The sequence below is a fragment of the Monomorium pharaonis genome, chromosome 10, assembly GCF_013373865.1.
Source record: "Monomorium pharaonis isolate MP-MQ-018 chromosome 10, ASM1337386v2, whole genome shotgun sequence".
Classification (NCBI taxonomy): domain Eukaryota; kingdom Metazoa; phylum Arthropoda; class Insecta; order Hymenoptera; family Formicidae; genus Monomorium; species Monomorium pharaonis.
Window position 1 is genome coordinate 673,125 of NC_050476.1, and position 60,948 is coordinate 734,072.

General features: G+C 36.2%; 1 protein-coding gene across 1 annotated transcript; it reads right to left on the reverse strand.

The window, feature by feature from the left end:
- Positions 1-17,605: 17,605 nt before the first annotated feature.
- On the reverse strand, positions 17,606-42,734 carry LOC105831221. The gene is made up of 6 exons (XM_028193868.2): positions 38,890-42,734; positions 29,867-30,043; positions 22,586-22,726; positions 20,397-20,792; positions 19,421-19,605; positions 17,606-19,243 (listed from the first exon to the last, which is right to left on the reverse strand). Exons 1-6 carry the CDS (start codon positions 39,356-39,358, stop codon positions 18,665-18,667), a joined length of 1,947 nt encoding a protein of 648 aa, XP_028049669.1. The 5' UTR covers positions 39,359-42,734; the 3' UTR covers positions 17,606-18,664.
- Positions 42,735-60,948: the final 18,214 nt, after the last annotated feature.

A 60,948-nucleotide genomic window follows, 5' to 3' on the forward strand; every position in this document is an offset into this window, starting at 1 on the left:
TAAAAATCATGAAGCAGGATCGTGGCAAATAACTCGCGCAGCGGGAGATCACTTCGAGCGCGGGCCAAAGGAGCGAACAATACCTTCAGCTCTCATCTCCCTTAGCTCGGGTTCCAACGTTCTCTTTTCTTCGAGGTCCACTTCGCTCTCCTTGTCTGACTTTCTCCGGTGTTCGTTCTTGATTCAAGTTAGACGCTACGAGAAATGACCAGGAGCAGTTATCCATATTGAAGCAAAAGGAAAGGTACGAGTCAACAAGTCTCATATGAGAATGTACTCCATGCACACCGAAGCGACGTGTATTTTGCTTCCCGTATATATAAATCGATCTCTCTATATTCTCGTCTTCCCCTCCTCTTTGCCCGTTCATCGTCACTTCTCATTTTCTTCAGTTCGAGTCCTCATGTTAAAAGGGTGGAATTTAATCAATTATTAGCTCATGAAGAATATAAAATTAAATTTAAAAAGAAAAATAGGAATGCACATAAAAGAGTGATATTGCTTTAAAATCGATCGATATTCCTTATATTAGAGAAACAAAAACAAGTTGGTTTGAGTGTTTATAATGTTGTTATAACAAAAATTATAACAAGAAATGTTCCTTGTTATATGAATTGCTCGATGCAGGCTAAGGTACAGAAATCTCAATTTATTATAATTTTACGATTAAACAAATGTGGAATGCTTCGAAAATCACCGCATTAATTCGAACATTTGTTGCTTTCAAGATATCTCGCGCGAAGAACTCAATTATCGGAAATATTCGCGGGAATCGATGATAACAGGGTTGTTACATCCTTACCTTACTCATAGCTTTTATTTTTAACTCACGCGAAGAAACGAATGCCATGATACGCGTATTTTATTACACCGTACTCGACGTTGCATTAATATTTGATTTTCATTCGTGTTTTATTCCGTCAGTTGAAACTCACTTGAAGCCTTGGCGAACGATCTTACGAACAAATTGGCCGGGATAATATTACAACGGCCTTGTACTCATTTAAAGCCTGTTTTCAGTTGACAACCCGCCGATTTTCATCCGGCGTTATTGACAGTTTCGTACCTGCAATGAGTCTTCGACTCACTCGTTCGCGATAATTATGCTTCTTCATCGGTAATCTTCAGATACCGTCGTACCGAGAGTGTGGAGCTTCACCGAAAAAAAGTGCGCCTCTCTTGATCGACTGTTCTTTCTTTTTTCTTTTTTTTTTTTACTTACGAAAAACATTGAAATGTTGTGATTGGTGATTACAGTATTATATTCATCTTGAGCAAGAATTAGCGAGATAAGGATTCAATTAGGTATAACGTTTCGCGAGACTGATACTAATACTCGGTGCTACAATTCATGCCGTTTTAACGAGGCTCGTACTTTTCAGCGGCTCGAGTTGCGTCTTCTTATTTCTATATAGTTACTACTGCTGTATCGCCGCGATAATGGCCCGACTGATAATAGGTGTCCTTCATTCAAGAGTAAACCGCCGACGTAAAATCATATCGCTGCGTCTCACACAATATCGCGGGTTGCGTTTGCGCGTCTCTCTCTGGATAATTTCTTCCTCCATTCCAAATTATCGTGTCGATGCTCCCGAGAACCATCGCGCCGTCACGCAACGGCATGTAAATACGCTCATACCCGATCGGGGGCAGGAGGGAGGGGAGAAGCAGAGCGCGAGAGGAGGAGGAGGGTTTAGTACAAAAGCTGCCAGCGCCCTGGAGAACAAACGAAGCTGGCGAATAAATTGGTCGAGGCGTCCGGGCTGACCGGTAGCACCCGACAGCTTCTCACTTTGGGGCTCGTCCATTTTCGACGGTCTGACGAGCCGAAGCGAAAGCCTGTCGGCCATTAATAATTGTTCATAATAATGGGGCGGTAGGGAAGGGGTTACACCACCGCGACGCGCGGGAAGGGAGGGAAGGTGGATAGAAAAAACGACCACGAGACAGGTAACGAGCCTGACCGATTCACGTTGCGTTGTTGTTGCTGCTGCTGCTGCTGCTGTTGCTGCCGTTGCTCTGTTAGGAGGCGAGAGCGGGAGGTGGTGGTAGCGGTGTCGATCTTACGCAGAGGCCACCCCCGCTGCGTTCCTAATAAACCCACTTGCTAGCGGGATAATGGCTCCACAGTGACTCTACACTTCTGACGAGGGAGAGAGATGAGGCGAGTGACAGAAGGGGTGGGAGAGAAGGAGAGAGAGAGAGAGAGAGAGAGAAAGAGAACGGGTGGCAGCGAAATGGAGAACACCTTCGACATCGAGACGTTGGCTACCATATCGAGCGGCAAAAAGGAAAGACTTGACGGCGAGCCGAGCATTAGCAATCGGCTCGGAGTATGGCTTTGTAGCGATTGCTTCTTCCGAGAAGCGTTGCTGCGAGACGGATCGCTTGCTTACGAGGCGTTATACTTCTCGACGCGTCCGTTTTATTCCGCGAGGGGGAAGCGGGCCTCAGCGGCGCGGAATGGGATGTTAAATGTCACGTCAGTCTACTTACGTTTAAATCGCTGCAACGTAACGCTGGTCGTACCCCTGTAGCTACTGCTTTTCAGTTGCAACTCACATCCTTATACACAAGTATATTTCTTGAAATGATCTTATTTCTGTACTAAATAACACTTTAACTGTGGTGAATACATATGTGACGATTTGTTGGGGAGTCGTACTATTATTTGATGTATGAATTACTCGTTTAGATTACGTTCCGTCATTTTATTACTAATTTGCTTTTACAGTAACAAACGAAAATGTAAATTACTCATTACCAGCAATAACCAATATCAGTGATCATAGAGTTACATCTCCTACGAAGAATTGTTAGATTTTATTCGGATGACTCAGCGTCCTTATAAATCGACTCATACGTAACTCTCGCTCCTTAATAGCCAATTATTTTGTGCCCTCATATAATTAGGTCTTTTTCCGATCCTTGACTCTCAAAAGCTTTAATCTTCTTCCTATCTCAGGTGATCCCTCGCGCCTCCACAGTCCGCCTTGTAGCAATCTCAAATCGTTTAAATGTATGCGCGCGTGATAGCAACCTTTAAATGTAATCTCTGAAATCAGATTTCCAATTAAGCCATGAAGATGCCGATATACGTTATTTTAAGTCGCTTGAGTCACATTTTAATATGTATATACATTTCTACTTATTTATTTATTTACTTTTTAATAATTTAATTATTTGTTATTTTTATTCTAAAAATATTATTGGTAATAATATCAATAAGATATAATTTCATACAATTGAAATATTATTCAAGTTTTATAATATTTTTAACCTTTAATTAGTCGCGTGAGAAAACTCACATCGATCGTAAACGCTAGTTACCCCAAAATGGAATGATAAAAATAAATAAATATAATGAAAAATATTTCTTTACTTAACTTTAACATTTTTTATTAATATTTCTCTCTTATCTATTTACAATAAATAATCATACAATAATCTTTCAACGTAATTAAATTTGGACATATCAAGTTTTTGTATTTTATTTTTATTTTAGTTTTTTCAGTTGTGTGTTGTGTGTGCGCGCGCGCGCGCGCGCGTGTGTGTGTGTGTGATTTAGTATTTACGTAAAATATAGTTATGCAAATTAGAAAAATAAAATATTTTATTAATTAAACTTGTATCTTTAAAAGTGTTACTTTTTCAAGATTAAATATCAGTAATACTTGACTAATTAGACTGATTTCAGATTTATTTTTGAGAAGTTAATCTTTATTTAATATAATGCATACACACATACTTTGAAATATATTTTTCTGCATTTAGCATTCAGTTTTTTTGGGACATACTGCTTAAGTTGAATTGTTATACGATTATTGCATATATTTTACATAAATATTATTTTAATTTATATTATTAAAAAATTGTTATTGTTATTTAGTGTTATTCAAGTTTTGCATAAGCACAATTAAAAAAACGATGTTTTTAATATAAATTTTAATTATATTATGTATTTTATCTTTTTTTATGGAATTTTTTTAAATAACTGATATACTAGATCTTTGAAGAAACTTGGAAATTCGAGTCACAAGCATGATTACAGTGGTAATCCATGATGGCAATCAGTCAGTTTACACGACATATGTGATAGATCGGATGATCGTCGTGTGTTCCCTCGTATGAGGGATCGTTCCGATTTGCATCCCTCGTGCGAGGAATAATGCATAAGGCCAACATTTGAATCTGTTCGAGCCGAAGTGACGATATCATCGCATTCTGATCGATTCATTACATTTCCGGGTAATTAGAAATTATTAAAAAATCAACATTTTATTTTTAAAATTGTTTTATTTTTTTGTCATTACACAGTAGTATTTGTATAAAAATTAACAATTTTATTATTTTAAATAATAATCAATTTGTAGTTAATAATTATTTTGTTAATATCATCTGATTGTTATATAATGCAAAATTTATGCGCATAAGAAATGTTTAAAAATACTTTCATTTCGTACAAAAATTACTTAAAGCTTTAAAATTAATAATAGATAACAGATTTATGTAAGTAGAGTTACAGGCTTGAACATAAATTATATGTAATAATATTGATAATATTGATGGCACATAGTTTATTATCGCTTGTAACTTATGTATATTATTATTTGAACATCCTGAATATCTTATTAGAATTTTCTTTAGTTGATATTCAGAGTACGTTAAAATATTGCACGGTGGTTAGATTAAGAGACACTACGTATAATGACGCAGGCACGAAAAATCGTTTTGTCGTGATGCAAACAAACGATCCATGTGATCGGAGAGAAGCTATCCGTTTTCTCGGAACACGCGAGCAGTTCCCATTTCGAAAACGTGAAGCATAGTAGGAGCAGGCGTAGATCTCGAGGTTGCATTTACGTTTGAATACTTGTAGGGGGTAATTTGATGCGACGGGGATCGAGTGATCTTGGACGGACGATAGTAGTGCGATTTGTCAATCGGCCGGCGGATAAAAGGGTCTTCTCCCTCTTTCTCTCGCACCCTTTCTTCTGTTCGACACGAATCCTTCCAAGCTGACGATGGTATCATTAGGTAGTCATTAGGTAACTGAACGCTCTATCGGATTGAAAACTTATTGAGAAAATTTATAGACAGAAGCTTTTCGTTCTCGAGACTTCTAATGTCGTTTTTTACTTAGGCGGTTATATATACAAAGAAATAAACGATTCTATGCAGCTGTAACTAACAGCCAAAGGCAGCAGCCAAACAACGAGCGGTAAGGGCCGAACGTCATATAGACGTTTACAGTGGGCACCATCCAATCAAACGTTAAAAATTCCCTGGTTATGAGATTTTTAACGAACTTTGAAAAATTTGCATACGGATTAGTCATTATAATATCATAATCGATTATTTGCGACAAGACTTGTAATTTACCAATTGTTATAAATTTTTTAAACTAATTTTTATCGTTTTCCGCGCCTCACGCCTAAACGCAAAGTACGATTTCTTCCAAATTTGGCTGGAAATATCTTGTCGTAACGTACAATCAACTGATCGATCATTCGCGGGAGGACGTGCATTTTCCTAATTGTTATAAATATTTTTTAAATTAATATTTATCGTTTTCTACGCCTCACGCCTAAACGCAAAATACGCTTTCCACCAAATATAAATTTTTTTGAATACACAATTTTTTAAATTTTATTAAACCGTATTGGTTAACGGAAGGAATATTTGTCATTTGATAAATAAAATATTATGTAGGACATTAATTTTTTTATAAATAAAGATTTTTGGAATATCAATTTAAACATATATATTTAATTTTATAATTTTGTATGCCGATATATATTATTTGCAGCTTATTCTAAAGTTTTTTTTGTAAAATTTAGCTTATTTTAGATTTTTACAGCATTTGCAGTTTAGAATTTATAGTTGGAGTTGGTGTGAATTTCAACTACTCCGAGAGCTAGTTCACTTATTAATGGCTATAGTCACTGATAGAGAAGGTAGTAGGGATTGACTTGCGAGTCAGAATTGGCAACTTTATCACAAACCAATTTTGTCTTTTTTCCTCCCCTTTGAATACTATTACTACTATTTATAATTACCGGGTGCATTGAATGTTCTTCAGTAGTTTTAAATAGAAGTGTTATGGATATAACATGAATTTAAATTATAATTGAAATAATTCATTAAATAATTATTAAATTGAAAATTCAATAATTTTAGTAAAATAATAGAATTATTTATTACAACAAAATTATACTTTGGTAAAGTATGAACAATAACAAAATAAAAATAAAATAAAGTTTAATATTTTTCACTGAAATAATAGAACAATGTTTAAGTAAAAAAAATTTAATTATTTTGAATATATACTTATTATCTACACTTACTTAATACATACTTGATAAGAATGTACATTTATTTAAAAGTCAACAATGTTTTAATTTAAACATCAGTTTTTGATTGCACTATTCTAATGCATAAACTTTTTTAGATTATTTCTTTAAGAAAATTTGTTAAAATCAAAGGAACGTTTCTCTTTGGCTGCTTTTATGTTTTCTTTCGAAAAACTCGAGAATTTCTCTCTACGGCAACGTTTTACCGTGCTCGAGAAGTTTATATTCCTCCGTTACCCATTTATTTGTTGCTCATCAACGCGCTTCTGAATTATTTCCCTGATAAAGCGATAATTCGTAAGCTGATCTAGGCGCGATAACCACTACATCAGGGACTATGAAAATCAAGAGGTGAGGAAAGACTAGATTATCTTTGCCTCGGCGACGGATTTAATTGATTACAAATTGGTGGGTCCGCGGTTGCATATTCGCACCCGTCTTTCGTTCTCCCCCTCCGAGAATTTCAGGACCTTCCGTTATCTCATCTCCCATGCGCACCGCGTCGCCTTGTTTTTCTGCAGATAAATTAAATCGTCCTTTTTACTTTGGATCTCGGTACATTTTAACCGTTCCCCCGTTCGTGCCGCTTCTCACTCGCTTTTTTCCTCCGTCCCGGCTACTTCATTCGCGCCGCGATACCACACGGCATCTTATACGTGTAAGCCGCGCGTATCCTCTCTCTCGTTTTCTCTCCTTCTCTGATCGCTGCCGAACAAATTCCGTGCAATCAATTCTCAGCGCGCTTATCATTCCCAATTTGATATTTTATCGCCGGCGAGGCCGAGTGCAGCAGCACGCAGTCGAAGTCATCCGGTTCTTCGGTCGCATTCCAGCGAATCGAGCACCAATTCATACGCGCTACGTGATAACGCAATTCAAGCGTATCCGATGATAACGCAATCATTTGTATGCCGAGCGCCGCGCCGGTGCACGATGATAATCGGTTCTACCTCGCGACGACGAGAATGAAGAAGGGAAAGGACTGCTTCTCTTTTCCTTGCGGATTCCTCGGGCGGGCATCTAATTGATCACAAATACAAAAGAGAGTAGCGAAGCCACTGGAGGCGCCGAAGTCTCTCGGTTGCTTCGTATAAACATGCTAATGTTCCCGATAATAAGCTGGTGGCTCGGTAGTCGCTTTACGCGCGTTCCTAGGCGTCTTCGTCACACGTGAACGCGATCGCACTATTCCCTAAGTGAGAGAGGACGTGGCGAGATATCGAGTAGCAAAGAGAACGAAGGGAAAGAAAGCGTGCGAGACACGCGGGAATAGGGTGAGATGACGAAATAATGGAAGAGGCACCGAGAACGTATCGGGATACAGCGGAGAGGGATAAGGAGCAGAAAAATCGACCCAAACGCGGTGAGTGAGCAAGAGAACCGGAGAAGTGCAGGATGGGCATTGAAAGACAACGCGAGAGTAGGTGACGAGAAAGAAAGAGAGAGAAGGAGAAAGGAACGACGAAGGGGGAATTCCATCCGACCGCGAGACCGCGTGCTTTATATACCGATGTATTGGGAGACGTCGAGTCGATAGTGGTGGTGGTGGTGGTGGTGGTGGTGGTGGTGGTGGTGGTGGTGGTGGAGGCCGATGAACGAGGTGAGCAAGAAGAGTGGAGGGCAGGGTTAGTAGCTCTTGTAACGCTATCTACCCTGTCGCTGTACATCACGTCGACACCATCCTAGTCCGCTCATTTCAGATCGCTGGAGTAGTAGGAGTCGGCTTCTGCGCCATTACTTCGGTCGCCGGACCTACGAGTACACGGCACGGACGCACGCACGCACGCACGCACGCACGCACGCACGCACGCACGCACGCACGCACGCATTCACGCATGCACGCGTGTCGTATGTACATGCGGATTCCGCACGGGTAAGGCGAGACGATGGACGAATAAAGGGCGCGAGGAGAGCATGCGTTATATCCTGAGAGCGCGCTCCTTCGAAGATGCGATACCGATTGTGCGAAATAGAACACGCGCGGTTGCGCTCGCGGGTAATATCGGGCGCGAAATTTATGCAGCGGGACGATAACGAAAAGCTCGCGACGTTTCCGAAGCTGCCAGTTGAAATCTCCGAGATTAGTCTGCTGCGATCGAGGTGTGAAGTTCGAATGGCCCGAATAAAATCGGCACTTTCGACTTTGCGAGATTTCGAAATATGAGGATTTTTACGAGTGCTAAATAAGAGAGTGGTCAAGCATATTCGCAAATATTTTCATCGTGTGATGCACCGTGACAGTATCCCCTCGCTGTGCTTATTCGCTTCTACAGCTCTGGGAAATATCGATAGGGAGATATCTACTGTGTGATATGGTACATTATGATAATAGGGATTTTAAGAGGTACATTCTCATTGAACGTATAAAATTAGCATTGAAACAGAGTATCTCTACTGGCAGAAATTTTCATCTTTCTTCAAATTATTGAAGACAGTTGTTGATTTCCATTTCGAAGATACTTTGCAAATTCTCGGCGAATTGATTTAAATGGACGCCATTTTACAAGCACGTTCGTTGCAGAAGATCGCCGGCAGTAATTTAGATACGTGAATTGAAGTGGCCCCGGCGCAATGCACCTGCCGTTAGCGCGAATATTTGTGCAGAAATTTATCTCATAGAAAATGATTCTCGATTTCAGAATGTAACGAGCAATCGCATGTTCGATTTGATGATTATTTCAGTCGCTTTTCCATTAAGAAGTTCAATAATAATTAATGCGGAATAAATTGCGGAAGTAAAATTATACCTGCATACTGCATTTCTACGTAAAGATTATGTACTATAACATTAATATATCAATTTAAAGAAAAAATTGGCTACACATGCACAAAAAGAAACCAATCATGATTGAATTAACATGAGATTCCTTACTGCCGTTACATTACAATTATTTGAAAAGAGAAAAGTTTTTATCACGCAATTGTTTCTATTATTTTTTTATAATTATTAATCACAGAAGTCATATTCTATGATTAATCTTTTAAGTGAATTATGTTAGTAAGTGTATATTCTTTAGAGGTATATTAATTTTATGAAAAGAAATAGAGGAAAGAAGGCGGTTATGTATTATATAAGGCGGTATTAGATGTGGGATTACGGAATTCGCGATATCTCGTATACTTTGTGTTGAGTCTAAGAATAACTGTTTGAATTATTTTTTTACATACACAGAAAAAAAGAATGTTCTTGTTTTGACAATATCTCCAGTTTTAAAACGGAAATCTTAAAATGAAATTATATCGCGTTAAATCAAAAAGATTTACTTGAATGAAGATTTATTTCAAAATTTTATATAGTCTAACTAAGAAAATAATATTCTTGTTATTTAAAAATAATTTTCTTAAATGGAAAAGAAAAAATATTGAATAGAAAATACTACATGTTTAAATTGGAGATTATAATGTTCTTAGAATAAAGTTATTAAAACAATTATATTATATTTTTAAAATAATACTTATAGTATTGAAATAAGACTATAATATATTGAAATTCAAGATTTTCAAATTCTTCTAAGAAGATTATATATTGTTGCTTATATATGAAACAAGGATCGCGTTAATTTGAATATATAAGTTTCAATTTGAGAGTAATTTTTTTTGTGTATTGTTTAAACGTTATAACATGGCCATTGGTCATTAATGTTTGTTTTGTTTTCATAAAGCTGCATTTCAGTATTACAAGTAGCCAAAAGTTTTACAGGTGTCTATTCTTTATCTTATTTTGAGAAATATGTCGAGTATTAATTTTTTAACTATAATGCAATTTGAACAACTTGAATATGGCTTTTCATAAACTTTTGGGAAAGTTACAAGAACCCTAAGATTTTTATTATATTTTTGATTCTTTAGTGTGATATGTATAAGGTATTGATATTGATATGTAAAAACCGCTAAAGAATATTAATTTTTTATTTATTAGGAATAAAAATGATTTCGAGAATATCTATTGGTAATGTTCCATATTCTTCAGGTTCAATAACCGCAATTTTCCCTCTTTTCAGTAAATTGTTAATTATGTTCGTTATGTATATCCAAAGAACTTCTGCTTATAACATGATTGGTAGAACTTTATGGATAACAAACTTGTATGAACAAAAACTATGTTACACATATATTTACTGAGTTATTTAAATAAAATAAAATAGTAGTTTATATCCTCCTTTTCTTCTCTACAATATTACATTTTAAAAACTAATTTACCAAATTATAAGATTGCGGATTATATGACTGTCTCTCCAATAAATCTGAAATCTTCAGATACTCAAAGCTTACTTATAACTTGTATTTTACAGTAATTAATAGTACAAAGATTTAGAAATCTCTCTTTCTCTCTCTCTCTCTCTCTCTCTCTCTCTCTTTCTCTCTCCCTTCCTCAACATATATAAATATATAAAATTTATCTATAATATCACGGCATTGTTTAACTTTTATTAGGTTAATTAAAAGTTTGAAATAAAGCAAGTTAAAAAAAAGACTTTCGGCTCCTGCCAGAAGCTAGTCTAGTAAAAAAATATTTAAAAAGGTAAAATAACAAAAAATATATATATAATTACACCTGTACAAATATTATACAAAATAAAATTATGAGATTAAAGTTAAAGATAAAATAATTATGAAAAAAAAAATTTTAATAGCAAGAATTCTGATTTATTTTAAACGGACATATTAATTAAATCTATTATATTTTAATTAATAAAATTAGGTTTTTGTAGTGTAGTCAGAATCAGATTGCATATAATCAAATGGATTAACTAGATGGTGAATAATCAAAATTATCTGGTTATTTTAATGAAAATTATTGTTCGTATTTTATCAAACTGTCAGATTGTGTTATATCTATATTCAAGTAAATCAACGAATTTTTTTTCAGCGTATATATGCTAATGTTGGCTATATACGTGAACCTACGCAAAACTTTGCAACTGATAGAAAAAGTTCTACATTATGTTTTCACGGAAGGAATCTTAACCTCGACTATACGCTTATGATATTTAATAGAATCTTATACATAATACACGGTGTATATATTTATAACTTGCCGTGCACTCGCATGTTAATTTTTCTTATCTCGCGGAGTTATCATATAAGGTGTATAGCAGCGAGAAGGAAAGGCGTCATCCGACCGTGAATTCCTCTCGGCCGAATTCTTATGCTCACAGCTCGTTGAATCGTGATGCACGCGACCACGATCGCCCAATCACTCGCTCTATTTCCCTCTCTTTCGTACCAAAAACCTCCGGGAGTCGTTTTCGCTTTTCGGGCGATGTGTTGTGCCGCGCCGCCGCGCTGTGCTATGCCGATCCCGACACCGCGCCGCATGGGTTAACTCGGCGGAGCGTGAAACGTGCGAGAACGTCTGTTTCTGGTGGGATATCTCCCGACCATTTCCATTTAATTGATCGTCTTGAAACGTTAGCACGTATATGTGCTCCGTGGATCGAAGGCGATACCAGGACGGCGATTTCAATGGGCACTGGACGAGCCAATTAGCTCCGTCCCAATGCTCAGGTACCCTCTTCCCCCCTGGTTCTGTTCCCAACACGCCATAGCTTTATTCCTTTTCTCCGCTTCTCTCTACTTTTCTCTCTCTCCCTTTCTGTTTTTCTTGTTTTACCCTTCCTTTTACACATCTTTCTGTTAATCTTTCTTCCTGGGTCTCCTCTCCTCCCACATCTTCTTTCTGGTTCGCTTTCTCTCTCTTCATCGTTTCGCTAAGTCTTCGAGCTCATCTTTCTCTTTTTCTTTTCCTTACTCTTTCTTTCTGTTTCTGCTCCCAAGTCAAACTCCCGGTCTATATGCGACCTGGAAAGCTTCCGGACTGAAGCGGGACATTATGGGGCCCCTCTCTCTCTCGCCCTCGGACACGGGAACACAGAAAACCGGGGTCCTATCTTATCCGCGAAGAAGTTTATAGCCCGGTCGACTCTAATTGGGCGAGAAATCATCGGGCACTCCTTTTCTCCGTCCGCACGCTCAAAAAGACTCTCACTAATTCACGATTTCTCGCGTATTATTGCCGGATCGCGCCACATCGTCCCCCTTTTTTCCTCCCTTTTCGTCTCTCTGTCAAAACTTTTTTCTTTTTTTTCCCTCTCGATCCTTCCGTAACGAGCAAGCATCATTTCTGAGAGGCTTCGACACTTTCGATAAATTGACACTTAAATTAAGTTGTATATTTGAATGTTTTTATGTAGTGTCGTCGCATTTATATTTTGCGTAGAGATATTGTGAAGATTAAAAAAAGAAGCAGATTTTTGTGGATGAACGACTATTGAGCACGCAATTGACTGCGATGATTACATACAACCCCTAGTAGCACAATACATTGGTTAATATTGGTTAAACATTGGTTAAACATTATATTGACAGGCCAACGTTTTCCCAATATTCGTCTTTAATTTTGGTTCCAAATTAGGATGTAATTAATATCCAATATAAAAGATTGATTGGTTCAACGTTCAGCGTCTACTTTACAATATTGGCTTAATATTGGAGACATTGCATTTACAATACTTCCCATATTGCGCCAATGTTTTGTGCTACTATTTATTTATTGTGCGGTATTTATCTAATTATTTCTACACTATTAAAAGAAATTTTCAGGGCTTGCAATTAAAATGATAGTTTTGCTTATTAGTAAAGTTTCTTATTCCATAATCGCACCGCTTTGAAATAAAAATCCGCGTGTTGGATTACTCTCTTACCCTTTTGAAGGAATTCATATCTCGAATAAAATTTTAAGATAGTTATTAACACGTATACGTAAACTTTTCGCTTAACATGCTCGTTGTCAACGAACGATTCTGTCAATTAAGAGGAGACGTTGGCCGTTTATTTATTCGTTGTCGTATGAAAACGTTCGAATATTTTCTCACGGATCAGCGCGACGGAAGTAGCTTAACGCAATTTACAGATGAAAATTACGAGTGACGAGGCACGTCTGTGTGTAATCCCTTCGTTCTAATTCTCGTTAGCGTCCGAAAATATCTCGGCTTAAAACACAGACGGGTTTGCACGCGGTTTACGCCTGGCTCGCGATTTGGAGCGAGCGCGCGATTCAGCCAGCGCGAAAGGTGCGCTATCCCAGTAGGCTATATCTCATTGAGCAAAGGAGGAGGTGACTTTAACGTCGACTGCCCCTTCCGCGAGCAATCTCGCGGCTCGCCGAGAGACGGGGGCCGACGTGCCCGCCGAGAGAGTAAGATCGTTAATCTTGCCGCGCGCCGATCGGGCGCAGATAGTAATTGTTACGTTCTGCTTTCCTGTGGCCGATCGTTCGACCGTATCCGACCATGAAGTCTCCTTCGACACCCGAGGGAGAAGACTCTCGACACGTCCCTCTCTCGTGCGTGTACGTCTTCGCGTTCTATTTCCCACCTCTTTCCCTCCGCGTACGTACACACACTCGTCTCTCTCTCTCTCTCTCTCTCTCTCTCTTTCTCTCTTTTGGGAGTCGCCGACCGATCTTCACCCACGGCGGCATTTACGCCTTCGGCGAGTCTATTGCCACTACAATGCGCCGCCGATATCCACTCTTCTTCCGCCGACTCTGTTGGATCTCTTTGGCGTATTGCGTACAGTGACGGCAGGTGAATGGAATTGCGCGTGCGGAAGTTGAATCGGCTGAAGCTGAAAACGCTACGATTCAGATGAAGGCTAAAGTTACGACGATCAATGCACCCTGCTATTTTTGATCGCATTTCATTGATAATTGAATGGTAAAATAATGGTGATTAGGATTTCTCCGTTTTCATAGTTATTATTGTTATAATAGTTAGTAATAATAACATAATATATATATTTATAGTTCTTTTATCTAACCAATTGTGAAAAAATTTTACTATAGGTAAACTAATCTTAGTACGTGGTTAAAATAACTATAAAGATATAAATGTCACCAAAAATGACTATAAAATATAGTCAAATTAGGGGAATAGCAATTATTTTTTTTTAAGTTTAATTTTAATTGCACAAGTTAACTAATAAATTTTAATTAAATTAACTTTAATGAATACATAAATACTTGAACTGAAAGAATTTAATTAAGCTGAAAAATTTAGTCAAATAAAAAATTTAGTTTAAGTAATTTATTTAATATTTAATGATAACTAATATAATTTACATGATTAAACTATAAATAAATAATTGATACCGAAATGACTACGAATTATGGTTAAACTATGGTAATTGCAATCATTTTTCTCCCTCAGTGTAGAGAATTTAAACAGCAAGAGAAGATTAACAAGTAAATTGATAAGCAAATGCTGTTGTTCAAAGTCGGCAGTTCAGAAAATCACGACGGTCCTTTCTCTTTCAATAAAGAAACACGATCGCTATCTTATACTCAGATTTTGATCTCGTTATTGGACATCCTCCATCTGTTTCTTTGTCCACTTTCGGACAGCTCGAATTACGATGTGGACGCGCGTGATGGTGGCTCCCGCAAGCTCCATATACCACTTGCAAGCCTGACTTTGTGACTCCTAGCGGGATCCCCGAGTCTCGCATCATTTTGTTCGTGCCGACGAAGACTATCGAAGTCGTTTCATTCACGCGCTGGTAGAATTTCGCGGAATTCTTAGGATTCTCAGTCTCGGGACCCGGGGATGTCCTACCAAAAGGAGATGTGCGCGTGAAAAGGCACGTCGATTCGTCGTGTTAACGCCATTAACGAATCCGCTCGTATTACATGTCCGGTGCGACGTCTCTCGCCTCTTTCCTCACCCTCTCTCCAGCCCTCCCCGTGTCACTGAGAAAGGATCCTGCGTTTTCTCGTCCTGCCGGGCGCGTATCCTTTCCCTCGTGAAGCCGAGCGTGGCCATAAATTGGCCGCTAGCGCTGACCGTTGACGCGGGCCACGATACCCGAAATGTCGCGCGGATCCAATGTTTTCGTGTGCTCTCAACAGCAACAAGCGATTCCACCCGTGCCTGTGAAGAGGAGAGTGTCGCCCCAGCAGCGGCGAAACCAGTTTTTCGCGCGCGGATTCCTTATTTGCGAGCCCGACGAAACCGTAGATTCGAGTTAATCGTCGATGAGCCTCTTCTCTCGTTCACGCGCTTTTTTCTCCCCCTGTCCTCGCCTCCGTGGATACGCGCGGTCCCCGACACTGGGATCTCTCGGAGGCTCCGTGTCGGAGCACGTATTCTGTTGTCGGGGGAATGGATTTGTCCCGTTGCAGTGATCGCGCCGTCAGGTGGAACTGACGCTCGTGAAATTTAACACCTAATATAAACTTTTGTTTGCTGAGCCTGAAAATTGAAATTTTTACCGCTCCCCGTGAGCAATTGTTTCTGTCGTTAATTTTAATCGGTTTCAACAAATATGCAAAAATTAAATGAACTTTTACATACGGGATATTAGAAAATGTCGTGGTCAAACTTGCACAATGTATTATGAGGTCGAGCAAGTAAAAAAATGTCACATAAACTTATGTCCAAAAATACTTTATTGAAGTTGTAAACGTTATTATAATAAATGTTTGAAAATATTTCCTTTTGCAAAAAAGCGAACTAATGACTTCAAACATTTTCCAATATTTCATAAATATTTATTATAAATATAACAATTGATAAAAATCTTTGAACATTTACAATCATACATTTTGGGACACAAGTTTATATGATTATTTTCGATCTGCCGAAATTTATAATAAACACGTTGTATAAGTTTGACTTTTTCGGACATTTTGTATAATTTTATATGTTTAGAAAGTATGTAGAATTGTGAATTAATAAAAACTCTATATAAATGTTACAATTAATTATAGTCGACAAAATATTTCGAAGAAAAGAAATGCACAGGATACAAATGTTTCAAGATGTGTATTTTAAGTGTTAACTTCGAGGAATTTTGAAAATGATGTATTTCTGATTTCAAACTTTGTTGGAAGCCTTACTTTGAACTAAAATAAAAGCTTTTAAATTGATTGTTTTAACAACTTTTATATGAAAAAGCCATTTTATAAGATAAAAAAATATTTTTTACTTCTTACTAGAAGCAAAGTTTATTTTATATTTTCCTTGCAAAACGAAACAAGATCTGTAACTGTTCTACATGAGTTTTTGATTTTACGCGAACAAATATTCACCCTCTTCTCTTATACTTATAAGGCGAAACGAGGTTTACAATTGCATTAGAATAAAGTCATTTTTCTTTGATTTAGCTTAAGTTATACTTTTTGTTTTGTAAAAATTACATTGTATTTATGGAAATTGTTTTGTTAATAATTTTTTAATGAACAATAAAAGGAGGGAAAGATTAATGAATTCGATATTTCTGAAGATTAAGATCAACATCAAGATTAGTAAGAAGTTATTTAGAATTAGCTCTATATAATGGAAAATATTTTCATCCATATTTTTGTCATTTCATTTAAAAAATGGCTTTTTTATATAAATTACCAAAATTTCCTTTAAAAATGTTTATTTTAACTCGAATATGGTTTTGACAAAAAATTATAGAAATTGAAGATCCATGTTTTGGAACTTAATTTTTGTTGAGTATCAGTTTCGAAAACAAAAAAGCACATATAAATATATTGCGGCAGATAACTTAAGCATTCGCGGAGCGTAAGAAGGGATTAGATTATCTTTTTCAATTTTTGCACAGGAAATCGAACGTTATGCCGCAAATTTGTATTGTATTTTATAAAACATTAAGTAAGAGATAAGTATCGGCAACTTTACTTTTTTTGTACGGCTTGTTTCTTTTTTTCCCACTATTGACAAAACGGCAATTTAAGTAGATATACGTCGCACGATCGCGGAGAATATCCACGACTTCGGTATTCGCGAGCGGTTCAATAAGAGATATACATGACAAGGGTATTAGACTTTAAGTGCGCGATCCGTAGCGGAATATCTTGCATCGCGTTAAGAGATATGCGGAAATATATTCCACTAAGGATAATTGCCGTGGAACATGAATCAAGGAGCACCTACCCGAGTAGCTTGCGATATCGATTGCTTTATGTATTAATGTTCATAGTAATTCCAACATAAATCGATAACGGTATGTATAGTTCTTGTAGGGCAAACAGTTGTTAACTTTAGATTATTACATGAAAAACATCTCGCACTTATTCCACGTGTCTTTGACGCTTTGGTTTTGCACGATTAAAGTTTTCTAAAAAATTTCTAAAGTTTTTCTATAAAAAAAGGGAAATAATAAGCAGTTATATGAAATTACATTTTATTCTTCTTGTTCGTCACTTTTAGGATTTGGGGGGAATTAATTTGATAAACGGAGCGTAGGATATTTATGTAAATTTATTTCAATATAACATATTTCATTGTGCGGATATTTGATGGCTCGCCAAAAACCATTTTGTCTGTTGGACGATAGTTAGAAAGAAAATTTTGGAAGAGTTTGCAAGAAAAAAATGAATTGTGACGCCGTGTGTGGATATTTACAAACGGTCTCATTTAAATAAACATTATATTTTAACACAGTTCGTATAGGAATATTTGTGTTTTCGCTTACTTCTATTTCAAATATTGTAGTTAACACATATCCCTAATTCGTAAAGATTCGCTAGGACTAGTTCCGAATGAGCTCGAACAATCTCTCATTCCTTCTTCGCGGTATGTGTTTTTTTTATATTTTCTACTTGCACGAGCGACTCCCCAGATAGATTCGAATGATCTAACAGCGTTTACTTCTGCCACGCATCGATCACTTATCTAATCAACAATAATAATTACAATGATATTGATAACGTTGCGTGTTAATATTATACAGCTCGCAACACTTATTCGCATTCGCGATCATAAGAAATCGACCATGTTCGTAATAACAAGCACGCACATATAGCTCTCCATATATATTAGAAACCAATAGAGAAGAGCCAAGCCCGATAATAATGAGAAAAGAAAAAAATATGAGAAAATACAACACATACGGTGCCGCATCTGATGCCACGCCGATTAATCGTCGACTCGAATTCGCTGCTGATGCAGCACGTTACCGATTTATCACTCGATCACGCGCGTGTCAATTGAACAATAATTCTGGATCGACATTTTACGACATTTTTAAATAGTATCTTTCCTGGCTTTATTACTGTACTTCGTGCACCGTACAGCCAAAAAAATATCTTTTTCGTCACTTTTGCACTTATTGATCAACCAATCGTTCACCAACGAATAAAAGGTAATGAACTGACGCACTTGAATACTGGTAGTCACTGATCCACGCGATTTGTCCAGTCCAATACTTTAAATAAACACGCAGCTACTCGATTTCTTCCCGAAAATCATCACTCTAAATTGAACAACCGCTTGAAATAAAACGGTGATATCACGTTCCGTTCAGCGATCGTGCTTCGTCAGTTCTAACGGCTGTTGGTCAGTCCAGTGATCTCTCCAAGCGACCGGAGGCGAGGACGGTATGTCCTGATCGGAATCTTGAACGTCGATCTCCTCGTCTTCATCCTCGTTCTGATCGTAACGTATCCTGTGCGTTGAATCCGGACGTGGACCAAGACCTTGCCGCTGATCGTAGACGGGACTGGTCGGTCTCGAGAGCCCGGACGAGTCGTCACCCACCAATTGGCTGATCATCCGGAAAGCGCTGGGCTTCCTTTCCGGCTGCTTCAGCTGCACCGATTCGTGCCTGTCGAGCCTATCGTCCCTGGCGGTGGAATTGGCGACAACCGCGCGAAACGCGCTACTTTCGCCGCCCATGCCGGTGATGGAGCAGCTGGACGTACGCTGGCCGATTTCCATAGCGGACGTAGCGGAGTGCGGTTGCTGCGGCTGCGGCGGCGGCTGCGGCTGCGGCTGCGGCGGTGGTGGTGGTGGTGGTGGTGGTGGTGGCGGCGGCGAGCGCTTTAAGAGGTTCATGCGCTGGTGACGACGCCACTTTGCCCGTCTGTTGGAAAACCAAACCTAAGAGTCACGAGTTAGGTCGTTAGAACGCTCTCGTAATCAAGTCGGACAGACGTCGGGCAGACGCGACCGTTAACCGCAGGGGCCATTCTCCAATTTATTAAACATCGAATTAGGCGCCCCGCGTCGCGTCATCGCGTCGACCCTTTATCTTTATGCACTAGTGGAGATCCTCACCTGTACGCGAGCCTCCGACAGTGACGTTTTCGAAGCGAGACGTTCGCGCGTGGACACACACGGGTAATGCGACCGCTCGAATTCCTTCTCGAGTTCCTCGAGCTGCTCTGGGCTGAAAGTCGTGCGGTTGCGCCGGAACTTGGGCTGTTCCGAGCCGTCTAAGCTTCCGTCATCTCCGTCGCCATCTGCACATTAACGTAAATACGTTTTCTACGGGCTGTGCAGTGGCTGAGTACAACCCAAAACATCTCTTTATTTTGACAAAACCTAATGCGCTCTATAACTTTAAAGTAAATACCAGATTGAGAAAATCAATAATTATACTATTTTTATATAATATACTCTTTAAATTGCAATCAGTATATTATCATTGATTTGTAGTGGTAGACTTATAATTGTGATAATTAATGAGTATTCACTATCTTTTAGTGATTTTTACTTCAGAATTAGTGTGTATTCACTGAATGATAAGTGTATTTCACAAATTGGTAAGTTATAAGTTATTACTGAAAATCAGTGTATTTTCACTGATTTCACTGATTTTTCACTGATTGTAATTTAGAAAGTATGATTGAATACATACACGACAATACTCTTGATTTCTCTATAAAATTTTACATGATATTTTAATTGAATGATTCAGATGCAAATTGTATATTTAACAAGAAACTATATAAATATTATATTTTAAATGTTCCAAATAAAAATTTATAACATTAAATCGTCGATCAAATTAACATAAAAGGTTTAAATTCGCTTTTTCTCTTTCATTCTTGGTTCTTTATTTTTATTAAAAGGATTATATGTAAATCTAGGAATCTCTCTCTAAATTTCAGGATTTAACTTATTTGAACGAATTTAATTTGGAAGAAAACGAATAAAAAATTTCGAAGAATAATATAACGTATATCCAAAAGAGATGTAGGAATAAGAATAAATTTTGTAATCGAAGAACGATGCATGTCTCTTTCGTCACCTTGCAAATATCCACGAGCGATCGCGTCGGCGGCATGAAGCGCATGCTCGGAGGTGCCCGTAGCGGACGCGGACGCGGCCGCGGCCGCGGCAGCGGCCGCACCGGGACTCAGGGATGGTGGCAAAAGCAAAGCCGACGCGGCGCCGGATATACCAGTAGCAAGTGGCGGCAGCATCCACGGGTGTCCAGCCGCGCCCGGCGCCGGCCAGCCCGCCGGCAGATGATGGCTCGTCGTTGGATGCTGGTGCGAATTGAAGTACGGATGCGGCCCGGCGGCCGCGTAAAGGCCGTAGCCGGCGGCGCGCGCGAATTCCGCGGCCGCGCGTTCCGCCGCGCGGTTTCGCAATATCCGATTAATGCTGCTGACCGACGGCGCTGTCGCGTTACTGCAAACTCCTGGAACAGGCGAAACGCCGAAATGCGTTGCGGTCAACGCCACTAGTGAAAACACCATAGAATTGAAACCCGATCTGCATTAGGGTGAAAGGCGTAGTAAGTCTTTTATGTTTTAACGTTTTTTTTTTTTGTACAGTAAAAAACCATTTCAGGCGCTGCTTTTAGAGTGCTATTTGTGTGTTTCTGTTATTAATATTTTGAGTGAAAATTCACTCATATAGTTAAGAATCTTTTAAGATTTTTTCTACCTTTGTAGATTGCAAGGTATTATAGATTAACTGAACTATTTTAGACTGTAAAGAGAATCTTATTAAACGTTACTTTAAACTATCAACATTTTTATAACAAAAACTGTGCTAAACTTGAATTAAGGGAATGCTGGACGGCCAAACATGATCGAGGTCGATAACGTAGATTGTAAAATCATTAGTGCACATCATTAATAAGATTTTGTATGTATTTCTTATAGATTTGAAAATCTTTTTATAAAATTCAAGTAATAATATCTGTTAATTAGTCTTTAATATCGAGAACAAAAAGAATTATTTTCACATTCTACTTATCTACTTTTCACGCGTATGCACGCTTAAATTTTTGTAAAATTTTGTACAATTTCGTCTCAATTAGGCATCAAAGTCTAACTTCAACATTGTTTATTTCTATCATTTATGTGTCTGCAATGTCAAATTTCGTGATCTTTTATATCAAGCAAATATTATTACGAGGTAACAGCTTCACACGCCATATTTGAATAAGAAATGATTAAAGTATCGACAATTATAAATTTTTTTCCGTAAAGCAACTGTCTCCAGCATCCCTCAAGCAAAAAGACGCTTTTGATATTTAGTGTAAAAAAGGAAAGACTCGTGCAAACTCGTTTTTGTTTCTATACTGCGTTTTTAATCTTTATTACTGTCCACACTTCATATATAACGAATTGACATTCTGAATATTTGAATTGGATATTCTTTTCTCGCTTCAAATAATTTGAACAGATCAAACATACAATATGTACTTTTCTGAGCTTTAATTTTAATTATAAAATTTAGAGTTTAAAGTAAATTAACGTCATAGCTTAAAGCTTAGAGAAAAAGATCAATGGTTTATTATAGATCGCTAACACATAGCCCGAAGATCTCGTTACAAACATGCAGAATTCTTCACAATTCCGCTAATGCCGTAGGCGTGACGCAACCTTTGATACTACACGTTGAATTTTTTGAGTGACAATGTTGCGTCGCAACAAAAGGCATATCGAAGTTTACTGACGATTATAATGATATTCGTGTTGGCATGAATGTCTCGAGTGCGGTATGTGTGTCAAGAAGTAAGGTCGCAGAAACGCGTTTCTTAATTCTTTCGTTTAAATTATATGTTATCCATACGTGCGTCCGTAATCATATGAGCGGTTTGCATTCGCATGGCTCACAGAGGACGAGCATAATTAGGTAAGAAACACGCTAATTTATGCATTGCGCTGACGAAGACTCGGCATTATGACTAAGCGCGCGCACTAAGAAACATACCACGAAATAATCTTAATCAATGTCAATGTTAGCTGTGTTGATCGATCTCGTGAATCTGCTTACGCTTAGCATTCATTATCATAATTTCGCTCTTTCCGATCCAAAAGAAAATAATTGCCTTGCAACAATTCCCTGCCGTCTTCCTTTTCGCAAGTAATATTTAAAGTGCGACGCGTCTCATAAGTTCATTTCAATTTAATCTGAACGCTTATATGTTCGGACACACGTCCTCCGATAAGTGTCGATCCGGGCGTTATATTATCTTACCTTCGGAGATTAGTCTCTCCCGAATTTCCCAGGCGAAGATAGTCGGGTTCTCCCTTTTATATTGCTCGATCTTAGCGACGACAGCCGGTGTCGCTACTTTCGGCTTACTGCCACCGATCAGACCCGGCGGGCGCAACGTACCTGAAACACGATAAAATGGGCTTCAAGGACGCGGTGCATTGGCAAAACCTTCTGGGGGCCGTCCCCCTGATAAAATCGCTCGTAAATGGCGCCGCGGCATGGCACATTTATATTTTGCGCTCTTATTCGACAGCTCGGTCACGCCAAAACTCGCGAAATTTGCCGTAATTCCTGAAAATCACGCGATGCACGTGCCTATGGAATCCGAATGTATATCTTTCACAGGCGTGATTGATGCGAAACGAGTGATAATTGTAATATTGTAATTGAATGATAAATTAAACGTAATTTGTTCCACGTGCACGCCTTGGATATTGTCCGGTGCAAAGATGTATTAGGATCTTCGCGGTCTTTCAAGTCGGTCGTGAAAACATAACGCGTACGGCAAGCATAAGGAGGCAGAAGGAAAAAAATACAAATGACAACATGTAACATTACAAAAGTCACGGCAATACGCACGCGGTTCGCGACGCTTAACATCGCGTGCCACCGACAAACGGATATCAATCCTATCTTCGTATCTGGGCGGATTCATGATGCAGCAATTAGGACAGCGCGAGGATGTTTTACGTAATATACGTTGTAGTGTAAGAAAATTATCTGCGTACGCCTAACCACCGTGCGCGTCGGCTTGTGATAATTTTTAGTGTCATTATCGCCATAGATGTTTGCTTAAGAATTGAATTGCAGGCTTGGGTCAATGAGACTTGATGCCGTTTATAAAAATTATTGGGGTTTATTGTAATCTTACCTCTTTTTTCCTCTTTTTCGAAATGGTGACATTTATTTGTAAATGAGACATAAAAATATCGATCATAAATAAAAATAGATATATCTTAAATTTACTGCTGTCACATATTCCGTAGAAACCGAACTAATAATTTACTCGTGGGAAAGACAATGAGTGACGCAGCAGTCAATTAGTCATGAATTAATTAGCACCTACAAGTGAATGCTAAGACGCGCACAACTCCGTAAGCATATTATAAGTATGAAAAGGCACAGTGCACATATGATCGATTGCATGTGTTGCGATCGTAAAAGACGCAAATAAAATACCTTCTAACCAACTAAATTTTAATAAATTAAGTTAAATTATTATAAAACGTTTTATATAAAAAATATGTAAACAGTTTTAGAAGTAAATTGTGTATAACTAAAATTTACAATGTGAAAAAATTATACTAATAGAAAGAAATTTTCCTTAATTTTAGTAAGCATGTGTTACATACAATTGTGAACACATTTTCTTAAAATAAAGGATTATATTTATTTATTTGAAGAACATAAGTAATTTGAATAATTCGTTCACTAGTTATAAAAACTATTTTATGCAATACAATCAGTATTTATTGAAACAAATTGTATTTTTTACATAAATTGCTTTTTTAATAATACCAATTTAATTGTAAAAAATAATTCTTTTATTATGTAAATCATTCATAATTTGTAATAAGATATGTTTTAATATAATTAGCAAGTGTTTATTTAAAGTTTTAAAAATATTATTTATTAAAAATTACAGAAAAATGGTATCATACATGTAAGTTAATGTATGGTGATTTGACGTAAAATAAAAATTTAAATTAATTTAATGTTTATTTAATGCATTTATCGTTTTGGAAAAAGACGCTTACTCTAAATTTCGAAGGGTCATGAGTCTCTTGCAAATGTATTAAGTTATTTTTTCCTATGAAAGATGTATTGCACATTATCTACTTATATTATAAGTTTAACAGATACACGTGATAAAGGATAATTTAAAAAATTATTACTTTTTTATACATTTATTAAATACGCACGCATGTTTATGGAATTTAAAATGTGATAGGTTGCGGACATGTCCACAATTTAATACGTGTTTTTACACCATATACTACATATGGTTCTATGAATTTTTATATGTTTACATCAATCAATATCTATTAAGCTGACAAAAGACACCATCTAATTTATATTTACATTTTTAAAGTTTTTATTTTTGACTTTAAAAAAATAATATTATCCAAAAACAAATTAGTATGCCAGAATTAGTTAGAATAGACTTTCCTCTAATATCAGTTAATTATATGGTAACTTTATTAAATTTATTTGTATATAATAACAACTAATACAAATCCGATAGGTTGCAACCGCAATCGTGCATTTGTATGAAAAAATTCTTTTTTTGCCAACGTTATGTCGTTACTAATGATATGTATTCAAAGCTATACGTCGCGCTCAAGATACACCACGTATCCGTCGTTTTTGCCCCGTTTCTCGCGAGCGACACGACAGAAGCGAAGAAACGAAAGTCACGCTCGCGTGCTAATATCAACGTCAACCATCGGGCGTAAAGGGTTCGCCTTCCGACCCCAATTACGCGCGGATTCATCGTGGAAGGACGTTGGACGTCGTCCGTACATGCATGCATCATCCGTCATTCGCGCTCTGTCGCGGTCTTCCCGAAGAAGAAGAAGACTGGGAAACGCGACGGTTGAGAGAGGGAGGGAGAGGGAGAGGGAGAGAAAAAGAAAGAGGTATCCGTCAATCCGATGGACGCGCGATGCCAGGGAGACCGTGGGGTAATGGAAACCAGAGGCGCAGGCAGACTTGAGCAATTATCGGTCGTTACGTACTATTATTAATAACAATAATGACGACTAAACCCGGCAGAGGGTATCGCGTGCGCTCCCACGGATAAAGTGCGTGCCGGGTACATAAACGATGTATCCACCTAATAGGTATCCATGCCGCGAGCAAATTCCTTGCCTCGACCTGCTATCCCCCGGATTCTCTCTCTCTCTCTCTCTCTCTCTCTCTCTCTCTCTCTCTCTCTCTCTCTCTCTCTCTCTCTCGACATCCCGTTTGCTCTCTTCATCTTTTATCGAACCTCCCTCTCTTTCTGTTCCTGTATCTATCTTTCCCTACCTCACATCGCCGATCTCTTCTCACCCTTTCCCTGCCACCCTTCTTCTGGCCACCGTTTTTCATTGTTGCCCGCTCGGCTTGCTCCTGCGCATGTGTGTGCGCGTCTATGTGCGTGCGTACATAAGATTTTTTGAGCGTTGATTTTAATAAAAGAAACCGCACGAAACCAATTTTGTTAGCCGGTTAGGGTTGCTTGCGAGCACAGTGGTGGACGTCAGTCCGTCCGCCAGCGTGTTTACGGGGTGTCCGTCGTTACGGGGCGTCGTCCCATGCGTGTGCGCGTTCTCGCGGGCCGAGGCCTGATCTCTTTTATGCATTGATAATGAGAAATTAGCGTAATTGTACGGGACGGGTGTGTGCATGAAGAGCGTCGCGATAGAAACTACGAGCAAACAACCGGAACGCCTTCGGCATTGTCCATTCGATTGCCGTCCAGTTATCCTAACGACACCGCAATAGTGACGTGTTAAGCTTATGCGGCACGCTCGAAATTTCGGCCATTTATCCCGTATAGTCTCTCAATCCAGCCTTTGAAACCGATCCCTCTGTAATCGGTGTAATAAGGCGAGGCCGCAACGTTTGACGACACGAAAATCGATATAATGGAATCGTACTTTCGATTTATGAATATGAATAACCGGAGATACAGGCGTCCTTCTACCCTTTCTTACGACTACCTCGACTTACGACTTTTCAGAATTGCGACCGGCATGTGCGATCGCGGTAGTTTTGTTTTTTAATCGCTTTTAATACTAAATATTATATTATATTCTTGAGAAAAAAGAATTTTATATAATAATAAGTATATATAATTTTATATAATAATAATAAATAATTATTTTCCACGAATCATGTTTCACTTACGTACTCTCTCAATTGCAATCAGTGTATTTTTACTGATTTCGTTGATTTTTTACTGATTGTAATTTAGAGAGTAAAATATCAATTTAAACCATATGTATACACATAACAGTTTAGCGCACTCAATACTATTATATATTGTTATTCGACTTAGGTCCTTGTACCACGTAACCTAATCTTCTATAATATTTTTAAGGATTAGAAAAAGATAAAAAGAAAGTTAAAATGAGATTTAGTTGCATCGTGTAGCTTACAAAGCCTTACAGTTAATTCGACGAAAGTCGTAACCAGAGGGATACCTGTATCATGATATAATACGTTCTCCGCGACAAAGTGACCAGATATCGTCATTTGTTTCCTTTTCGACCTGCATATCAACGCTGCACTACCTCGCTCGCGCCGAGGGGATTAATTGTTCGCCGTCGTTAAGTAATTGGTCGGCCGATTATAGTACATTATATTCACCTCGGGATGCCTAAGGAGTCCGTATCCGTAGCGAGATGAAGACATTACCGGCCGCGCCGCGCGAGAGAGCAGGCCACGAACGGTATTTTTACGAGCGGCTCGTAAAGTTAACGAGGACCGCGAGATAGGTAGGCTGGTCTCTACGAGAAAGAGAGAAACTCCGGCGTTCCACGGCAAACAGCAATGCTCGGTGGCTCGCTTCTATTTTTTATTGTTCGCCTCTCTCGGCGCGCGGATCCTTCCTTCTCCTCCTCCTCCTCCTCCTCCTCCTTCTTGTTTCTTCTTCTTCAACTTGGCTTCCTCGTGTTTCTGGCCTTTCCTCGAACGAGATCCGAGCTTCCGACAATTCCCGATCGCGTTCAGGGTCTAATTTTCCGCGCGTTTCACCGCGCTCTCGCGTGCAAGATCGCACTCGCGTGCCCATCTTAGCGAAAGCTTCATGATCTGCATTAACTCGCGGAATATGGCGGTCGCGAAGATATGAAGAGCGGAGCGAGTAGTTGCGAAGAGCGTAAGTGCTAGGAGCTCGAAGTGTAATTTCTCGAGCAATTAGTTCCAATCTACAATAAGTGTAATCAATTTTTAGCCTTTGGTATAAGTTGTAAACTGTGACTTTTTTCAGAAATATAGCGTTTCCGACATTGCTTTAAACTGTAATCTTTAAGCTGGCCAAATCTCAACTGTAAAGCCTAGAACTTAGAGCAAATTAACATCACAGCTCAGAACTTAGAGAGCAAAAGGCTAAGGCTGGATCTACAATAGGTATAGTAAGTCTTAAGCCGTAAGAAGTTGACTAATCACAATTATTTGTTTGAATTTATTTCTTGCTACTTAAAGCTTACTACACCTATTGTAGACCCGACCCAAATATTTATTAACATTTATTGTAAATCTGTACTTAGCCTTTTTGAAATATAGATAATACTAGTTTTGCTAATGTTTGTAAGGAAAATATTTTTTAATTTTTCACACACACACACACACACACACACAGAGTTCTCGTCGCTTTTGCAATGATTTCTTCGACGCTCGCGAATCGTTTAGGTATGCTACTAAACCCTCATTTTCTTTCACATTACATGAATGCTTGAAGAATGGTAATAAAGAAACCATTGTTTTACAAGTATAAACAATTCGCGCTAAGAGTCATTACGAAAGCACGGGGAACACTAAAAGATGTATTGAAAAATAATTTCCAGGAATGTACTTCCAAAAGCTTTATAAACGTTAGCACTGTTGAATGTTAAAGAATCACATGTACAATTCTTTAAATTTAATAACATTTTTTTATATTTAATTGCCATATGTGTCAAAATTTATTATTTTTACACAAACATGTAGTTAAAAGAACACTTAATCAGTCCATCTATAATTAAATTGCTTATTTTCAAAGTAAGCGGGGTATTAATGTAATCTAACATTTAATGTAAACTAAGTAGCTAATTAATGTAAAATAATTAATGTAAACTAAGTAACAAATTAAATTTGAATCAAATTTAACATTTTTTAATTAAATTGTTTACTTAACTTTATTGTGGTTTTAGTTAAATAGAACATATTAAGTAGGAGAAATGGTGATTATAGAAATGATTAAAAATAACTGAAATTGGGTAAAATTTGTTACAAATTTAACAATGTATTATAAGGAAATTATTTTGAAGAAAATAGATGTAACGTTATTTATTTCTTTATGATAAATTTGCAAGAATTTTTTTAAACGAGTAGTATTAATGATTCATCAAATATTTATTGAATTATAAAGAAAATGGCATGTGGAAATAACTTTCATTAAAGCTAATGTAATTTGATAACTAGAAAGAGAATATAATACAAGTTCATAAAATTTCAAATTCAACATTTTACTCAATTAAAAAGAGAAGCGAAAGTCAAAACTTTGCTTGAGCCCGCAAAAATGTAGAAAGGCTAATAATTGGCTAATAATTGGCGCAATTACTGACGAATTATTTAGGTTTGTTGCCGAAGTGCTGAAATTTAATGCGCCAAAGAAGCGGTTATTACGTGTTAATTCTCGCGAGCTAACGAGCTTCGAGTGGCCGATATGTTCTTCATGACGCTCGTTATGTCTGGCCCCGAGTTTGGTGCTATTGCCTGTTCTTTACCTTCCTTGAAATCGCCGAGATATTAACGCGGCATCGTTTGAAGCTGCCGTAATTGCCGCATAAAGCGAAAAATACAATAAAAAATTATGTAAATTTGAAGAGAGACAGACAGAGAGAGAGAGAGAGAGAGAGAGAGAGAGAGAGAGAGAGAGAGAGAGAGAGAGAGAGAGAGAGAGAGAGAGAAACGCCCAAGAAGAAATAAAATGAAGTTTAAATAGAATTATAAATTTGCTTTTGTTTTAAAAAAATATAGATCCATTGAAGTAAGTTTCCGCTTAGGTAGATAGGGAAAAGCTCCTTGTCAGTATTATTTTTTTCTCATGCATAGAAATTGACTCTGAAACTTATATTTGACAAATACGACAAAAACCTTTTATATCAATTCATCTAATAGTTCTTGACTTTGGAAAATTTTCCCTCGTACATATCCAATATCTATTTTTCTCTCATTTTCGAAGGATCGATAGTATTCTCGGAACGTGGAATATAAATGGATGATTTCTGCCCTGACTTCGTATTGAACTTACGTGCGTACGTAATGCGTGCGTGGTGCTCGATACCTGCGATAGATATAGTGGTTGACGAATGTAATAGCGATATGTCAACGGAGCAGTTTCCCTACGTAGGTTCTCGTGTTCGGAATGTCACCCAATAATTTGCATATTCTTATCGTCAATGATAAGAAACAACACGGGGTGTAATATCGAGCGTACAAATATCGCGAATGCGATTCTTCTCTTTCGTGCGTGGCAGTTTCGTGATACAAATATAATACTTTACAAACCTAAAAGTTTCGTAACGACTGCGCCCTGTTGGTTTAATGATAACACGTGGTTAGCGAGATCGTTGTAATGCCTCAGCGCTCCTAATCCATGTGACAACTCGATCAGACGTTGCCGCGATGCGTTACTGTTATTGCCGCTGGCAAATGGACCGGCTGTGCAATTTTGTAAACTCACACCTGCAATAAAAAAAAAAAACATTTTGTTGTACTATTTATAATCATGAAATTATCATATCGAATAACTAATTATGTTGTTAGAGCGAAATCTCGGTTTATCTTTGATCGTCATTAACTCTATCGCATTTTCGCGTTCTCGACTCCAGATTATTTTCGTGAACTGGTTAATGAGATTCGAGAGATGACTTTACGGGTCTGACATAATCGGAAATCTATTTTTCTCACAAAGATCCTTTTTTAGGATCCCCGAAGTCCGTTGAATGCTTCGTTAAATTAACAATCGCCTGCGTAATCGCTGTGACGAAAGTGGTCACGGTCAAATAACTTCACATTCAGGCGCATTAATTTAAGTTGCCGAACGTGATCTCGCGATCCCGTTATTGATACGGTCTTCCAAAATGTTGAAAGCGCAGTCCTGTCAAAAAGATTCCCGTCATTCAAATTATGGCTAGGAATAATTAATTCATACTTATATATCGATATGACCTCGAATAGCATTTATATTTTTTATAGCAATAGTGTATCATAAAGTACCTGAGTTGTATACAATCTATTTAAAATTCTATTAAATAGAATCTTAGAGTCTATTATTTTAAATAGAGTATTAATGTTCTGTTTTTATTAAAAAGCTCTGCTAAATATAATTTTTTAAAACTCTGTACAATAAGAATGGATTTGCTAAAGATAAATCTTTTCTTTTAGTCAACTAAATTGGCAAATTTATTATTAATTTAAATAAATACAACGTTTCTCAATTTAAAATCCTTTTTAAGTAACAATAAATTAAAAGAACAAAATTAAAATTGTCATTGTTGAAAAAATATTATAAGTCTATGATATTTTGTACCAAATTCATAGTTTGAAATACGTCTCTTATGTTAAAAACATTTTAATACTCGTTTTGGTAATCAACTTGATAAAAATAATATTAGAAGTTAAAAAGAATTATTAGAATAATTAAACACTTTAACACTAATGAGAAGTGAATAACACTAAGATTTTGGAAAAATTTAACTGAATACAAAATTTAAAAATAATATTGTTAGATCATCAAAATAATGATGATATGTAGAACGTCTAAGTTGATTGTTAAATTTTTTGTAACATATGGTTTATCTTGCTTGAACCTTCATAATTATTTTTACCAATAAAATTATTTTTAGACATGTATTTACATTTTTAATTATACATAGATCAATTTTTACATATTTAGTAAAACTGTTATATTTCACACACACACACACACACACACACACACACGCGCGCGCGCGCGCGCGTGTGATTAAAAATAAAATAAATTAAGTAGGCTTTTATTCAGTCCGAAGGTCTTTATTGAGAGATTTGCAGAAACCTTAGGCTTAGGAATTCATCAATTTTATTTTTAGTTTTTAATTATTGATTATTTCTGCTTTTAAATAGTCAATAAAATATACAAATCACTCTTTAACTATTTTAAAATGTAAAATCAATAGAAATTATTTGGTTTATTACTAAATTCAAATTTAATAGAGGAAATTATCCTTTATCGTTTATTTAATAAACTTGATGCTATAATATGACGATCATTTAGTACGTATACATGTTTGTCAGAGTTCTATTACATATCGATTTACTATATATCGTTCTATTATATTAAATAATGGTGCAGAGTTTAGCTCGTAAGCACATCTGTAGTCGTACAGTAAGTGAATTATTAGCCAGGTGCAGAAAATTTTTTCTTCGTACGAATGACTCTCCCATATAGATTTATAACTGAACAATTTTTATAACATTTTGAACGAAGAAGTGACGCTATTGAAAATCGCTTGTTGACTTTAATTGCAGTCCGGAGATAATCGTCCACTTAAATTTGAGCAATCGAGCATTTGGTGGGCTAGCTCCGTCGAACGTGCTAGGGTTATCATGCTAAGTGAAAGATTGACTCATAGAAAATAATCATAAAGGAGAGAGAAGACGTAATTACACGGCGTATCCAATAAAATCGCGACAGGACGACACGGAAAATTCAAGCGTAAATCGACGCGAGCTTAAGGATAATGTGAATGTGAGCTAGATGTTAATTACTGTGCCGGTAGGGCGTTCAAAATTACGATGTGCTTATTACAGGCTTAGCTTCCTCGTAATCGCACTGCCGACTGATCCTAACCACATTTAGCGCAGAACATGCAGATGCCAATTTACTATCGAACGATATATGTAGCGTCATTTTGCTGTCATTTTGCAGACGACGAGCGCAATTACTTTTTATCCAGCCGTCTTACATAAGGAGCCCGCGCGATCGCGCGGGGAGAGAGAGAGAGAGAGAGAGAGAGAGAGAGAGAGAGAGAGAGAGAGAGAGAGAGAGAGAGAGAGAGAGAGAGAGAGAGAGAGAGAGAGAGAGAGAGAGAGAGAGAGAGAGAGGAGAGAGAGAGAGAGAGAGAGAGAGAGAGAGCTAGCGAGATGATCTAGAGCTAGCGAGAGAGATCGCTCGAGCGCTAGAGAGGAGAGAGAGAGAGAGAGAGAGAGAGTCCATCAGACGAAATTAAATCCCGAGTGTTGGCAGGAAACAGGTCCGCCGTGCTCATTTGTATCGCGTTGTTTTAATTGGTTTCAACGAGTGAACTCAGCGTGAATACGCGGCAGTACGTTTGCATAGTGAGAACGTTTAATTAATTAGTCCTTTATGATCCGAATGGATCGCCAATCAGCTCAATAAGTGCCTCTTATGTGGATCATTTGCAATTTGTTATCCGCGTAATCGAACGGTCGCTCTGGCACAATTTACGACGTCAATGCAGCTAATTACTAATGGTGTCTCCTCAGGAATACAGTTAATCAGAATTTAACCAGTTAACTGTAATCTGGAGGAAGAAAACTGATTTGACTTTTTTTGTACGTATTTATTAATAACGTTACTAAACGTTTCTTACATGAAACGTTATTACAAACAGATTTTACATCTTTGCTACTTTTTTAATCTTTTAGATTTATTAACATTTAAAAATATTATTGCTACAATTTTATTAAAAAATTATGTATGAAAGATAACTAGAATTATGTCAAGTTAAACATTCGATGATTTTCAGACCGCATGTTAATGATCGAAAAAATTGCACAAGTCATGGTTACTTAATTAAAATTCACAAAATTTTCTGAGAATTCGTGGTAAAATTGACTGTCAAAATTATTATCCGAAAAATCTTATTGTGGCAAATAATTTTTAGTTTACTAACATTTAAAAATATTGTCTACAATTTTACTAAAAGGAAATCATACATAAAATTGTGCAGATCGTACAATATACAAATCATAATTATTTAATTAAAAGGAAGAAACACGTGTTGCAACAGTCTTCACACTCGTAAAATTCTCAGAGGATTCGTGGCAAAAGCGAAGTGCTGCCGAAGTTGTTTTCTGAAGAATCTCGTTTGCCACGGTTGCTCGAAACGTCGGATGAAACTTATGCGAATCTCGCGAGTCCCGCGTCGGTCCCGTCCCGTCCAGTCCACGTCCAGATCTGGATGGCACATCGGGCGCGCATTCCGCGCTCGTTTCGTGTCAAAGCGATCGGAGGTGTCGTGAAAACGAAAGTAGCCGATGCACAGAAAGAAATGCGTCCCATCGTCGTTGCATCGACACCAGGCGGGAACCGGTTCTGAACGAGTTCTGGCATCGAACCTCGCGGTATGTATATATTCATCCGTATATTCGAAATCGCCGCCGGTAAAGACCGATCGTTTGACAGGGCGGTAATAGATAATAGGAAAACTAGCAGGCCGACGATTCTCTCTTTCTGCGGACTCGCCAGATCGCTCGCTCCGCGTCCTGCCGATGAGTGGTTTTATCTGGACCGCGAGTTCGCAGATAGGTTTCAAGTAAAATTGCGTCGCATTGCGTCGCGCGAATCAAGTTAACTTACAAATCGCAAGCCTAGACGCACACGTGCAAATATAAACCTCACCAGGATACGTTTTAGTATTATTCAAAAAAAGAATGTCAGAGGCAAATGTGTACAGATAGGTGAAGTTCATATATGCGTACGGTGGAAAGAAAATGAGTTGATGATACAATGGCATAACTTAGCTATATTTATTGTGGTCTGTCTTTAAGAGATTTACTTCTATAATCGTGTTATTCGAATGCAGGAATAAAATCTGAATGGAATTTATGCGCATATTTATTTATAAATATCTTTATACGTGGAATAAAATTTAAATGTTAAACAGACAGATAGTTGCGTTTATACTCGAGGGCAGTATCTTACAAAAAAGTAATCTTATGTTATTAGATTGTAATTTCTAGAGTTCATGTTAAGAATGGATTGTTATACATGTCGATAATTAATACGCATAGCTATAGACAATCATTTTACGTAATAACTCGATGATTAGTGAAGTCCATGGCAAGATAGTATCCAAGAGAGAATTGAGAGGGAATTGATTTATAAATGAAGATATCTATATTTCTTTTGCACTTGTCGCAAATGTATTCTAGAACGTAATCATAAAATCTCGAAGTAAAACGTGTTATCACTACCGTAATAGTGTCTAATTGCTCATAAATTTTCACGGCATCATGCATCAATGGTCTATATTTGCATTTTATATGAAGCGATATCATATCCCAAATTGAACATTATCACAGGTATTGATAATTCGATGGCATCTAGCATTGAATGTGCGATGAGAAAAGTGAGCTATTCTATTTAACTTCTTACTAATGGTTTTAATACGCTACACCGAAAAATTAGTATCAAATCTATTAACAATCATTGCCTTATACATAAGCAAGAATGTAAAATTTTTAGTTTAGTAATCATAAACTTTAGCAATATATACTTTTATTTCAATATTGTAATGGGTATCTGAAGGATACCCATGCGCAATATATATATATATATATATATATATATATATATGTGACTATTTTAATATTAATAGTATTAAACAATTATAATTTCTTATATTAAATATATTGTTATTTCTTTGATACTTTTTTTTATTAACTTATAAAAATTACTGAATAAAAATAAATATTTTTTAAGAAATTATACAAAGTTATTTTATGTGAGCAAGTTTATTTAAAATTATCAAATTCTTAAAAAAAATTATATTTGCTTATATGCAAACAAACAAGAATTGTTGATTTGATAAATTTTTTTTTGTTTACTTATTCCTTAAATCTCGTATTATAGAGTGAAATGTCATTCTAGAAGAATGAAAATTGAGTTTCTGTGATTATTCGAGTGATTTAGCACTCCAGTAAAAATAAAAAATCATATCCTCTATACTCTATAACATAAGAGTGAATTTTGAAAGAATAAAAAATTTGTGGGAGGACTTTTATAAAAATAAATGTTTAGTTTTATAAAGTGGCAAATTATTTGAATAATTGCATAAGCTCAATTTTCGTTCCACGAGATTTAGAGAATATGATTAAAAAGAACAATAAACGCGGATTATTATGATTGTGAACTAAAAGTATCAACAAATATGATGTTTATCGTTAATACTGCGTGTGCAAAGGAGCATTGTATCTCTTAGCAGAATTGTAAGCTGAGAGTTAACAAGTAGTATATTCTACGCGTAATTAGTGCATATATCTTCGCGGACACTTTCAACGATTGGTCGTCAAAACTGTAACAAAGTGTCGCCCGAAGACAGCTATTAACCGTGAGGTGAGGTGTACCTGTTTCAAAACACTCTCTGGGTGCGGTCGTAAAATCCCGCGGCATCTCGCGCCGGCAAGTATCGAGCGTGCTGCTCAGCATCGGAAACAACGAGGCGAACCCGTATCGGGTCTTAAACTGGATTATCGCTTTCAACACGCAAACCGAGCTGGGGCTACGCTTTGTCCGCTACATCAAATTGTCGGATTTGTTCGCAGATTTTAATTCGCAAACAGTATCATTAGATCGCAATTTAAGAGAATCAATTTATATGTGATGATTCGTGTTTAAGGAAACCGTACGTACATACTTAATAGACAATGGAACTTTGCGATGGAATATTCGCGAGTTTAGCTTTTAAATGCCATGTTGTCGAGAAAGAATGCTTTCAACAAACGTGCAATCATCAGAAACGATTCCGTGATTAGTATATATACAAATACTTTCATGTGGTAGCATACATGACCAAGTGTCATAATGTACTACCGGAGCACTCAGAACACATTTCCTCTTGTCCTTTTCTCGCGTGTCTCTTTACCTGTTCGCTCGCTCGCGGAGGAAGACGTCCATTGCCTATACGAGATATCTGCCTCGAAAACAGTCTGGGTGTGGTCGTAAAATCTCGGGGTTCTGGAACGAAGTGCTCCGCGTGCGCGAACGCAAGAGGATCGAGAGTACCCGCGGAATGGACGGGTATTGAGCGTTAAACGAGAGTAATACGTCCGCCGAGATCCGAAGGGAGGTATACTCTCGAATTGCCAACGCATTGGAACCGGTTCCGAACGAGTGCGGTGCAGCTCGGTTAGCTCCTGTGCACTGTCTGGCAAGTGCGAATCGCGGACGAAAGGATCCGCGAATGCGTTGTCGTCGTAGGCGCATATCTGCGCGCTCCCTTTTATTCTCTTATCAATGATTTTACGACTGGACTGTTCGAGGCAAGCAAAGTATTTCACACTGCAACAAACATTTGCGCGTCGCGAAGTTCGGTATATTACATTCGCGCGAAATAACACGGCTCGTGGCGATTGTTGTACTAATCGCGATTTCACTCTTTTTTTTTAACAACTTAATTAGAGATTGTAAAGAAACTGCGACGATTGCTGATAACGAACTGTAAGCATCGACAACAGAATTTTTCAGCATAAATTTTGGAAAAGGACCTTTGACGTAATGTAACAAAAAAGAATTTTGTTTTTCCATCTATACAATAAAAATAAATGTAGAGTGTAATCTCATAACGCAGATATTTGGAAAGTATACAGATAGAATTTTATTTTTAAAATTAATTCTCAAAATAATGATGAAACTTGTGTGGAACAACATGATATAATATTTCAAAGAAATTTACTATTTATTTGATAAAAATTAACCAAACGTATCTTATATTTTAGTGTTGTAGATTATTAAATTAGAGAAAATATATAATTCTTTAAAATATTATACTATCCTATGACTACGGCGATTTTCAAGTTAAATTCTGAGAGAAAACTCCAGTATAATATTCGAAACTTTACAAACTGATTTATTTAATATCTAAAATAAAAATAATTTCATATAGAAATGCTGCTTTCGATCAACTTTTCTGTTATAATTTTCACGATGCAATTGAATATTCCATTCCGAAATCAATTGCAATTAAGATTTTAAGATACTTCTGAGATTTTTTGCGTTTTTAAGGCATGAAATACTTCCGTTAATGTGGGTTATGAGACGAGTCCTGTACAGGTGTTTGACTGTACAGGTGTTTAATGTTAATTGCCATCCTGCATCGAAAGGTTCGCGCGGCAAAAGATTGTGATGCGATTCATAATTCAATTAGAGTTACTTATTTGCTTATCTCTCATCAAGATAGATATAATCGATATGTTCACTTGTCGTCGTATGTATCGCACGTTTAATTTTGACGTTATCGGGAATGCATAATGATTAAATTATATGTTAATATTAATTATACAACATAATAATATGTGCGAGATATCTAACAATATCGCATAATAATTAGTAAAGTAAATATATAAAACACAGGCATATTATTTTCTAAATCTTGTAGAAACATCACTTTCAAAAGAATAAAAATTGAGCTGGGCAATTATATTCAAATGACTTGTCACTCTAATAAAAGTAAAAATCCTATAAAAGTCTTATAGTAATTTTGATTTTAATAGAGTGCAAATCATTCAAATAATTATACAAGTTTGATTCGTATTCCACAAGATTTAAAGATTATATACAAAACGAAAACGAAATACGATTAATGGAAATGTCATTTCTTTGTTTTTTATGTTTCTCGAAATGATCAAAAGTTTATATATGTCGACATGACGCACATTTAAAAAAATCAAAAATAAAATTTTACTACAACCTACGTTCCAAAATTCTTATTGTCACAAATATATTTGAATATATAGAATTCTATATTAGAATAGAATTTTCACGTCTTTTTTTTGTTCTTTCGTTATTTCGTTTCATTGATTATAAATAGTGTCTCTACCTTCGATAGTCTCAAAAGTGTATTCAGGTGTTTTGGACGTTCGGTATCTCTCCATTAAGCACTTTTAAATTTCAATAACGCCGTGCAACTTTTCTGTAATAAAGCGCATGAAACACGATTGTAAATAATGGCGCGTGACGTATTCCGTAATTATCGATTTATCGTGGCACAACGGAATTAATTGCTTATACATACATGTGTCCATCTTATCTTAGATATCCAACAAAGAACAAAATGATATAATGATCAATACCGAGAAGTAGAAAAATGTGTTAATTGCAAAAGCGCCCACATATCGCTTTCAATGAGTATCAGAACTCATTGTAACGCATAACGGATATTTAAATTGCAACAGATTTAAGCCCTTAAAAAATTATGTTATCCAATGAAAATAAGTATCTTATCGATTCATACGGAACGTTCACCATGAAGCAATTATTAATGAGTTTAATGCACCTGGAAATCTCGTTTATATCTTTAAAATGATTATTGCAATATTCGAACATATATCAGGCTAAGCTTGTTTTAAACGATGATTTATTTGACATTTATTATGTTGGTCAATCGAGAGTTATCGTATGCAAAACTCAATGAAAGAAAAAAGCAAAAACTAAATGATTGAATCCAATTTAACGAGAGTAATTGGAACTGGACAAGAATAATTGTTTTGATTTTAATTACACGAGTACTCATTGTATTCCTACTCACCGTCAATCAGGGAAGCCGGTACATTCAACTGCTGGTGATGATGCGCCGTCGGATGCTGCTGGTGATGATGTGGCGGGTGTACCTGTAGCAGGTGCGATCTCGTCTGGGAGAAGGTCGGCGACGGTGGTTCCCAAGGTCGGGTAACACCAGTGTTGGCGGGAACGTCCTCGTCCTGACAGCAGAACTTGTCGCTCGTGTTCGAGGGGGTTGTGCCGGTGCAATTGGCAACTCCGTGTCCGTCGTCATTGTTGCTGATCTCCCCGTTATTGTTGTTATTGTTATTGCTACTGCTATTGCTATTGTTCGTAAGGCGCGTGGTGGTCGCACCCGTCGCAGGGCTACCACTACCATTAGCACTGCCACTAACACTACCGCTGCCAATGCCGTCGACCTGCACCATTTCGCTGTCGATTGCAGCCGCCGACTTGGCAGTACCAGGAGGGGTCGCAACGCCGCCACCGATCATCATCACCAGACGATCTCACCTCCGCCCCCTCCACGCTCAAGCAACGGCTCCTCCCTCTCTTGCTCTTTCTCCACTTTTTCAGATGCACAATGTCTATCTTCCGTTACTTATCCAACGGATTTTTCCTTCGCGATTTTCAAAATGGTAAAGGGTTTTTTTCTGATTAATGTAACATTTGGCAATACTCTCGTTCGGCGTATAGCGTCTTCGAAGATTATCCTATGCATCGAGCAATATCGTTGAACGGACATTTTTCAACGAATATTTATGTGCAAACAATATACCATGAAAGCTACTGCTAATAGGATTGCTTGTCGATTTCGCCATCGTCAAACTTAAATATTTCTCTTCTATCGTTGTATCGCTATCTGCATGCACATCGACACAATCTGCGGTACGCATTCCCGTCTTACTCGCCGATCTGCAATTTCCATTTGTTCTCGGAGAACTTCAACTTGTCCTTATCAAACTGTCTACCAAACAATCACGTGTATACCACCTAAGCGTAACGTCAACCACTATCTTCTGACAGCACAAACACGTTTCGCGGACTCGCCACGTGACGCGGAATGACGAACGAGTCGTTACGGAGCTGATTAGTGGAGCGGAATGACTTCTCGTACGATCGTGCGATGACGGTCGCGGCGCATCGCGACGCAAGCTTTTACGTCGTCGCGACACTTCAGCCTAGTCGAAGCCGAGGAGTCGGAGGTACCGAAGGAGTATTGGAGCGCAAGCGCTTTCATGAAGCTCGTGACTACGTTCTCCTCCTTCTCTTCCTCCACCTCCTCTTCTCCTCCACCTGGCAGTTCTCCCTCTTCCCTCTCCGTACTCTTCCTCGCGTGTCGATCGCCCTCTCGTTTCTTCCGCCTACGAGAGCTCCCTTCTCCAATGACAGGCAACGAGGACTACCACAGCACCGGGGTAACTTGCTCGCGCTCCGCCGGATTCGAGCCGATTGCCTTCCGCTCGGGGTTTCGAAGCGCGCCCAGACTTTCCCCCTTCCCGCGATCCGAGACTTGCCGAGGTGAGATCAAGATTTAATGTGACGTGACTTGCCTCGTCGCTCCATATACGCGGCCGATTTTCCCTTTTGGTTCTCCGTTCACCATCAGGATTTGTTTCCCTTCGGACACGGAGATCGCCAGATTGTCTCTCTTTCGTTTCTTTGCACACTTGTTCCCCCGAGTACAAAAGGGAGAGATGAACTTCTTTCCAGGATCACACGAAAACGATTATTCTCCTCTCATTTTTCTCCCGCTTTCGTCCCTTCAACAGTTCCACTGTTTCTCACCATTTTTCTTGTCACGCGATCAACGATCGCTGGAGTTGTTTTCCTTGTGTTCTCCAACGTGAGGAACGAAAAGCTTGTACGCCGCGGTTTTTTTATTTGTTCCTTTAGAAGGTGTTTCTGTTATCAGCCCTTGCAATGTGATGTACGCGATACGTATCCTCGCTTCCTTCTTCGACAGTGATGCTCAAATTTCGAGTCACCCTTCCCTCGCGTTATTTTTGGATGATCAGACGCGAGTGCGTTACGCGGGGCAACCTGCTCGCTCTCCGCCGTATTCGAGCAGATTGCCTACCGCCGCGCGCTCGAAGCGCACCCAGACTAGCCTTACCCCCACCTTATACTCTTCCCGCAAAAGACTCCGTTCTTCTGCTTCTACCCGCTGAGAAGAAGAGATCAAGATTTGAAGCGCCGCGCCGCGGTAGCAATGGTCGATGGTGGCGCGAACGAGGAAGGTGAATACGGGGGAAAAGGCCGCGGTTGTAGAAGCTGCCAATTACACCAAGTCTGATCATAAAGAGTGGACGTGGGACGGAAGGCGTCGAACGCGGGGCATGGGAAGAGAACTCTCATATCAAGACCTAGTCGATATACAGACCAGGTGGGGAATGCATGATGAGTGAATGAGAGAAAAAGAGAGAGAGAGAGAGTGCCAGTAAAGCCAGCCAAGTGCGCACTGCTCGCCGCGCATCTGAGCTTACCCAACGCCCACCAACCATTACCAAGTCGATCGACCAATTGGGCGATCTGGTAGCCGCCCACCGATCTGGTGCTCGCTACTGTGTCGCCCACGCTTTTAAAGTGGCCTTCCGCTCTTCTCTGTAACTGGAGTATGATACATTGTTGTAATCCTTGTCGTCGATCGTTGCCAAGACTGCCCTATGCAATTTCGGCGTCGGGCGTCAATGTCAGACAGAGAATACCCTCAGGGATAATCGATTGGTACAATTTGGTTTAACCCGATAAAACTAGAGTTTAAAGTAATCATCCGTAAGATCTACAATACCTTGCTTTCAGTCTTTTGTTGTAATCACATAAACTTTATTACTTTGTAAGATTTTTATTCGTCAAAAAGCGTTTACACCACTGCCCTAATCTCTACACGGAGAGAATTTTACAGTAAAAATTACTATAATAAATAGTATTTATAAACTAAGAAAGAAATTATGAAAATTTTTACTATGTTTTTCGTCAAACTATCATAATATTTATACTACTTATGATATAATTTTATGAAATTTCTTCTCATGGCCCGTAGTTAGTATCGTACATAGTAATTTTTGATATAAAGTTTTCTCCAAGTAAGCTTTAAACTGGACAGACTTCAGTTATAGAATTTAGAGAGCAAATGTCACAGCTCAGACTTCATAGCAAGAGGCTAAAAATTTACTGGGTAATAATACTATCTACTATAGAACGCGGTGCTAAAGATACAAGACAAAGAGATTTTAATACAGAGAGGGTATTTTGTATAAATTGTTCTTGACATTATAAATTGCCAATTACTGTTAATAGAGTGATTTGACTACAAATGATTTTGTAATATGTACAGCTGAATATGCTATATACAAAGCTGTTTTATATTGTATACAGCTGTTTTTATTTTCAATATTCTATCTATTTTCAGTATTACTTATGCAGCATAGAACTTACGACAACATTGTATGTAATGTTGCAATGCAACATTATATATTGCATTGATACATGTTTGTTGCAAACACGTTGCTAAATTTTTTTTCAATATTATTTCAGTAATATTGCAACAATGTTTCAAAAATATTGTGAGAAGTAATGTCCTATAATTTACCAGAGAGCAATATGCTACACTCAGCATATATCATTGATTTATTTGGTACATGTTGATATAAAAACCCTACCCCCTTAATTACGAGGGAGTAAATATATTCTTAAGTATGTATAATCAAAATTTGAGATACAAGGTTTATTTCAACATGTACCTCCACATTTTGACGATATATAATTAAGAGTATTGGTATCAAAGGAACGCAGCTGAGTTCTACTATTCGTCATTAGAAAATACCACATAAAATAAAAGACGTAGCATTAAAATTTTTTTATTCACATTTTTAATGAAATAATTCCTTGAAAAGGCAAATTCTTTTTTTTAGTTCAAAAAAAGTAGGTTTAATGTATTTTGACAAAAAATTTTTGGGTTTTCTGTGTAAAAATTAATTCACAAACGTATGATATATTTCTGAAAATTATTTGTGTCAAAATATGTTCATATAATGGCATCTAATAATTATTAAAGACTTCAAAATACATGTTATAATATTGCTGCAATATTGCATTGTATTGCAATATTTCTAAAATCGTAAAAACATTTTACGATTATCAATTATTTTATCCATGTGTGGCAATATTGAAGCACAATTCGCGACGTTTTAAAATGCTGCAATCTTATGATGAAATATTTCTGCAATGTTGCTGCAATTTTTTATTAGTGCTACGTGAGTACTTAAGCTTTTGTAATTGTATATAGTGTTTGAATTAAAATTCTTTCAGAAAATTTATTTTAAACTGGCCGAAGAATATGATATTGCTATAAATTTCCTCTTCGGAAAATTGTGTTAGTTTATAAGTTAATCACTTATCACGTTCAAATAGATGTTACTATCAATAAAATTATAATACAAATTATAATATAACATATATAAATGTCTCAATTAATATATGGTCAAAATGTATAGATTACAAAATATTTATAGCGTCAAAAGCATCACGTAGTTTTAATATACTTTATGTATTAGATAAAAATTTAAAATACTTACCAAATTTAAAGAATACAAATGTGTTTACGTATGCATATGTATAAAATTGCACTCTTTATTTAATATTTGTTAGGGAATATAAAATCGTCGTAGAGTGTAAGCTGATATTTCTCTGTTACTGAGAATAGGTCATAGATATCTGCAGATCAGTTCTTTCCATAATATAAATTTATTTCAAATAAATTGTTTATTTCCTAAATAAATTATTTATTTTTATTTTTTAGTCTTTATTTTATAAATCTTATTGTTTAATGGATAGAAATATATTAATTGCAAATTTATTTTAGTTTATCAATATATTTTAAAGTTAATTCCTCTATTATGGAGCCGTGTTCGAATTCATAACTTATTGTGTCAGTTTTTCAATTTTTTAAACGTTTTTTTATTAAGTGGTGAAAACATTAATTATTATAAAATATGAAATAATATTATAAAAGTTGCTACACCATATGATAGAAGACACTTTCTAAGTTTTATTTATATTGTATTTTTGGTCATAAGAAATATTATCCAAGATCAAAGTGGTATATCAACATTGGTAATCTTTCTCTGTATGTATAAATTTAATTATTCTGTAATTTTTATCCAAAAAATTTCTAATTGAAGTAAAGATATATATTGTACATGAAGTGAAACGTTACGACTTATTGTCGCTTATTTGCACATCGGCATATGTATCTATCGATACATCAATTCTTTGAAAGAGGAAAAGTTCTTCGGACATACCAATCGATTTCAAGAGAGACGTGTATGAATAAGTTATATACCTATAATTTATACGCTATACCTGCTTAACGTAATGAATATACGAGTGTATCTATGGAGTACTACGAGTATATCTATGCGATATACCAATGATAGCTGTGTCAATAATGCTACTCATGGCTGTGTAGATAATTGTTGATGGGAAGAGACAGTTACAAATAATAGCAATTTGGAATAACGAGACCATTTCATATTATTCTACTGCTCTCTAAATATAGTCATTTAATAATGGTTTCTAATAACGAGGCGTTGCCAATGTTTCCATGGAACTTGTACTCTCGTTGATGTTACTGCCGCTTATTATTTAATTCTAATGAATAAGAAGATACGCGAGAAATTTATTTTAAAAAATCTGAATGGTTATTGCACGAGAATTACCGTAATTAGTACATGCTACACAAACATGTTTGCATGAGTTTTTTCTTTTTTTCTAATTAATGCTGCATTCTATCGCATATTCCGACTCAAACACTGAAAAAAGTATTTGATATTTCCAAATACAATTAAATAATATAAAAATAATTATAGTTAGAAAAGTAGAAAATGACGATTTGTATTCGTTTTCGGTACTGCATATTTAAATTATGCAATCATTTTTTTGTAGGTGTAAATTACAGCAGCACGAAGAAAAGGACAGGAAAGCTGTGGCTCATGACGTAAGTTTAACATTTATAACTAAGCAGACGTGATATAGCAAAGAAATTATGTGTCATAGTAATTATAATTGCTTTCTGACATAAGTTCTCACTCTCTTAGTTTTACGTGAGTAAAATCGGGACTCAATCATAATTATATTTACTTATAGTTACACATATTAAATACTTTTTTCCAAGTAAACGGATCTAAGATTTACCAGAAACTTGAAAGTCTATTTTTATCGTACTGAGAGAAAATTCTACTTCTGTCGTAATCGTAAGTAATGTCACACAACTTGCCGAATTAATTGCGATTATTATTATATTATCGTATCGAAATGGATCATTCAAGTGCGAGTTAATAGGTTGCTTTCTTAGCAACAGCTATATTAAGTGGGATCTTAATTCGTCTAAGTCGATTAGAATAATATGCGTCGGTGAATACTGTCAAATATTTGCTTTTCGGAAGCGTATGTTACATCGTACAATTTAGGCACGTGAATGTTACTAATAACACATTGCACGGTCATTGACTGATTAATAAGATTAATTGTCTAGTCACAGTTGAATAAATTAATTTTTATTTCACCAACTGTCGGATTAGGAGGCGTTTAATAAAGTTATCTAAACTGTAAGTTTCTCATCGGTGAAGTCGTTCGGAATTGGCGAACAAAAGAACTAACGTTAATTCGCAACGACCGTAATATTGTGCTTCTGTTTTTGCATTACGTTAGGAACTTTTGCGGAATCGTTTAATCGTTACGTTCGAACGAAGAACAAAAGAAGGAAAAGTATAAAATCATCAAAGGCCGCGTGTTCTCGACAAATTACAAGCCGCGCGATTACTCACCGCGAATTAACGCAACATGTGCTACATTGCAAAAGTCGCAAAACATTCGTGACTGTTATTATCATTCGTGCGACGGTGAATACGCGCGGTCGTGTGTCGTGTGAAAAAATAACGAGTCAGGCATCTGGTGAAACAACTACTAATTACTGCATCAATGTACTAACTTTGTTGTTCTCGGACTTGAGCGGAGTGAAGGAATCAAATGATTATAAATTCGCTGACTAAAATGAAAAAATTAATAATGCGTCACCGCGGAATTTGCATTTCATTGTAAACGAACATGTATATTCATTCGAAAAGTCCAGATAAAAGTGTTTTAAATTTAAACATTTTATTTTTAGAGCTAAATACTATCTCCTTTTCATTACTTTATCTTAAAAAAAAATTTTTTTTTTAATAAAGTTTTATTCGTTCCATCTATTTTATATTTTTATCTTTTTTTATGGAAACGTTTAATTAACTCTAACGCAGCGTATTATGTCACACGTGATGAGTTATCAAAAAAGGAATATTCGTGAAAGGGCGAATGGAGTTTTGCACTTGTAAAAGTTTTTGTCATTTGTCTCTTGTTTAGCACTCTCTAATAACCGGTACATTTTATAATAATTCTTGACAATTCCGTCTAAAGCTTTAGTAAAAATTTCGCGTTGGGCAACTCGAAAGGGACGACGGAAAACTTTGCATTATCGATCACCGATGTAAAAAGTCAGCCACCAATGAAAGTAGCGCACGTGTATACATCGGCACGAGACGAACGCGTCGAGTCTTTCGCAGACGGCATGTAAAAAAATGAGATTATCGCGATTACCTCCGACAGAGAACACCGCGAAATCACACACGCATCGAAAGAGAAAGAGAGAGAGAGAGAGAGAGAGAGAGAGAGAGAGAGGGAGAGAGAGAGACAGAGAGCCTGGGAGATATATCGCGGATACTTTACACCGCCACTTTATTCGGGTCGCCTCGCTGCTGATATCGCCGTACCGCGGGTGCCACCGCACCGTCATGAGCACTATCACGAGGCTACCATTATCACCGTCGCACGCCTGACGGTGATAAATCATGCGACAGGAATGATTCGGCTAAATTGCTGCTCGCACGTATCCGCGCTCAAAACCTTGCCGTGCCGCGGTCGTTGCATGGTCGGAAAAGCGATGCCGTACCGCTATGGGAGGGGAGGGGGAAATAGAGGGAGAGGAGAGGGTGCCGCGACCTTACCCCACTACGTGGACGTCGGGGACCGGCAGCTCCCAGCGAGAGAGGCAATGTCCGTCACGAGCCGGTAATTACGCACGCGTCTGAGTAGCCATTGGTCTATTGATTTTGCCGGGGGAGACTCGCCGGGTGCGCTCGCTGCTCGCGCCGCGAACTCACCGGTTCCTGGCGGCGTCCGCCCGGTGGCTGGCAGCGTCGCGGATGGGAGTGAACTTTCCGTAGGCGGAGTTGGTTCCAGTGGGGTGATACCACGACCGATTGGTCGGCCCTGGTCGACGGCTACGGTATCGCCGATCGCTGTGTTGCACTACTGGCCGCGTGGGGAACTCTCTCTCTCTCTCTCTCTCTCTCTCTCTCTCTCTCTCTCTCTCTCTCTCTCTCTTTCTTTTCCCTCTCGACCCTCATTACTCGTCGGGGTCGTAGCGATAACGTTGGCGTTAATTTCACGCATACGCGTGGCCAAAGGTATTCGGTAATCGCCACGGCGCACTTGACGTTTCCGCGGATTTGGCTCTTGTTGAAAGATAAGAGACAAGAAAATTGAAGTTCGCGGCACCTCGTTGCCTCGCTGAAACGATAGTCGATGACGGAAAAGTGACCTGTTCTTTTTAGCTGCACCGCTGCACTGATATAAGCTAAACTACGATAAGTATATTTTTTTTATTCTAACTTATTGTTTCAGTGCGGCAGTGTAGCTAAAAATAAAACAAATCTATGGTTTTGGTATGTACGCAATGTAGGTGGGAACTTCGACGTGAGATGAGGATTGATATTGTTTGTCAAAGTTAAATAGAATTGAATTAACCATTTCACGAACACCTGTTGGATAATAAGAATTATATATACTATACGTAATAATAAACTTTAGTCCGTAGCTATTTATTGCATGATGTACTTTTAATGTGATATTCTAGGTATTTTCTAATTCAAAACGGAACAGATTTATGTGGAAGGGTATATAAAGTGCATAAAATTCTTGATAACTTAAAATTGACTTTTTAAATCAATGTTATTTAAATTGAGATATTTAAATTAATATGTTTGGCAGGACAGCGTAAAATAATCTTTTAAAAGAAAAAAGAATTTTGATAATTTTATTAGCGTTAATCATTAAAGTAATTATGTAAAACACCCACGCATAAGAAATGCTGCAAAAAGTTTTAACATTCTAACAATCATCATTCAAGTGTCTTATATATACATAATTATTTTAGTGATCTAACAAATTTATTCTAATCTGTATTTGTATACCCAATAGCATACAATATTTATAAAGGATTTAAAAAATATTTATCAAAATATTTTACAAATATTTTTGTGATTTTGGATTAAACAAAATATAAAGCTTTAACATAGAAGTATTTATAAAATATTTAATCCGTATTTTAATAACATATTGAATAAGGATTTTATGATTTTTTTCTTTATATTTATTAAATACGTATAAAATATATATAAAACATTTTTGAAAAAATAAATAGTAATAAATATTTAGTAATGAATGTTATAAATATTGTGTGCTAACCGAGTAAACTTTCTTACTTGGATAGTTTAGCAAAAGCAGTCTTTACATGTTAAAAGAAATATGCTAAAAGAAATATTATTATCCCAAAAGGAAAAATATACAAATAATTAAAAGAAATACGTTTCATCTTTTATTAAGTCGCGATCAAATTTTATTGTAACAAAATATAACGAAAAAATACACTGCTAAAAAGAGTTTAGTAATAATAATCAAGTCTAGATAACATATAATTACTAAACTTTGGTGAAATAATTTTCATCAAATTGGTTTAATACAATATAATTATTATAATATAATAAAAACTACTAATTATTTCCAAATAATATATTAACCGAACATTTGATTCAATTTTACATCAAAGTTACATTACAGTGTAGCCATATTTTTAATAAGCAGCTTGTTACATGATACATCTGCCAGGGTCTCATGCACTTTGATGTATTTACGTAGCCTCGACATTTACGAATTACAGTTCAGGAGAAGCTTCCATTAAAACACGTTGTAATGACATTTTACAATGGTCATGAACAATTATCGTATAATGCGAAGTAATTCCAGGAGTGACATGCCGTGCTCATATTGTCGCAAAAAGTTCATTCCGGAATTATAATATTCAAGTCGTTTGTCAGGCGGAAGGTCTCCTCTCTCGACGGCGGACTATTATTAGTCACATCCTCCGCGCAGAAATGAACCCGCCACAGGGAAAAGGATTGTTACCGCGCTTAATGGCGGCACTTGATCATCCATCCGATAGTTCTACGCGGTAGCTACATTGTAAGTAATTTCGAGCGGGTAAAGAGAGCGCGGCTAATTACGTGCCTCGCGTAAATGGCGTCGTGGCGGTGTTCTAAGTACATCGGACGCGTATCAGCGACGTCGCTCCTCCTACTAGCGCGAGAATTCGCTACATTCGCATGCAGCCCCCCATGTGAAAGCCAGCTATAATTGGTTGGCAACCAAGTCTCCCCATTCTCAAGCCAGCCTATGAAAATTGCGATTTCTAACGCTCCGCCGAGATACCGCCGGTAACGTTGCTCTTATCGCGTAAACGAAATCTCCATGTATTTCCGGACGGGATCAGGTTCGGGCACTGTTTGCGATTCTTTCCAGATTGCTTCGGCACGAATGATAATTGAACGACAATTTGATATTCATCGCAAACCTCGAAGAAAGTCATTCAATTATGACACAGGATATTTCTTGAAAACACTGAGATATTTTTAGTTTGGACGGTTAACTAGAAACCCCTGTGAGAAATTAGAACAAAAATTTTGAAAAATAAATATATAATTCACGTCTTTTAATCGTAAATAAATATTTTATTTTTTTACTAAAATTTTATTTGAAAATTTATTTCTCTGATATTTGAAAGATCTATTTTCCGTAAAGATTTTTTATTTTTTAATTGTTAGAGCTTTTTGATATAATTAATATCGATTGTCTAATAAATGTAAACAGAATAGCAGAGTTAATCAAAATTTTAATACCCTTTAGTCGAAAAAATGTAAAATAATTGAACATTGTATTTTATAATTTGTAACAAATGATAATCTTTCTTCAAGTGTTTTCTATATAAAATAATAAAAAAGACATGTATTAATTCTAGAATCTCACATAAAATCTGGCGCAACCATGTTACAACAAAAACTCACTGTAAAAGATTAATTTTCTTTTAAATTTCTCAAAACAATATTTGGCGAATAGAACTGATCTTTTAAGAAATTGGTACACTCTTGTACCGGGAGGAAACTGAAATCGTACACTCTGGCTAGCTTTCAAAAATATTATAGGCCCTTAAGATATTTTTCTTACTAAAATATTTTTATGATTTAGATCTGGACTAGAAAAACTAATAGAGACATCTTACCCTATGAGAAAAAAACGATCGTTGACGGTTGATACATCTCGTGATGGTATGCTCGCTCGCGGACTTGCCCTGACCGTTCTCAAGCCGCGATCAGCTCTCATTTCAAGCATGTTAATTTCTGAAAACGAAAACGAGAATCGTCACGTATAGACGCACTCTTTCCTTCTTCCTTCGTTTCACCCGTCTGTCCATACGTGTTTCGTCCTCCTTCTCAAGAGTGACCCTGAGACGCGCGCGGTGTGCACGCGAGAATTAAAGACCGCACGGACCACCGGAACGAGAGGGACAAAGGGATGCCAACGGTGCTTTCATTCCAATTTCAAAAAAAAAGAAAGAAAGAAAGAAATAAAAAAAGAAGAGAGAAAGAGAGAGAAAGGTAGTCGGTGAGGGTCTGACAGGGAGAGTCCGCCGTCTTCCTCCGCCATCGTTGCCGCCGCGCCGCCGTACCGTTCGCGTCGCTTTCCCTCGATATACACCTGATGTGAATGCATCGCGCGTGTAATGCACACGTAAACGAGGGACTCGAAAGACTCCGAGCGCGCGTAATATCGCGTCGATGCGACCGGATGGGAACGCAACGGCGACTCGGTCGGCGCGGAGTACGTCGATTGCTCAACCCGAGAAACGCGGTCTGCAGAACGCATGCAGCCGCGCGTATTGATCGCACGTAATCGCACGCTCTTCCGCTCCTTCACCGCGCCGCCGGCCGTTTTCCTCGCCTTTTGTTCGCGTTGTAACGAGACCCGCTATGGCGATTTACACTTCCTTTTACGACTGCGCCGGTCTTTATATGTGAAACAACTCTAGACGATGATGTTAATAATAGAAACTTGATGTTACACATCGATATACTCGTATCGCAAGGCATTCCGTCAACTTCGCGGATAACAAACAATTAACAAATGAAATAAAATTCCAGAGTTGAATAAGACCAGCACTAAATAAAGCCCACTTTTATCACTCAAAAATACGCCTAGAGTATATTATCCTTAAATAATTGTCATAAGGAGCGAATAAAGAGAAACTGGGGAATTAGAACTGGTAGCAACGCATCCATTTATTATAATAAAAGCTTATGAAATGGACATATGAGCTGTTTTTGTACAAATTTGCAAAGTTTATTAAGTATAAATTTTTTAATTTATTATAACATATTATTAAATATTATATATTTATAAGCAAACAATAAGGTTCGATGTCAGAGTTTAAAAATTGTGAATTATTAAAATAAATATTTTGTTCTCAATTTATTTCAGTATATATTCCTATATGGAATATTTTTTTATAAATTAATAGTTGTTATTAATAAAATGGGACTCTTATTCGACTTATATGTGATTATATATTCTACTCAATTATTACAATATATCATTGTTAAATAAAACAAATTTTACGTCTCTATTTGTTATACGCGTTTTCTTAAATGAATAATATGTAACCTACTTAAATTAAACAAGGTTCATCTCGTATTTATTTTATTTTGTAAAAACTCTATTTGTGTGTGGAAGGAATAAGTGTGAATAAAATTTTTAAACCTTAATTTATTTTTTAAGCTTTTCCACTTTTTAAAAAATAAAATAATTTAAGTGGGCTTTATTTAGGTTCTTATTAATTAAAATAAATAAATTGCTTAAATCTCATAATTTTTACTGCAATTTTTCTTTAAGTAATATTTATTTAAATAGTAATATGTGCAATTTTTTGAACACGTAAATCGAAGAACCGAAACTAGTCATCTGCTCACAGCAAATTCAAACGTATCGTATCATCGGCTTATGATAACGCACGTGACGCAGTCATCCGAAATGATCTACAGTCGGCGTCAGCAGCTTCGCATACTTTAAGGACAGTGTTACACATTAAACGAACGACCGTATCGTATCTAGCCGAAGCAACCACCTGTGCGCATAGCTAATACCATATAATAAGGGTTCATGCATATGAATTTAGTGGGCCAGACCGCCAGCTTATCGTGAGGAATCTATCGGGCCTTTCTACTATATACCGCGAGCGTGTAACCCTTTTTCGATATATAGATATAAACACGCATAATAATGCCTCTTTCTCATCGGTCCCATCGTGCGTGCCACGCACGTTGCGCCGCTTAGGATAAGAAGGTGCACGTGGGTGCGTAAAAATGCGAAGATTGCACGGCAACGCGACCCGATGTTCTTTTAACTTGTATGCATGTACCGTGAAAACAGAGAGAAACCGAAATACAACGCACGAGCGCATTAAATATATTTTTTTGCCTAATAAAAATAAGTTTCAAGTTTTTTATTTTAATTAATTAGTTTCATTAATTAAGTTTGATACTTTAGGGGAAGGTATCTTGCAATTATATTTATATTTATATTTTTAATTTTTTTTTACATTAAGTATATAAAGTCTAATAGATAAAAATCAACTTGAGAAAGAGAGAGAGAGAGAGAGAGAGAGAGAGAGAGAGAGAGAGAGAGAGAGAGAGAGAATTAACTACAATTATTATAAATATATTGTTATAAATATATTGTTATAAATATATTGTTATAAGGACAATAGAACAATTTTGTATTGGAAATTCAATCTTAACAAAAAGAAAATTTCTTTTTCAAAATTTTTACTTTTACCTTTATTTTATCTTTACCTCTTTCAAAATACAGATCAAAAGATTCATTTTATATTAGTTGTTTATGTTATAAATTGTAAATTAAGATTGATATATAGTGTTTTTTATATTTTTATATTTTCTTGATAATTACTAATACAGATAATTAATAATAATTTAAATATAAGATAGAATATAAATATATGCAATACTGTCAAAAAAAAACTCTTAAAACAACTTATTTTGTACGTTCTTAAATAATAAATTATTTTTCATAACAATATAATTTTTTACTACTAAAATTGTAAGTTATTTATATTTATAATCATTTACAAAACGTGATTTAATTTTTTAATATGAAAAGTATTTTTTTTTTTAATCGCTCTTGTTTAATTTTGCAAGATTTTCTCGCGTCTTAAAAATACATACAGTTGATACTTTTTCGCATGACTGTTTCGATGGACAAAAGGGATAGTTAGGGTTTTTGAAACGAGGTTGGATCGAGTCGTTATCGCTCATCAATATATGCACCGTGAAGATCGGATACGTGGAACTAATGCGCGTGGAAGAACTTTTTGTATTCCTAACTTATAATAAAGGCTGACTAAGAAGGAGCAGATGCAGGAACACGGTAGCTGATCAATTCCACCCGCTGTAGATTCTTTTTGTAGAGGTGGCGATCGATGTCTCGCCCGTGGTTCCCTTTCTTCAAGGACCATGCGTCGGTATGTCCAAACAAACTGTTCACGTCGTTAACGGAATAATATCGAATGATTTAAACAGGAGCCTAAGTCATCTATGATGCATTGATGGTAGAAAAATGCAAAGATAGTTTAGCCCTATTAAAATATGTAAAACATATTTTACAATTCTCTTTTCAGAGAAAAATTAATTTGCCTGAAAAATATTAAAACAAAAAATTATCAAAGAAAAAAAAAGACTGTTTTCGTTTCTTATGTCACCACTTCTAACTTACGATTTGCGAAATTTCTTAAATAACCGAGGACTTCACATCGTACACACTTCACCGATCGCAAATGTCGTGACTCGAGTATGGTGTGCAGCGATTTCCGTGAAAGAAATAGTATCCTGGAAATCGAAGGCCGCGTTTTCCTGATCGGTGTCCATCATGCGATTAGCTTATTCAACCACGTCGGACACCTCCAAATTATATACATTGAAGAGAACGGGTAGGCACGCAAAAAGCCACGCGGCCATGCTGAATCAGTTCGCGCCACATCCTGTCGTCGGTTGATTGCATTTAATTATCAAACGTCTGTTGCATGCACTTATCCCTTCCTCTTGTAGGGAGACATTTGTTTTGATCGGAATGTATCGCCTTCACTCTCTCCGTCATTCTTATTTACTCACTCATGTATTTTATTCGCATATCTATATACATATCATCGATCGTTATATCCGTTTGTTCAAAGTATATCATGGGGTGGAATGCACTGAGTAACAGCACTGAGTACAAAAGTTTTGATGGGTTTTCAGTGAACCTTATAATCAATGTTTTTTTTATTGCAATATTGATAAACAACATAATAAATTTTCATTGAAAAAAGTATATTTATTTTTATTCAATAATAATTCTCTCAAGAAGATAAAATCCTCCTATCTAAAAAAGGAGATGTTAAATCAAATCGAATTTATTGTTGCCGCTTTTCCGAGATGCTGATTGGCTGTCTCGCTATCTCGTTGTTAAGTGCGTTGTGACTTTCTTCACTTCGTGTCATTTCCAGCTGTCAAACTACTTCGTGTCATTTTCAGCTGTCAAACTGTCACTTTTGATAGTTGATTGAAATAATTACAAAAAATCAGGGAAAAAGAAAAAAGAGCCAAATAAAAAATATACGAGAGGAAGAGAGAGAGAGAGAGTGAAGGGGGGGGGGGGAGAAGTAAGAATCCTTTCTAAAAAAGGGCATGGCATCGATACTTGCATCTCTCGAAGTATTGTTGTCGCTTTTCCGCGATGCCGATAGTTCCGGACGCGTACAATAATTTTCTAAAAAGTTCAAGTGAAATAATTAATTAAAACATTTTTTAAACAATTATTTTGCCCGAAAAACTTGAATTTCTAAGGCTACACGTCAAGTGCTAATCGAATATCGACAGATCTATTTATTTTAACGCAATTTTCATATAGTTCGGGACGCGTACAATATGTTTCTATAGAGTTCAGGTGTTATAATTAATTAAAACATTTTTTAAACAATTATTTTGCCCAAAAAACTTGAATTTCTAAGGCTACACGTCAAGTGCTAATCGAATATCGACAGATCTATTTATTTTAACGCAATTTTTATATAGTTCGGGACGCGTACAATATGTTTCTATAAAGTTCAGGTGATATAATTAATTAGAACATTTTTTAAACAATTATTTTGCCCGAAAAACTTGAATTTCTAAGGCTACACGTCAAGTGCTAATCGAATATCGACAGATCTATTTATTTTAACGTATATCTCATATAGTTCGGGACGCATACAATATGTTTCTATAGAGTTCAGGTGTTATAATTAATTAAAACATTTTTTAAACAATTGTTATGTTCGAAAAACTTGAACTTCTAAGGCTACACGTCAAGTGCTAATCGAATATCGACAGATCTATTTATTTGAACGTAATTCTCATATAGTTCGGGACGCGTACAATATGTTTCTATAAAGTTCAGGTGATATAATTAATTAGAACATTTTTTAAACAATTATTTTGCCCAAAAAACTTGAATTTCTAAGGCTACACGTCAAGTGCTAATCGAATATCGACAGATCTATTTATTTTAACGCAATTTTTATATAGTTCGGGACGCGTACAATATGTTTCTATAAAGTTCAGGTGATATAATTAATTAGAACATTTTTTAAACAATTATTTTGCCCGAAAAACTTGAATTTCTAAGGCTACACGTCAAGTGCTAATCGAATATCGACAGATCTATTTATTTTAACGTATATCTCATATAGTTCGGGACGCATACAATATGTTTCTATAGAGTTCAGGTGTTATAATTAATTAAAACATTTTTTAAACAATTGTTATGTTCGAAAAACTTGAATTTCTAAGGCTACACGTCAAGTGCTAATCGAATATCGACAGATCTATTTATTTGAACGTAATTCTCATATAGTTCGGGACGCGTACAATATGTTTCTATAAAGTTCAGGTGATATAATTAATTAGAACATTTTTTAAACAATTATTTTGCCCGAAAAACTTGAATTTTTGGGCCAGACGTGAAGTGCTAATAGAATATCGACAGATTTATTTATTTTAACGCAGTTTTCATATAGTTCTGGACGCGTACAATATGTTTCTATAAAGTTCAGGTGATATAATTAATTAGAACATTTTTTAAACAATTATTTTGCCCGAAAAACTTGAATTTCTAAGGCTACACGTCAAGTGCTAATCGAATATCGACAGATCTATTTATTTTAACGCAATTTTCATATAGTTCGGGACGCGTACAATATGTTTCTATAGAGTTCAGGTGTTATAATTAATTAAAACATTTTTATAACAATTATTTTGCCCCAAAAACTTGAATTTCTAAGGCTACACGTCAAGTGCTAATCGAATATCGACAGATCTATTTATTTTAACGTAATTCTCATATAGTTCGGAACGCGTACAATATGTTTCTATAGAGTTCAGGTGATATAATTAATTAAAACATTTTTTAAACAATTATTTTGCCCGAAAAACTTGAATTTCTAAGGCTACACGTCAAGTGCTAATCGAATATCGACAGATCTATTTATTTTAACGTAATTCTCATATAGTTCGGGACGCGTACAATATGTTTCTATAGAGTTCAGGTGTTAGAATCAATTACAACATTTTTTAAACAATTATTTTGTCCAAAAAACTTCAATTTCTAAGGTTACACGTCAAGTGCTAATCGAATATCGACAGATCTTTTTATTTTAACGCAATTTTTATATAGTTTGGGACGCGTACAACATGTTTCTATAAAGTTCAGGTGATATAATTAATTAGAACATTTTTTAAACAATTATTTTGCCCGAAAAACTTGAATTTCTAAGGCTACACGTCAAGTGCTAATCGAATATCGACAGATCTATTTATTTTAACGTATATCTCATATAGTTCGGGACGCATACAATATGTTTCTATAGAGTTCAGGTGTTATAATTAATTAAAACATTTTTTAAACAATTGTTATGTTCGAAAAACTGGAATTTCTAAGGCTACACGTCAAGTGCTAATCGAATATCGACAGATCTATTTATTTTAACGTAATTCTCATATAGTTCGGGACGCGTACAATATGTTTCTATAAAGTTCAGGTGATATAATTAATTAGAACATTTTTTAAACAATTATTTTGCCCGAAAAACTTGAATTTTTGGGCTAGACGTGAAGTGCTAATAGAATATCGACAGATTTATTTATTTTAACGCAGTTTTCATATAGTTCTGGACGCGTACAATATGTTTCTATAAAGTTCAGGTGATATAATTAATTAGAACATTTTTTAAACAATTATTTTCCCCGAAAAACTTGAATTTCTAAGGCTACACGTCAAGTGCTAATCGAATATCGACAGATCTATTTATTTTAACGCAATTTTCATATAGTTCGGGACGCGTACAATATGTTTCTATAGAGTTCAGGTGTTATAATTAATTAAAACATTTTTTAAACAATTATTTTGCCCAAAAAACTTGAATTTCTAAGGCTACACGTCAAGTGCTAATCGAATATCGACAGATCTATTTATTTTAACGTATATCTCATATAGTTCGGGACGCATACAATATGTTTCTATAGAGTTCAGGTGTTATAATTAATTAAAACATTTTTTAAACAATTATTTTGCCCGAAAAACTTGAATTTCTAAGGCTACACGTCAAGTGCTAATTGAATATCGACAGATCTATTTATTTTAACGCAATTTTCATATAGTTCGGGACGCGTACAATATGTTTCTATAGAGTTCAGGTGTTATAATTAATTAAAACATTTTTTAAACAATTATTTTGCCCAAAAAACTTGAATTTCTAAGGCTACACGTCAAGTGCTAATTGAATATCGACAGATCTATTTATTTTAACGTATATCTCATATAGTTCGGGACGCATACAATATGTTTCTATAGAGTTCAGGTGTTATAATTAATTAAAACATTTTTTAAACAATTATTTTGCCCGAAAAACTTGAATTTCTAAGGCTACACGTCAAGTGCTAATCGAATATCGACAGATCTATTTATTTTAACGCAATTTTCATATAGTTCGGGACGCGTACAATATGTTTCTATAAAGTTCAGGTGATATAATTAATTAGAACATTTTTTAAACAATTATTTTGCCCAAAAAACTTGAATTTCTAAGGCTACACGTCAAGTGCTAATCGAATATCGACAGATCTATTTATTTTAACGTATATCTCATATAGTTCGGGACGCATACAATATGTTTCTATAGAGTTCAGGTGTTATAATTAATTAAAACATTTTTTAAACAATTATTATGTTCGAAAAACTTGAATTTCTAAGGCTACACGTCAAGTGCTAATCGAATATCGACAGATCTATTTATTTGAACGTAATTCTCATATAGTTCGGGACGCGTACAATATGTATCTATACAGTTCAGGTGGTATAATTAATTAGAACATTTTTTAAACAATTATTTTGCCCGTAAAACGTGAATTTTTAAGGCTGGACGTAAAGTGCTATTCGAATATCGACAGATATCTTTATTTGAACGTAATTCTCATATAGTTCGGGACGCGTACAATATGTTTCTATAAAGTTCAGGTGATATAATTAATTAGAACATTTTTTAAACAATTATTTTGCCCGAAAAGCTTGAATTTTGGGTTAGACGTGAAGTGCTAATAGAATATCGACAGATTTATTTATTTTAACGCAGTTTTCATATAGTTCTGGACGCGTACAATGGTTTTTTAAAGAGTTACGGTGTTATAATTAATTAAAACATTTTTTAAACAATTATTTTGCCCAAAAAACTTGAATTTCTAAGGCTACACGTCAAGTGCTAATCGAATATCGACAGATCTATTTATTTTAACGTATATCTCATATAGTTCGGGACGCATACAATATGTTTCTATAGAGTTCAGGTGTTATAATTAATTAAAACATTTTTTAAACAATTATTTTGCCCGAAAAACTTGAATTTCTAAGGCTACACGTCAAGTGCTAATCGAATATCGACAGATCTATTTATTTTAACGCAATTTTCATATAGTTCGGGACGCGTACAATATGTTTCTATAAAGTTCAGGTGATATAATTAATTAGAACATTTTTTAAACAATTATTTTGCCCGAAAAACTTGAATTTCTAAGGCTACACGTCAAGTGCTAATCGAATATCGACAGATCTATTTATTTTAACGTATGTCTCATATAGTTCGGGACGCATACAATATGTTTCTATAGAGTTCAGGTGTTATAATTAATTAAAACATTTTTTAAACAATTATTATGTTCGAAAAACTTGAATTTCTAAGGCTACACGTCAAGTGCTAATCGAATATCGACAGATCTATTTATTTGAACGTAATTCTCATATAGTTCGGGACGCGTACAATATGTTTCTATAAAGTTCAGGTGATATAATTAATTAGAACATTTTTTAAACAATTATTTTGCCCGAAAAACTTGAATTTCTAAGGCTACACGTCAAGTGCTAATCGAATATCGACAGATCTATTTATTTTAACGTATATCTCATATAGTTCGGGACGCATACAATATGTTCTATAGAGTTCAGGTGTTATAATTAATTAAAACATTTTTTAAACAATTATTATGTTCGAAAAACTTGAATTTCTAAGGCTACACGTCAAGTGCTAATCGAATATCGACAGATCTATTTATTTGAACGTAATTCTCATATAGTTCGGGACGCGTACAATATGTTTCTATAGAGTTCAGGTGATATAATTAATTAGAACATTTTTTAAACAATTATTTTGCCCGAAAAACTTGAATTTCTAAGGCTACACGTCAAGTGCTAATCGAATATCGACAGATCTATTTATTTTAACGTATTTCTCATATAGTTCGGGACGCGTACAATATGTTTCTATAGAGTTCAGGTGTTATAATTAATTAAAACATTTTTAAACAATTATTTTGCCGAAAAACTTGAATTTCTAAGGCTACACGTCAAGTGCTAATCGAATATCGACAGATCTATTTATTTTAACGTATATCTCATATAGTTCGGGACGCATACAATATGTTTCTATAGAGTTCAGGTGTTATAATTAATTAAAACATTTTTTAAACAATTATTTTGCCCGAAAAACTTGAATTTCTAAGGCTACACGTCAAGTGCTAATCGAATATCGACAGATCTATTTATTTTAACGCAATTTTCATATAGTTCGGGACGCGTACAATATGTTTCTATAAAGTTCAGGTGATATAATTAATTAGAACATTTTTTAAACAATTATTTTGCCCGAAAAACTTGAATTTCTAAGGCTACACGTCAAGTGCTAATCGAATATCGACAGATCTATTTATTTTAACGTATATCTCATATAGTTCGGGACGCATACAATATGTTTCTATAGAGTTCAGGTGTTATAATTAATTAAAACATTTTTTAAACAATTATTTGTCCGAAAAACTTGAATTTCTAAGGCTACACGTCAAGTGCTAATCGAATATCGACAGATCTATTTATTTGAACGTAATTCTCATATAGTTCGGGACGCGTACAATATGTTTCTATAAAGTTCAGGTGATATAATTAATTAGAACATTTTTTAAACAATTATTTTGCCCGAAAAACTTGAATTTCTAAGGCTACACGTCAAGTGCTAATCGAATATCGACAGATCTATTTATTTTAACGTAATTCTCATATAGTTCGGGACGCAGTACAATATGTTTCTATAGAGTTCAGGTGTTATAATTAATTAAAACATTTTTTAAACAATTATTATGTTCGAAAAACTTGAATTTCTAAGGCTACACGTCAAGTGCTAATCGAATATCGACAGATCTATTTATTTGAACGTAATTCTCATATAGTTCGGGACGCGTACAATATGTTT

Bases quoted from the DNA above. Each gene is read 5' to 3' on its own strand.
- LOC105831221 (XM_028193868.2), bottom strand. From the start codon at position 39,358: ATGATGATCGGTGGCGGCGTTGCGACCCCTCCTGGTACTGCCAAGTCG. The intron at 22,727-29,866 runs GTTTGTAAAGTA...ATCGTGTTTCAG, and splicing joins AGTCGTTACGAAACTTTTAG to GTACGTTGCGCCCGCCGGGT. The intron at 19,244-19,420 runs GTGAGGATCTCC...CGTGACTCTTAG, and splicing joins TGTCGGAGGCTCGCGTACAG to GTTTGGTTTTCCAACAGACG.